Raw genomic sequence first — 54659 nt, 5'->3', positions numbered from 1 at the left:
CGCTGGTGGCTCCGTTACCAGTGACTTCCGGGCTGAAGGTCAGCACACTTTCTGGACAGGGATGCTCTGCGTCATCACGCAGGCCAGCGTGACAGTCCTGTGTATGCATGCTTTTCTAACTGAACCGCGCCTCCGCTGGACTGTCACGCCAGCTGGAAAAGCCAGGAAATGTACTGCTGACCTTCAGCCCAAAAATCGCTGGTAATGGAACCGCCAGCGGGACCGGGAGAGGAGCCAGGAGGATGCCGTGGACCTCCTGGCCTACAGTGGGTTTCAGAAAGCTCTAGGTAAGTACTAATTTTATTTTTGACTGCTCGGGGTCTGTTTAACTTCACTCTATACCTGCTGTGTGTGTCCTCTCAGGCTTAAAGAGGAACTCCAGTGAAAATAATGTAATAAAAAAAAGTGCTTCATTTTTACAATAATTATGTATAATTTAGTCAGTGTTTGCCCATTGTAAAATATTTTAAATCCCTGATTTATATTCTGACATTTATCACATAGTGACATTACTGTTAGCAGGTGATGTAGCTGCTGCTTGCTCTTTTGGCAGTTGGAAACAGCTGTAAACAGCTATTTCCCACAATGCAACATAGTTCACAGACAGGAAACTGCCAAGAGTATGTACTCAGAATTTCTTTGTGCGAGGGGGTTTCCACACAATATCAGCCATACAGCGCCCCCTGATGGTCTGTTTGTGAAAAGGAATAGATTTCTCATGTAAAAGGGGGTATCAGCTACTGATTGGGATAAAGTTCAATTCTTGGTCGGAGTTTCTCTTTAACTGAAGACTGCTCTCATATGGCAGCAAATGCAGGCGACACAGGCCTCATTAAGCCGGAGAGGACACACACAGCAAGGATAGAGTAAGAGGCACACAGTGATCAGCCGGTCGGCATCTGCCTGTATATTTGCACTTGTGGCAGGCAGCTGGGCCGGTCTTTCATGCAGCACCTTGTACTAGTGGGAACACAGCACAGCCATTTACATTACTGTATCGCTGTCCTTGCAATTGGTAAGCTTACTGCATTACAATAATTGTATCAAAACACACAGCCCTTATTTAATTCACTTTATCTCCTACGGTTTCTCAACACATCACACCTTGTCAAGTAAAACACATTTTAAGCCACCAGCAAGCAAGAAAAAACGATATTGAATAAGGGCCGTAGAGGTGTTGGGAATGTGTCAGTTGTCTTAGCTGCTTCCTGTATAGAGAGGAAATTAAGGGTCCTTTCACACTTTGGCTGTTGCGTTGAATTGCACAAAATTGTTGCATTTGGAAGCAGAAGCAATAATAGTCCTATGGGGATAACACATTTATCATGGTATGGCGGGTACAGATGAAGTAACACACAGCTTGCAGTGTGGTAACAGTATGACAAGCGCAAAATTTACATAGGCAGTGAGGCATGCTTGAATGGTACTGTGTGCCTCAGTATAAGGCAGCACCATCAAGGTGCGATGTGGCCTTTCAGCAGGGCCGGCCTTAGGTTTCACAGCGCCCTGAGCGAAACCTGATTTTTGTTTCCCCTCCCCCTTCATCCTCTTCCACGCGCACACACGCACGCACGCACACACACACACACGCCCATATGCAATTCACTTTTTCTCCTGAGATACCTCCTAGGACAGTGGTTCCCAACCTTTTTGACGTCGTGACACATCACGCCAAATGCTCAGATTTCTGTGACACATCACATATGTATAATAGAAAAAATACTATTAACCTCCCTGGCGGTATGATTCCCACGGCTGTGCGGCCGCAGGAGGGATTTTTTCACCTTTTTTTTTTTAGCATGTAGCTAGCCTAGCGTCCCACCATACGCACCGATCGGCGCCGCTTGCCCATAAGGAAATCCCGTTCTGAACGGGATTTCCTTGAGGGCTTCCCCCGTCGCCATGGCAACGAACGGAGTGACGTCATCGACGTCGTGACTTCACAGGGAGTCCCGATCCACCCCATGGCGCAGCCTGGCGGCGATTGGCCAGGCTGCGCAAGGGGTATGGGGGGGGGCCCTGTATCGCGGCAGGTAGCGGCGCATCGGCGGTGGGCGGCAGCGATCGCTACAAACACGCAGCTAGCAAAGTGCTAGCTGCGTGTTTGAAAAAAAAATTTATGCAAATCGGCCCAGCAGGGCCTGAGGAATCCTCCGCGGTGGCTTACCCTGTGTCCAGCACGGGGTTACCGCTAAGGAGGTTAATAGCCACGAATGGATGAAAAGAGTGCATTATCCTGAATATACAGAAAAATTAAGGCTAGAACCTTTCAGGAATATTAATAAAACAAACAGTGGGACAGTTAGCCCCCCCCCCCCCATTTAGAATGATAGCAAAGCAACGACAATTTGCACCATGCGTTATAGCCGGAGTGCGCTCCCCCCCCCCCCCAACAAAAAAAACGCCCCCTCAGACTCAGTATAGGTGCCCCCAGTATAGGATCTCATGTGTAAGTGCCCTCAATATACAGTAGGTTGCCAAGCATAGGTGCCCCCAGTATAGGAAGTCAGTTGAAGGTCTCCCTCACCCCCATAGGTAGCCAGGTATTGGTGCCTCCAGTATATGTAGCCAGGTGTCGGTGCCCTCAGTCAGTATAGGTAACCAGCTATAGGCGCCCCCTTGGAAGTCGGCGCCCTGAGCGACCGCTCTGGTCGCACAGGTCAAAGGCCAGCTATGCCTTTCAGCACCACTGTGGTACAATTGAACCGCAACGGATTTAGTATAGTGTGTAAAAGTCCCAAAACTCAGCTTTACATGATTTTTTTTTCCTGTAAGGAAGGTGGATTCTGCATAGGAATAATCACATTCAGGAACCTAATGAATAATTATTTGACTGCTTCACTAATCAATGAATCATTAGCTTTCTAAATCTGCTTATCCCCATGCAAGGTTCCAGTTCAGCTCTCTAAAAACATTCTGGTAGATGTAAAGCTAAAATAATAAGCTAATGGTGCTAGTTAGGGCTATTGGCTCAATCACACCGCTTTGTGCTGTAACAGGGTCCTTGGATTGGAGAACTGTTCCCTAAGAGGTTTCCTTCTGTGTCCCCTATAGTAAAGTAGGCAAGCCTATATCTGCCATCATACAGTATTATTTATGATAATATTATCGGTGTTGTTTGGCTCTGATGAGAAGGGTCTGAACTGATAAGCAAGTTTTCTTCAATGAATGGACAGTCTGCAACGTTATCGCAGACGGGAACTAAATAATTGCTTCATGTTCCGGCCGGGAATGTTAACCAGTGTACGGTGGAACGCACGACTACCTGCCAGCCGAAACGCAAAACCAGGGACCCTAGATTCTAATCCGCAAGCAAGCAGGTAAGAATCACGTGTTCCGAATAGCCTAATTTACTGGTACGCAAGCGCTTCTGCTTCGTGGAACGCAGAGCCCGGAAGCATCGTGAAACGCACAGATAGGAAGTGCAACCACTTGACAGTGCCATCCTCTTCCGATGTGTTAAGACTGGAGAGGATGGAGAATAGATTCTTACGGTAAGTGGTGAGCTTGTAGCCGTAATGGGCATGGAGATACACATCAGCACTAGAGGGAGGAGTTATAACGATCTGATAGATTGTTTATTGGTACTTTAGATTGGAAAAATCTATATTCTTCTTTATTAACAAGAGACATTCCTGAAATAGTTCACCTTTAAATATTTTAATTTCAAACGCAAATGGAACATAGTGTGATTTTCTTTCATCTTATAATTTGCATTAGCCAGTATGATGATAGTTTCAATAATTAGTTGCATAATTGTAAGGAATTTAACATTAGATGTTTACTGAGCCCCAGAAACAAAATGTTCTTAATTGCCAATTGAATGGGGACTATCGATTGCATTACTGCCTTGCAACCGATTTCACCAGAAATGTGATGGACTATTGATCATCAGTGCTGCTAGCTTAGTGCTACTTGATGCATCTCTCCACTCTGCCACCCAGCTCAGTCAATAAATGATCGCGTAGTAGCAATCAGTTTTCAATTGGTGTTTCAATTAAAACTAATTTTGGGGAGTTCCCTAGGAGGGGAAACAGTCTAGCAATTCAAAGTCACTTCTCGTCAATCATTTAATTTAACTGGTTGCTAGTGGCTTTGCTTTGCTAGATTTCTTTACATTCCTGCATCACAGTAGCTTTACATATAAGAAGAATCTAATGCTCAGTGCACCAAATATGATGGAAGCACCCTACCTGTACTGTATCAAGGTGACAATATATTACAGTAGCCTGCTGTCTGGTGGTGCAAACACTACTTGCTTCCAATTTCAGTGCGATGTAAGGTGTGCCTGGCCCCTCCCACACAGCGTTTGACACCCTGTTCAGTCCAAAGGTGGCGACACTGAGCTGATATACATTGGAAGTGCTGGGAGCGGTGTGACTGTGTAGTGGAATATATCAAATTAGAGTGGTAGGAAACTCAGCATTTCCTCATAGTTCTGAAAGATTATTTACAGCATAAAAAGTACTACCACAAAAAATAGTAGCATAACAGTATTCAAACGGTTAAACACAGCACGTTGTTTTTCAGTGGAAAGCCCCTTGCTTTAGTCGAAAACTTCTGGCCTCATCCCAAGAGGTGATAACATTATCTTTTGTTTACAATCCTTTGTCAAATACATTTAGTAAACATTAGCAAAGTGCAGAAACTGAGCTGTACTGAGCCGAGAAGCAGAAAGAGCTGAGAAATGATCACTAGATAGATTTTAACATATAAATACAGCAGCTATGCAATAACATCCAATGGCAGCTTTCAGAGCAGATAAACTGTACTTTGGGAATTTGTAATTTGTAAACAGACAGTATTACTTGTGCACAAAAGCGAATGTACCTATATAGGTAATAAAATGTAGCAAAACACATTTTTATTAAATGTTATGCCAGAGTTTCATTCCACTTAAAGCGGAATATAACCCTGCATTTTAACTTTGCTCTAAAACATTATTTACAGTATATTATATGCAACCAGCATTTTTTTTTACTAGACCAGCATTGGAAGGGTTACACAGGGCTTTAAAGTTCCTGAAGATTTCTGCAGACGCATCCGAAGCTGAAATAGATACATTTTGTTTACATAAATGTATCTAAGTGTTAAATGTGACTCATCTCTCTGACTGAGCTGGAGGACAGCCAAAGTGTGTAACATTCAACACTTAGATACATTTATGTAATCAAAATGTATCTATTTCAGCTTCGGATGCGTCTGCAGAAATCTCCAGGAACTTTAAAGCCCTGTGTAACCCTTCCAATGCTGGTCTATTAAAAAAAAAATGCTGGTTGCATATAATATACTGTAAATAATGTTTTAGAGCAAAGTTGAAATGCAGGGTTATATTCCGCTTTAAAGGGCAACTGAAGCAAAAGGGATATGGAGGCTGATATATTTATTTCTTTTTTAACAATGCACATTGCCTGGCTGTCTTTCTGATCCTCTGCCTCTAATACTTTTAGCCATAGACCCTGAACATGCATGCAGCAGATCTGGTGTTTCTGACATTATTGTCAGCTCTGACAAGATTAGCTGCATGCTTGTTTCTGGTGTGATTCAGCCAATACTGCAGCCAAATAGATGAGTAGGACTGTCAGGCAATGTGTATTGTTTAAGTGAAATAAATATGGCAGCCTTCATATTCTTCTTACTTCAGTTTCCCTTTAAAGTTGCGTGTGTAGTCCGTTGTTAGTTATGGAGAGAATCTGCAGATATCACAACAAAAGTTGTTTAGGTGATAACTTTAATTAACTCAGGGGCTGTAAAGGATAGCGGAGATACCGCCACAGAGGCAAGCGGCATGGCGGCTATCTCCGCGTATCAGCCGGCGGCCTCTGCTGCGCAGTTACATGCTGCTGATTTGCCTGGTCCTTCTAGTGCACATACAATGAGAGCTACGCCCGCGCGCGCCAGGCGACAGGACCTTTATGCGAATAGAAGGGGAGTCAGCTGATCAGCCGGTCAGCTGACTCCAGGAGTGCTCCGGATTGGCTGAGTGACTGGGGCGGCGCTGTGGAGCGCTCTGAGTATATATAGGACCTGCCTATCAGTTGCTGGTTGTCTGCTGTTGCAAATGCTAACGTGTTAGCGCTCAGACCGTAGTCAGATCCCACAGTGTGCTAGAACCAGCTGGAGCTGGGGATCCACACTTAGCCAGATTCCGTTGATAGCTTAAAGTACTAATTGCATTGTGCTATCTGTGTATTAGACCTTAGACTAGATCCCAGGTGTTGAAACCAAGGACTTCACACCTAGACTAGGATATTGCTATATTGTTATTGATAATCTGTTATGACCTTCTGCTTCCTTGACTACTCTCCTGTTTGCTGATTCGGTACCTCTGTCTATATGATTACTGTTGCCGACGCTGCCTGAAACTTAACATTGAATCAGCCTTCTGTCTTTGTACTTTATCTGTCCGTACGTTGCCTACTCTGCTTGTCTGACCTTCCTGTCCTCACTAGTGGGATTTACCATTAGTGAGGAATCTCTTATAGCTGTCACCTACTCCTTAGGTGATCAGCTCTTGCAGCACTGTCTGTAACACTTGCTCCTCAAGTGTCCGCTAGCTGCAGTATAGTCTTAATCACTTGCTCCTCAGGTGATTATCCTTGCAGCACAGTCAGTGGTCCCTGCTCCTCAGGTGTCCACTGGCTGCAGTACAGTCTGAATTCCCTGCTCCTCAGGGGATCCTTAGCTGCAGTATAGTCTTAATCACCTGGTCCTCAGGTGAACATCCTTTGCAGCACAGTCAGTGGTCCCTGCTCCTCAGGTGTCCACTGGCTGCAGTATTGTCTGAATCTCCCGCTCCTCGGGAGATCTCCTCTTCTCATTACTGTTGCACCAAAACACAATCCCACATTGGTTGTCCTGTGCCTGGCTATACTAGCATTATTGGTGATTTTGCAGATCACCACATAATCAGGTAAGTATCTGTATTATTGGTGATACTGCAGATCACCAATAATCAGAAAATCCGTGTTGCTGACACCAATCATTACAGAACAGCAGACCAAATATTATGGACGCACTGCGTAGTCACGTTGAAGTCCTGACCACCGCGGTAAACGGTCTTTCCGGGGTGATTATTGACCAACAAACCCAGATTGTTCAGGGTTCAGGAACTTCAATTGACTATAAATACAGTGCGATCCCCTCCGGTCACGGACCTTCGCATGTCCGTACCTGAAAAGTTTTCTGGCCATAGATCTGACTTCCAGAATTTTAGGAATCGTGTGTTGTCTTGTTTTGAGTTCAGGCCCAATCTGTCAGGATCTGAGAACCAGAAGGTAACATTCATAAAGACCCTTCTGTCAGGAGATTCACAAACATGGGCATATAGTCTGAATGCTGAACATGAAGCGTTATCTTCGGTTCAGGAATTTTTTAAGGCCATGGCCGTTATTTACGATGATCCGGATAGGGCTACCACTGCTGAGCGGAAGTTGAAAATGCTCAGGCAGGGTCGTAATTCGGTGGAGGTTTACGCCGCTGAGTTCAGGAAGTGGGCTGTGTCATCTAGATGGGGAACATATGCATTGTTAGACTGTTTCCTGTCAGGATTGTCTGATGCAGTCTCTGATTTGATGTTAGGACATCCTGAGCCCAAATTTATAGATGAAGCAATTTCTTTGGCCGTGCCTGTAGATCGCCGCCTGCGCTACCAGAAACAGACTCGTGGTAGGAATGCTATAAGATCTGTCTCATACGCCTTCTCTCCACCCTCGTCAACTCCAGACAAGCCGATGCAAATCGGAGACTCTAGGTTGACGCAAGTGGAAAAGAATCGCAGAAGGTCAGAAAGACTCTGTCTATACTGTGCTGAGGAGGATCATGTTATCCAGAATTGTCCTAAGAAGTCGGGAAAACGCTGCCGCCTAGGTGTAGTCAGAGGTAATACCCTAGGCGAGCAGTCTTTACCTCTAAACAATAATCGTTTGCTCCTCCCTTGTTCCATTACCTGGGAAGGCCAGACTACATCTACAGAGGCATTTGTGGATTCTGGCTCTACAGCCAATTTTATAGATTATGATTTTGTAAAAAATTGGGGATTCCCTTACTCCCTCTTGACCGACAGATTCTGGTCACAGCGGTGGATGACTCTCCGTTACAGAGTAGACAACCTCTTTCCCAAACCCCCTTATTATTGTGTAATATAGGGGTGTTATAAACAGAGAAATTACAGTTCCTTGTCCTGCAAATGGCAACCTCTACCATTATTCTTGGTATGCCCTGGTTGCAACTCCACTCCCCTCAGATTGACTGGGCTTCCGGTCAGCTACAGAGCTGGTCAATCCCAGGTGGATTCTGGCTCTGCAGCCAATTTTATAGATTATGATTTTGTAAAAAATTGGGGATTCCCTTACTCCCTCTTGACCGACAGATTCTGGTCACAGCGGTGGATGACTCTCCGTTACAGACTAGACAACCTCTTTCCCAAACCCCCTTATTATTGTGTAATATAGGGGTGTTACATACAGAGAAATTACAGTTCCTTGTCCTGCAAATGGCAACCTCTACCATTATTCTTGGTATGCCCTGGTTGCAACTCCACTCCCCTCAGATTGACTGGGCTTCCGGTCAGCTACAGAGCTGGTCAACCCATTGTCATCATCATTGTTTGGAGAGAGTTGCTGTTTGCGCTACCAAGATACAGGTCAAAGGGGTGCCAGTACAGTATGCAGAATTCGCTGATGTGTTCTGTCCAAAGTCTGCAGATAAACTCCCGCCTCACCGGAGTTTCGATTGTCCCATAGAATTAAGATCTGGTTGTATGCCTCCTAGAGGTCATCTTTATAAGCTGTCAGGACCTGAAAAACTGGCAATGCAGGAATACATTAAAGAAAACTTGGCCAAAGGCTTCATCCGTTCTTCCCGATCACCAGCTGGGGCTGGCTTCTTTTTCGTACAGAAAAAGGACGGTGGGCTTAGACCTTACATTGACTATCGTGGTTTAAAGAGAACCCGAGGTGGGAATTACTAATACTATTGGGGCACAGAGGCTGGTTGCGCACACTAAGACCAGCCTCTGTTGCCCCATCGTGTGCCTCCATGTCCCCCCTGCTCGCCGCTACAGACCCCGCAGTGCTGGCGACACGCAGCGTGTCGCCAGCACAATGTTTACCTAAGCGCTGTCTGTCAGCGCCCCTCCTCCGCATCGGCGCACCCGCCCGTGTCCCTTCCCTCCCGCTAATAGGAGGGAATTGACGCGGGCGGGTAGCGGCGATGCGGAGGAGGCGGGGGAGCGGCGCTGACAGACAGCTCTTAGGTAAACATTGTGCTGGCAACACGCTGCGTGTCGCCAGCACTGCGGGGTCTGTAGCGGCGAGCAGGGGGGACATGGAGGCACACGATGGGGCAACAGAGGCTGGTCTTAGTGTGCGCAACCAGCCTCTGTGCCCCAATAGTATTAGTAATTCCCACCTCGGGTTCTCTTTAAATAAGATCACAGTAAAAAATCGTTACCCATTGCCTCTGATTGACGATTTGTTTGCTCAGGTGACCAATGCCAGTATTTTCTCCAAATTGGACCTGCGAGGTGCATACAACCTGGTACGCATTAGGGACGGTGACGAATGGAAGACGGCGCTCAACACGCCCAACGGGCATTACGAGTGTCTGGTTATGCCTTTCGGGTTGTGTAATGCCCATGCCGCCTTCCAGGAGTTAATCAATGAGGTTTTCAGCGAGGTTCTGGGGAAATTTGTGCTAGTGTATCTAGATGACATACTGATTTTCTCTCCTAATTTAACAGAACGTCGTAAGCACGTCAAGTTTGTTTTAAGAAAATTAAGACAGAATTCGCTGTATGCAAAGCTAGAAAAGTGCCTCTTCGAGGTCACTACAGTTCCTTTTTTGGGATATATTATCTCCACTTCTGGTCTCTCAATGGATCCAGAGAAAGTTTCTGCTGTTTCGGAGTGGCTCCAACCTGTAGGATTGAAGGCACTCCAAAGATTTCTTGGCTTCGCCAATTACTACAGAAAATTCATCAAGGGGTTCTCCTCTGTAGTGTCACCCCTCACCAATCTTACCAGAAAGGGGGCTGACACTTACCACTGGTCGTCAGAGGCACAGTCCGCCTTTGCCACACTGAAAAAATTGTTCTGTTCTGCTCCCATTCTGAGACATGTGGATGTCACCTTCCCCTTCATTGTTGAGGTCGATGCATCAGAAATTGGGGTTGGGGCTGTACTGTCTCAGCGCTCCGGGCTGCAAGGCAAATTACACCCATGTACCTTGTTTTCTCGTAGGTTCTCTCCTGCCGAGAGGAACTACGATATTGGCAATCGTGAGCTCCTGGCCATTAAGTTAGCCTTTGAAGAATGGCGCCATTGGCTAGAAGGGGCAGAACATACCATCACAGTCTATACAGATCATACAAACTTGGAGTACATAGAAGGGGCCAAAAGACTTAGTCCCCGACAGGCCCGCTGGTCCCTATTCTTTTCAAGATTCAGATTTGTCATAACGTATACACCAGGTAGTAAGAACGTCAAAGCAGGCGCTCTATCTAGGTGTTTCAAGCCAGAGACAGTTCAGCCTTCAACCCCTGAGACCATCCTACCTCAAAAGGTGGTGTTGGCAGCTACCGAAACCTGGGAGGACTGGACGGCTACTCTGGGGCCTTATCAACAGGACATTCCAGAAAGAAAGCCTGAGGGGGTTATGTTTGTACCACTTCCTTTTCGCTTACAACTTTTACAATTATTCCATTCTCATAAGAATGCTGGGCATCCCGGGGCTGCTCAAACTCAGGATCTATTGGCCAGATGTGCATGGTGGCCTTCGCTGGCACTTGATTGTAAAGAGTTTGTGAGAGAGTGCTCAGTTTGTGCTAGAAGTAAGCCCTCTCGCCAGGCACCAGTGGGTACATTACAACCCCTACCAGTGCCAAATGAACCCTGGACTCATTTGTCGATGGACTTTGTAGGAGAACTCCCCAGGTCTGAGGGCAAGACGGTCATTTGGGTGGTAGTTGATAGGTTCAGTAAGATGGCTCATTTCGTCCCTCTGAAAGGACTCCCCTCGGCCCAGGAGTTAGCTGATCTCTTCATTCAGCACGTTTTCCGGCTGCATGGCATCCCGGAGAATGTGGTGTCAGATAGGGGAGTCCAGTTTGTGTCGAAATTCTGGAAAGCCTTTTGCCATCAGTTAGGTATGGACCTTTCGTTTTCATCAGGCTACCACCCACAGACCAATGGTCAGACCGAAAGAGTTAACCAGTCCCTTGAACAATTCCTCAGATGTTATGTGGCAGATGCACAATCAGATTGGGTAAAATTCCTGCCATTCGCGAAATTTGCACATAATAATCTGAAGAGTACCTCTTCAGGATTTTCCCCGTTTCAGGTAGTTTCGGGAAAATCTCCCAAGTTTTCTCCATTGCCTGTGGCATCTACCCCGTTTCCAGCCCTGGAGGATTGGCAAAGGGCATTAAAAGACATCTGGGTGTTGGTTAAGAGGAATTTGGGAAAAGCTTTCCAGACTCAGAAGAAACAGGCAGATAAGAGATGGTCTGTAGAATGGTGTGGGTATCTACTCGGCATTTAGCGTTAAAACAGCCATCACCTAAGTTAGGACCCAGATTTGTAGGCCCATACCCGGTGTCCAGAAAGATTGATGTCACTTATGCGATTGATCTCCCAGCCAGCATGAGAGGTGTGAGATCATTCCATGTTTCCCTGTTGAAGCCTGCGGTGCACGTTAATTCCCCTACCCCCCCCTTGTGATGGTTGACGACCAACCTGAGTATGAGATCGAGAAGATATTGGATTCTCGATTAGTGCAAAATTCTGTACAGTATCTGGTCCACTGGAAGGGGTATGGTCTGGAGGAGAGAACTTGGGTGGTGGATTTTCGCATGCATGCCGAGGAATTAAAGAAAGAGTTTCATGACTTACACCCTGAGAAGCCGGGTAGGAAGTGTCCGGGGTCCACTCCTCAGGGGGGGGGGGGGGGGGGTACTGTAAAGGATAGCGGAGATACCGACACAGAGGCAAGCGGCATGGCGGCTATCTCCGCATATCAGCCGACGGCCTCTACCGCACAGTTACATGCTGCTGCTTTGCCTGGTCCTTCTAGTGCACATAGAATGAGAGCTACGCACGCGCAGGCGACAGGACCTTTATGCAAGTAGAAGGGGAGTCAGCTGATCAGCTGACTCCAGGAGTGCTCCGGATTGGCTGAGTGACTGGGGCGGCGCTGTGGAGCGCTCTGAGTATATATAGGACCTGCCTATCAGTTGCTGGTTGTCTGCTGTTGCAAATGCTAACGTGTTAGCACTCAGACCGTAGTCAGATCCCACAGTGTGCTAGAACCAGCTGGAGCTGGGGATCCACACTTAAGCTGGCCATACACTGGCCCGATTTGCGCCCGTTTCGACAGCAGATTCGATCACTGGGATCGAATCTGCTGCTAATCGTTCACGCTACACGCCGAATTTCGATCCATTCCGTCCGATCCCGTCGATCGCACCGTGCGGAAAATAACTGTCGATCGCCCGCGGGTAAAGAGCGCATCGCTAGCGGCGTTCGAGTGCCCGACGATCGACGCAATAGAGCTGCAATACATTACCTGCTCCGCCGGCACGACTCCTGGGTCTCCGCTCTTCTTCTCCGCTCTGGTCTGGTCTCCGGCATGCTTCCCTTCTTCCTGTCCCGGCAGGAAGTTTAAACAGTAGAGGGCGCTCTACTGTTTAAACTTCCCCCAGACAGGAAGAAGTAAAGCATGCTGGACCTGGAGACCAGACCAGAGCGGAGAAGAAGAGCGGAGACACGGGAGTCGCGCCGGTGGAGCAGGTAATGTATGCGGGAGGGGGGGTGATGGGGAAGCGGCGGCAGCACCACCACCACCACAGATTGTGAACGGTTTCAGGCTGAAATCGGTTCACAATCTGTTTGCAGTAAAGGTAGCCATACGATCCCTCTCTGATCAGATTCGATCAGATAGGGATCTGTCTGTTGGTCGAATCTGATGGCAAATCGACCAGTGTATGGCCACCTTTAGCCAGATTCCGTTGATAGCTTAAAGTACTAATTGCATTGTGCTATCTGTGTATTAGACCTTAGGCTAGATCCCAGGTGTTGAAACCAAGGACTTCACACCTAGACTAGGATATTGCTATATTGTTATTGATAATCTGTTATGACCTTCTGCTTCCTTGACTACTCTCCTGTTTGCTGATTCGGTACCTCTATCTATATGATTACTGTTGCCGACGCTGCCTGAAACTTAACATTGAATCAGCCTTCTGTCTTTGTACTTTATCTGTCCGTACGTTGCCTACTCTGCTTGTCTGACCTTCCTGTCCTCACTAGTGGGATTTACCATTAGTGAGGAATCTCTTATAGCTGTCACCTACTCCTTAGGTGATCAGCTCTTGCAGCACTGTCTGTAACACTTGCTCCTCAAGTGTCCGCTAGCTGCAGCATAGTCATAATCACCTGCTCCTCAGGTGATTATCCTTGCAGCACAGTCAGTGGTCCCTGCTCCTCAGGTGTTCACTGGCTGCAGCACAGTCTGAATTCCCTGCTCCTCAGGGGATCCTTAGCTGCAGTATAGTCTTAATCACCTGGTCCTCAGGTGAACATCCTTTGCAGCACAGTCAGTGGTCCCTGCTCCTCAGGTGTCCACTGGCTGCAGTATTGTCTGAATCTCCCGCTCCTCGGGAGATCTCCTCTTCTCGTTACTGTTGCACCAAAACACAATCCCACATCGGTTGTCCTGTGTCTGGCTATACTAGCATTATTGGTGATTCTGCAGATCACCACATAATCAGGTATAGTATCTGTATTATTGGTGATACTGCAGATCACCAATAATCAGAAAATCCGTGTTGCTGACACCAATCGGTACAGGGGCATAACTAGAAATCACTGGGCCCCCCTGCGAAACTTTAGATGGGGCCCCCTCCCCCCCCTTTGCCATGCTTTTTGCACAGATAAACTGAGTACCAATGCTATTCATTTAGCTAGTGCACACTGGAATGTTTTTCCCCCATGCAGATAAAAACAGCAGTCATTTTTTCCTATCAATTACATTAGCTTCTGTGATAAAACGTGCAAGTTTTCACACATACAGACACACATGGGGCTTGATTCACAAAGCAGGGATAACTGTTATCACGCTGCGAAAAGTGCTTCACGCAAAATTTAGCGTGAAAACGTTCCGCGTTCGCGCGATAAATTTGCGTTAACCAGGGCTGTGGAGTCGGTACAAAAATCTTCTGACTCCAACTCCGACTCCTCAGTTTATGAAACCACGACTCCAACTCCGACTCCAGGTAACCAAAATGGCTCAGACTCCTCGACTCCGACTCCTTAGTCTAATATTTAACAGGGCTGTGGATTTTGTACAAAAATCATCCAGCTCCGACTCCTGACTCCGACTCCTCAGTTTATGAAACCACAACTCCGACTCCGGGTGCCCAAAATTGCTCCGACTCCAACTCCAACTTCACAGCCCTGGCGTTAACGCGCAAAAACGCGAGCAAACCACTTTTTCACAGCCGTGCTAACAGTTATTACGGCTTTGTGAATCAAGCCCTTGGTGTGCAGAAACCGCATACAGAAAACCGACACACGAGTGTGCTCCTAGCCTCAGCTTAGTACACTCACTCTGTCCATCTTTGATGTAGCAGAACTGGCTCTGCAGACTCCTCCAGCATCACTACAGCACACAGCACTTGGGGAGATGTAGAGAGGCTGCGGGTAGAGCAGTGCTGTATGCAAGTCCCTGCTGAACACTAAATAGGGCCTGTCTACAAATCTTTGTCTGCAAAACTTTGTATGATTCATTATTAGTGACTGAGCAGATGCAGTCATTAGAACAATTGTGCAAAGAGCAGAAAGTTTTTTTTCTCTCCATGCCCTTTGTTATTAGTCTCTCAGGACAGAGAAAATAAACTTCTCCCCCCACTGGGCCCCCTGCGACTTCTGGGACCCCCTGCAGCTGCATCCCTTGCAGGGTCTATTGTTATGCCCCTGATAACTGTACAAGATTTCTTTTTAAACTTTCGAAACTTTACAGAACTGTATCACCTAAACAACTGTTGTTGTTATGACTTCAGATATTAAATTAATGAACTCTCTGCAGTCTGCCATGTTTTAGTTAACATCTGCCTATGCATAAAAACGAGAGCTAAAAGACAAGGGCTGTCTAAGCAATTCTGATCAGAAAACGAGTTTATTTGTATTAGCTAAAAACATATGAGAGCATAAAAGCAGGCACTTTGCATAAACAGGGACTATCTAAACACTTCTGTGGGATTCTGAGGGATTTGTAGTCATGTTTGCTACTGTAACCGCATTCATCTTACCAAAGCTGACCAAAGTCATCCCTTATGTGGTGAGTCCTAATCTTCCTGGCAATTCATGTATATCTATATAAATATACACACACACACATATATTTTATTATACTTTAGTCTAGTTTAGGGGACCCAACAGGAAGCCTCATAGGGAAATTCAGCTAATGTGATTGGGTAGACAGTATCCTCCCAAACTGCTAGGTTCCAGTTAGGTTGTAGTAAACCACTCCCACGCTATTTAGCCAATCACAACGCTTTGTACGGTAGAGTGTGCTGTGATTGGAGAACTGTTTCTTATGTGGTTTGCTGCTGGGTTCCCTAACGAAACTAGAGCCAAGACTTTATCAGAACTTTAGTTTAAACATCCTCCTAACCTTTCTATATGGTGTAATACTGTATTGAAGAGTAAACAGGGAAATGTAATAAATTATGTATTTTTAATTTTTTGGTGCATTTGTATGACAGCATACTGATAACTTGTGGTCCCAAATCTTACTCAGTAGGACTTCTTTGTGACCATTCTTCATAACTACAGCTGTAAATATTAAGAGGGTGGTTTGCTGCTATAAAAATGTTCCAGGGAGGAAAGCTGTAGTGCGTAATTATTCAGTCTTTCGGTTTACTGGTGTCGCCATGGTTACATGATAAAGGCCCAGTGCACACCAAAAAGCGCTAGCGTAATCGTAAACGCTCAGCGCTTTTTAAAGTGATATTCCTAGGCGATTCTAGGCATGTGCCTAGCGATTTTCTAATTATGCCTAGCGATTTTTGGAGCGTTTTGGTGTAGCGTTTGTTACAGTACAGCTGTAACTGAACAGCTTCTGTAACAAAAATGCTTGGAAAATCGCTCTGATCTAGTGCTTTTCTGAGCGATTTTTCCCACTTTCCTGTACTTAACATTGAGGTTGAATCGCCTCAGAAATCAGCAAAAATGCTGCAGGACCCGTGTTTGCAGTTGGGAAAAAAGCTCATCGCTCTGGTGTGCTCCATCCCATTCAAATACATTAGCCAAGCACTTTTCAAAACGATGGCATTTTTAAAAGCGCTCAGAAGCGCTCTTGGTGTGCACCAGCCCAAAACCCGTGTTGATTAAGCCCATGGTGAGCTAGATTACGTGCAAATTACCTTGGTGATGCTCGTTGTGTTTAGGGCCCCCATGTCTTTTTCACCAACAGCTTTTCAGCTGTTCACAGAGTGTTGACCAAGCAATTCTGAATTCGGCAACGGCGAGTTCTGAACCACTTATTTACAAAAAAGTTCTTCCTTTTACTGGGCATGCGCAGTTCAAACTCACTCATGTATGGCCATGGCCACATCCTCCAGCTTATTTGACTGATGAGCCAGTTGAGTATTGAAAGGTCAGTGAATGGGAGGGACACCGAAGAGAACGAGCACAATTACCAGCAGCTGGTAATCTAGCTCAACATGGGCTTGATTCCCAAAATATCCCTTCACATCAGGGGTAGTTTAACTGCACATAACAAAGGTAAGGGATGCATAAACAAATGTTATTTACTGAAAGTAGAGACTGACACACCTAAGATTTATTCGCAACGTCTACAAAAGTTTGTTGAGCAGTTCAGCTGCTGGCCATGAGCGCCATTGGGCTGCAGTTACATCCAACCAAATGACAGTGTTCGGTAACACCATGCGTGTCTCGTTTCACATGATGAGGTGCTACCCAGCGGGAAAAAATAATCTCATGCCATGTCTGAGGACAGCAAGCACCGTGTCTGAGGACAGCAAGCACCGTGTCTGAGGACAGCAAGCACCGTGTCTGAGGACAGCAAGCACCGTGTCTGAGGACAGCAAGCACCGTGTCTGAGGACAGCAAGCACCGTGTCTGAGGACAGCAACCACCGTGTCTGAGGACAGCAACCACCGTGTCTGAGGACAGCAAGCACCGTGTCTGAGGACAGCAAGCACCGTGTCTGAGGACAGCAAGCACCGTGTCTGAGGACAGCAAGCACCGTGTCTGAGGACAGCAACCACCGTGTTTGAGGACAGCAACCACCGTGTCTGAGGACAGCAACCACCGTGTCTGAGGACAGCAAGCACCGTGTCTGAGGACAGCAACCACAGTGTCTGAGGACAGCAACCACAGTGTCTGAGGACAGCAACCACCGTGTCTGAAGGCAGCAATCACCGTGTCTGAGGACAGCAATCACCATGTCTGAGGACAGCAAGCACCATGTCTGAGGACAGCAAGCACCATCTCTGAGGACAGCAATCACCATGTCTGAGGACAGCAAGCACCATGTCTGAGGACAGCAATCACCATGTCTGAGGACAGCAAGCACCATCTCTGAGGACAGCAAGCCCCATCTCTGAGGACAGCAAGCCCCATCTCTGAGGACAGCAATCACCATCTCTGAGGACAGCAATCACCATCTCTGAGGACAGCAATCACCATCTCTGAGGACAGCAATCACCATCTCTGAGGACAGCAAGCACCATCTCTGAGGACAGCAAGCACCATCTCTGAGGACAGCAACCACTGTGTTCAGATGCAACTCCATGGGGGGCCCCTGTCTAGTGCCTGTGCCGAGCACTAACAAGCCCCCAGCCAGTGGACATTAGCAGCTGACAGGCAGTGAATTTACTGCTTTCCGCTGCCTCAGAAGACTGTAGTAGTGTTGGAAGATGCAAGGCTACAGGTCATGGGGTACCATGGCAATAGTTGGATTGGACGCCAGCTCTGCACACACTTAAGAAATGATTCCTCAAGGAAACATTTGACATAACAACCTAAAGTTTCATACAGCACACAACATATACAATACAGAAGGTAACATTTGTACAATTACCTAATGACCCCCCCCCCCCCCATATCTGGGTGTCTCCAGTGACTACCCCAATGTGCATATGGAAAGCACATTCCCTTCTCACTGAGCTTCACTGCTTACAGCGAGGTTCGTGTGTCTGACAGGTGCAGTGTTGATAATTGCAAAAATAAAAACGCAGTAATCAAGTTGGGGAATAACCGGGCTATTTTTTTTGCTTCTGTGCCCCACAGCATCTGCTATGGTTGGTATGGACATTGATACAACCAACTACAGTATCTTTGGACTGTCAGAATTAGACAGGCTAAACTATCTAAATACATACAGGGTGCATTTTTCTAGGTTTACCTTCTGTCCTGTGCACTTTAACAGAATTTCTAGTGCTTGCAAATTCTTTGGCAGGATTTGTATGAGATGTCTCAATATTAGTGTTAAGTACAAAACTTTAATTCACTCAACATACGTCCTCCCCTTCCTGATTATTCAAATGTTTCTCTATAACAAACAGTCTTTATAAACAGTGATAGTAATATGTCATTTATATCTATACTACCCTTCTAAATAGGTCATCTTTCAGCTGGTCTTCACAGCTGGGACCTGAGCCCAGTCTCAGGATGGAGAAGGACCAGAGCCACATGACTGATCAAATCATTAAGCTCACCCTGAAGATCCTCTATCTGCTGACTGGAGAGGTGAGGAGGATTCTGGGAGTGTCACATGATATAAATCGTATATTAGTTAATATGATACACTCCTGACTGAAGAGGTGAGGAGGATTTTTCAAGTGTCACATGACATCACTCATTTATCTCTCAATAAGATACATGTCTGACTGTAGAAGTGCTGAGGATTCTGGGAATCCCATATGATATTATTTATATACAGTGGTGTGAAAAACTATTTGCCCCCTTCCTGATTTCTTATTCTTTTGCATGTTTGTCACACTTAAATGTTTCTGCTCATCAAAAACCGTGAACTATTAGTCAAAGATAACATATTTGAACACAAAATGCAGTTTTAAATGATGGTTTTTATTATTTAATGAGGAAAAAAAACTCAAAACCTACATGGCCTTGTGTGAAAAAGTGATTGCCCCCTTTGTTAAAAAATAACTTAACTGTGGTTTATCACACCTGAGTTCAATTTCTGTAGTCACACCCAGGCCTGATTACTGCCACACCTGTTTCAATCAAGAAATCACTTAAATAGGAGCTATCTGACACAGAGAAGTAGACCAAAAGCACCTCAAAAGCTAGACATCATGCCAAGATCCAAAGAAATTCAGGAACAAATGAGAACAAAACTACTGTAATTGAGATGTATCAGTCTGGTAAAGGTTATAAAGCCATTTCTAAAGCTTTGGGACTCCAGCGAACCACAGTGAGAGCCATTATCCACAAATGGCAAAAACATGGAACAGTGATGAACCTTCCCAGGAGTGGCTGGTCGACCAAAATTACCCCAAGAGCGCAGAGAAAACTCATCTGAGAGGCCACAAAAGGCCCCAGGACAACATCTAAAGAACTGCAGGCCTCACTTGCCTCAATTAAGGTTAGTGTTCACAACTCCACCATAAGAAAGAGACTGGGCGAAAACGGCCTGCATGGCAGATATCCAAGGCGCAAACCACTTTTAAGCAAAAAGAACATTAAGGCTCGTCTCAATTTTGCTAAAAAAAATCTCAATGATTGCCAAGACTTGTGGGAAAATACCTTGTGGACCGCCGAGACAAAAGTTGAACTTTTTGGAAGGTGCGTGTCCTGGTAAATCTGTCGTAGAAGTAACACAGCATTTCAGCAAAAGAACATCATACCAACAGTAAAATATGGTGGTGGTAGTGTGATGGTCTGGGGTTGTTTTGCTGCTTCAGGACCTGGAAGGCTTGCTGTGATAGATGGAACCATGAATTCTACTGTCTCCCAAAAAATCCTGAAGGAGAATATCCGGCCATCTGTTCGTCAACTCAAGCTGAAGCGATCTTGGGTGCTGCAGCAGGACAACGACCCAAAAGACACCAGCAAATCCACCTCTGAATGGCTGAAGAAAAACAGTATGAAGACTTTGGAGAGGCCCAGTCAAAGTCCTGACCTGAATCCTATTGAGATGTTGTGGCATGACCTTAAAAAGGCAGTTCATGCTAGAAAACCCTCAAATAAAGCTGAATTACAACAATTCTGAAAAGATGAGTGGGCCAGAATTTCTCCAGAGCGCTGTAAAAGACTTGTTGCATGTTATCGCAAACGCTTGATTGCAGTTATTGCTGCTAAGGGTGGCCCAACCAGTTATTAGGTTCAGGGGGCAATTTCTTTTTCACACAGGGCCATGTAGGTTTTGAGGTTTTTATCTCACTAAATAATAAAAACCATCATTTAAAACTGCATTGTGTGTTCAATTATGTTATCTTTAACTAATAGTTAACGGTTTTTGATGAGCAGAAACATTTATTAAGTGTGACAAACATGCAAAAGAATAAGAAATCAGGAAGGGGGCAAATAGTTTTTCACACCACTGTATCTGTTAAAAAGATACATAACTGACTGGGGGTTGAGAATGATTCTGGGAGTGTCACATGACATGACTTATCTGGTAATAAGATATGACCAAGACTGGTGAGGAGGGTTCTGGGAGTTGCAAGACATCATTTTTATCTCGCAGTTTTTATTTTTTAGATTTATACACCTGAAACAAAGTCCAGTGATCATGTGGCAACTAAGGGAGGGACCAAGAACACAACAATGGAGCCCTCTTCCCTGACACCCGAGAGAAACAGCGAAAAGATTTTAGAAGTCATCAACAAGATGATTGAGCTGCTGACAGGACAGGTGAGCAGTGCTGGGAATTCTGGGACATTATCCAGTTACACAAGTGATGTGTCTGTGTGGTGACAATATCATTGTGTATGTCAGGTTCCTCTAAGGTGTCAGGATGTTACTGTCTATTTCTCTATGGAGGAATGGCAGTATTTAGAAGGACACAAGGATCTCTACAAGGAAGTCATGATGGAGGATCAGCCGCCCCACACATCATTTGGTAAGAGGAGACTTCCATTTCTTGTAATTGAGAGAGCAGTATGGAGGGTCCACTTAGATGCCCTTTCCTCTGATACAGAGACAAACAATGTATTCACTCAGTGTGCGTGTTTCCTACAGATGGATCCAGTAACTCCAAGCCTCCAGAGAGATGTGCAGGTCTTCTTTATTCCCAGGATTCCTCACAGGAGCACATTGTTATCACTGATGATACACCTGAAGCGAGTGAAGAATCCTATCAGAAGAAACTCCCAGAGGTATCAGATAATATAGTCCAGAACTCTTTCCTGACCCAGAATTCTTCCTCATATTGAAATCTTGTACTTACACAGTGCTGGTAATGGATGTTCTGCACTCCCTCCCACAGTATGCCTCAGAAGGCATGCTGCACACATATGTAGAGTAGGTGAAGAGGTTACTGCTTCTGCCCATGCAACTCCAAGGCAGTGGAAACACTTTAATATTTAAAATACATAAGAATCTTAGACATCAGATAAATAATACTCTAAGGGCTTGATTCACTAAGACAAATAGCATGCCTTATCAGAGTTAGCATGCCTTATCAGAGTTAACACGCCTTATCAGAGTAGCATAGCGCACGCTATGAACTTATGCCTGCTAATTGGTGATGACGAGAGCTCCACTCGTCCTGCCCTAAACCCCTGCAGGTCCAATCACTTTATAGGACATTATTCCCGCACTTTGATTGGTCCAATAGGCTGGCAGCCTGTTAGGCCAATCATACTGCGGGGATAATGTCCTTTAAAGTGATTTGACCCGCAGGGGCTCAGGACAGGACGAGTGGAGCTCTTGTCATTGCCAATTAGCAGGCATAAGTTTGTAGCACTTGCTATGCTACTCTGATAAGACATGCTAACTCGAATAAGGCATGTTAACTCTGATAAGGCATGCTATTTGTCTTCGTGAATCAAGCCCTAAGTAACAACTACATAGGGAAAAAGTCATTAACAGTCATACTAAGTGAGTTTTGCATTTTACAGTGTATGGTCATAGCATACATGGGATTGCTTTCCGTGTTGTAGGACAGGCCCGGTGTAACTTCTTTCTTATGCTGTTTAGGGGGAGAATGTGGATATTTGGACAGTAGATGATGATCCAGAAGTTGAGGAGACACCTGTTTATGTAGGAAGCAGTAAGCAGAGGAAAGCAGAGGAAGATCCCAGCTACATAAGCACCGGTGAGTAGGAATAGGGCTCTGAATGTGGGGTCCACTGACTGAGACTTTTTTTCCTCAAGAATAAGGTTCATTAAACAGTATGCAACCAGGTGTACATTGTACCGACAGTAGATGGTGTATTCACAATATGTCATTATGACCGTTTCACAGTTGGTAATGTCTTCTTGCTGGTACAAAAGTCTAAGGTACGCATAGTGATGGAGACCAACCATGGAACATTACATGCATGCTTTAAATACTTTCACTTCTGAAACAAGTCCAGTAGGGTGAGTAGGAAGAGGAACCAAGAGGAACATATAACCTTTTGCATCAAGAATGACACTTATGGAGTAGGTGGTGCAGAGGGCCGAGCATAAATAATAATTCTGTGCCCATTGATCACAGATTTTATGGAATTTTTTTTATACAGCCACGCTGTGTGTAAATACTTTTTTAATGGGGTAGTGTTTGGGGTTATCATGGGCAAGCCACTTTTGTGCTATCCCTTGTCTAATCCTAAAGGGGGTTAGGTAAGCATGACTACAGCCTTGTACACAGGCTAGATTAAACTTGACCAAGGTGGCCCGATACCGACCACCTCTGCCAAGAGTTTAGCGTGAGTACGGCGGCCCCCGATCCCCCTCGGTGCCTCAGACAGCAGTCAGCCTGACGGACCAATTTGGCCAAGTGCATTGCCGAGAGCATTGTTCTCCCCACTCAGCCCTCCTGCTGCATAATGCTCCTTATGCGCTGCTTCATCGGCCTTCCACGTAGCGCCTCTAGCCTTTAGGCTAGCGACTCATCTGTACATCCTCAGCCCATTATTGTCAGTTCTTCCAATGATTAGGTAACAAAGTTAGACACACATACTACATTCTTAACTCTTAAATGACAGGTGCATGCCCGTTGTTTGCAGGAATGCAGGCTCTGATCATGACCTGTTTAGCCATTACTGCTGTACTCACCTAGCCGAGAGTGGCCGAGTGATTGAGTGGGCAATGGTGCTTCCTTTGAATTTATCTGCAGCTCACAGTATGTGTGTAAAATGACTTACTACTGCTGCTGGATAGGGATGATAAATGAGATGCAAATATTTCCAGGTTCATGCAGATTTATGTAAATTTTAATGCCAATATATTCAGCTTGAAAATGGACCAATCAGTACAAACCTGGGTGGGACTTGATTGGTCCATTTTGAAGCTGCATATATTTGCATTAAAATTTACATAAGTCTGTAGTAACTCAGAAATATTTGCTTCTCATTAATTATCCCTACTGCTGGAGAGAACACCTGTTCTAATACTCATAGGAGTTACTGACATCATTTCCTGTTTATTTCTATGTCAATGTTGTTCAGCAATTTTTATACTTATACAATGTACCAGTATGTTGTACAATCTTTCATGTTCTTTTGGAAAACCAAATAAAAAGCTGTTACAACCAGAGAAAAATAAAGCAGTATGCAGTATTTCTGACAACATACACAAATATACCATTTTGCTGTCTGTAAAATCTCACCAGTGAGGAAATAAAGCATTTTCTGAGTTGATGCAAATGTATGTAGGTAGAAAAAAAAAGAAACTTTTTTGCTACATGCAAATGTATGCAAATTTTTATGCAAATATATGCAGCTTGAAATGGACCAATCAATTTAAACCTGGGTTTAAATTGATTGGTCAGTTTAAACTGAAGGCAGCCCTGAAGTCTGCCTTCACTTTGCGTGTGGAAAATGAACCAAATAGATCCCACTGAGGTAAAATTTAGATTGGTCCATTTTCAAGCTACATCAATTTGCATACAAATTTTGCATAAACCTGCATCAACTTGATATGATTTGCATCTTATTGACCATCCCTAGTCTAGAGCTCATTAATTCCATTCTGTCTTTGTTTCCTGCAGATGAATCCGGTGTTCCGGATACCCCAGAGAGAAGTCTTGGCCCCCTTTATCCTCAGGAGTATGGGCTGAACGACCCATCCTACAGGAGACGCAAGGAGGTGGTGTACTGCTGCCGTGTACTGTTCCCTTCAAATCATGGTGACAAATAGCAGCCCTGGCTGAATTTATTTGCCTAGGTGCTGCGGGGAGCCTCCTGCTTCTCCTTCCCCTCTAGTCTCTATAGGAAATGCCACATACATACAGATGATTAATGTGAGGCAAATTGGCTGTAACTGAATGTGATTGGCCTATTTCCAAGCTACATCAAAATAACAAAAAATTGCATTTGCCGTTACTAATGTAATGTCTGTATGGAACTGAACGAGACGCTGAAGTGACCACAAACGTTTTGTGGGATTTTTGGCACAAGGTATTGGTAGACATCATTTCCACTATGATTTGTGTCATTAGTGAAGCCAGAGAAATTTCATGAACATATCTTGTCTTTTTGACTAGTTCTGCTTAAACCACTTGACCACTGAGGGCTTTTTCCCCTTTAGGACCAGAGCAAATTTTACCTGTAGGCGCTCCTCCCATTCTTTCTCCAATAACTTATTCACTACTAATCACAACAAAATGATCTATATCTTGTTTTTTTTTCGTCACCAATTAGGCTTTCTTTGGGAGGTACATTATTTTATTCTAAATGCATTTTAATTGGAATAAGAAGAAAACATTTTCAGGCCATTATAGTTTTAAAATAAAACTACTGTGTATAAAACCCACACATTTTATTTGCCCATTTGTCCCAGTTATTGCAACGTTTAAAATATTTCCCTAGTACAATGTATGGTGACAATATTTTATTTGGAAATAAAGGTGCATTTTTTCAGTTTTGCGTCCATCGCTAATTACAAGCCCCTAAATTAAAAAATAACAGTAAAATACCCTCTTGATATACATATTGAAAAAAGTTCAGTCCCTAAGGTTACTACATGTGTATTTTTTATGTCTTTTTTTAATGCAAAAAAAGTATATATTTGTGTACTATGGGAGAGTGTGGGAGGCAAGGAGTTCATTTTAAATGTAAGTGTGGGGATTTGTATTAACCACTTCACCACTGAGGGGTTTTACCACCAGAGCAATTTTCACCTTGCAGCGCTCCTTCCACTCATTCGTCTATAACTTTATTATTATTTATCGCAATGAAATGAACTATATCTTGTTTTTTCCGCCACCAATTAGGCTTTCTTTAGGTGGGACATTATGCCAAGAATTATTTTATTCTAAATGTGTTTTAATGGGAAAATAGGAAAAATGTGGGAAAAAAATTAATTATTTTTCAGTTTTCGGCCATTATAGGTTTTAAATAATGCATGCTACTGTAATTAAAACCTATGAAATGTATTTGCCCTTTTGTCCCGGTTATAAAACCGTTTAAATTATGCCCCTATCACAATGTTTGGCGCCAATATTTTATTTGGAAATAAAGGTGCATTTTTTTCAGTTTTGCGTCCATCCCTAATTACAAGCCCATAGTTTATAAAGTAACAGTGTTGTACCCTCCTGATATAAATATTTAAAAAGTTCAGTCCCTAAGGTAACTATTTATGTATTTTTTTTATTGAAAATTTTTAATTTTTTTTTTAATTACAAAAAAAAAAAAATTGGGAGTGTGTGAGGTAATGAGTTAATTTTTTGTGTAAAAGTAATTTATTTGTATGGGAAAAATGTTTAGGGTGTAGTTTTACTATTTGGCCACAAGATGGCCACAGTAACTTTTTGTTTTAATGCGATCTCCAAGCGTCCTTCCGGAAGCTTGGAGGAAGTACTTGGAGGCTGGGTAAGATCACAATGATCGCGCTGCCCATCGGAGAGCAGCGGATCATTGCGGGGCTTAGATCAACGAACGGGAATGGATTTTCCCGTTCATTGATCTCCGGGCGAGCGGGCGGCGGCGTGTTTACTAGCGGCGGGCGGCGTGTTTACGAGCGGGAGCGCGGGCAGCGCCGGGAGTGCGCAAAGTACGGATTTCTCCGTCCCTGGGGGTTAAAGGATGGAAAAAGGGACGGAGAAATTCGTATGCGTGGGGGTAAAGTGGTTAAATAAAATGTATTTAGGTGTAATTTTACTGTTTGGCCACAGGATGTCCTCGTGCATTATTTACTAAAGTGCAATATAAATGTTATTTGTTTTGTCTTTAATATCTAAATGCGTAAAAAGCATATGTTTGAATAAAGTTTTGTATTTTTTAATAAGACGGATTTGTATTCAGTCAGGTCTCACTCCTCCTTTACCCTATCTCATAGTTTGTAAAATGCGTAAATAATGGGTCTGCTTAGGAGGTTACAGGCTGTACTGCAAATTATGGTAAACTATTCTTTTTGCATCCTATAACTTTGCTTGTCTCTAGGAGGAGAATTTGAACATTGTAGTGATTGATGTGGAGGAGGATGAAGAGGCAGATGTGCCGGGTAAGGAGGCGGAAATCCCTGCAGAGATCAGCACAGGTGAGGAATAAACACTAAACAGAGAAAGAAGGAAATTTTAGAAGTATACAGTCTCAAAGAGTAACTTTACCAAAAGATAATGGGGGAGGGGGGGGAGGAGAGGGGGACTAATCAATGCAGTGCAAAGCGAGATGTTAAGAAACAGAAGATAGATCAAGTAATGATTGATATTGATTGAAATACGGTGGCCTAGTGGTTAGCACTCTCGCCTTGCATCGCTGGGTCTCTGATTCTAATTCCAGCCAGGTCAACATCTGCAAGTATGTTCTCCCCGTGTCTGTGTGTGTTTCCTCCGGCCACTCCGGTTTCCTACCAAATCCAAAACACATACAGAAAGTTTATTGGTTTCCCTCTAAACATCTAGAGTATGACACATACACCACACAATAGATATGTGGATATAGGACTATGACAGGGATTAGATTGTGCGCTCCTCTGAGGGACAGTTAGTGACAAGACACTATATACATATATATATATATATATATATATATATATATATATATATATATATATATATATAGTGATGTGAAAAACTATTTGCCCCCTTCCTGATTTCTTATTCTTTTGCATGTTTGTCACATTTTTGTTTCTGCTCATCAAAAAACGTTAACTGTTAGTCAAAGATAGCATAATTGAACACCAAATGCAATTTTAAATGATGGTTTTTATTATTTAGTGAGAAAAAAAACTCAAAACCTACATGGCCCTGTGTGAAAAAGTGATTGCCCCCCTTGTTAAAAAATAACTTAACTGTGGTTTTTCACACCCGAGTTTAATTTCTGTAGTCACCCCCAGGCCTTATTACTGCCACACCTGTTTCAATCAAGAAATCACTTAAATAGGAGCTATCTGACACAGAGAAGTAGACCAAAAGCACCTCAAAAGCTAGACATCATGCCAAGATCCAAAGAAATTCAGGAACAAATGAGAACAAAAGTAATTGAGATCTATCAGTCTGGTAAATGTTATAAAGCCATTTCTTAAGCTTTGGGACTCCAGCGAACCACAGCGAGAGCCATTATCTACAAATGGCAAAAACATGGAACAGTGATGAACCTTCCCAGGAGTGGCCGGCCGACCAAAATTGCCCCAAGAGCGCAGAGAAAACTCATCCGAGAGGCCACAAAAGAACCCAGGACAACATCTAAAGAACTGCAGGCCTCACTTGCCTCAATTAAGGTCAGTGTTCACGACTCCACCATAAGAATGAGACTGGGCAAAAATGGCCTGCATGGCAGATATCCAAGGCGCAGACCACTTTTAAGCAAAAAGAACATTAAAGGGAAGGTCCAAGCAAAAAAAAAAAAATGAGTTTAACTTACCTGGGGCTTCTACCAGCCCCATGTAGCCATCCTGTGCCCTCATAGTCACTCACTGCTGCTCCAGTCCCCCGCTGGCAGCTTTCTGACCTCGGAGGTCAGGGCCGCATTGCGTACATTTTTACGCATTCCCGCTAGTGCAGGAACATTAACATATACATTTTTACGCGTTAGTGGTGCAACGCATACATTTTTGTTCCTGCACTAGCTGGAATGCGTAAAAATGTATGCAATGCGGCCCTGACCTCCGAGGTCAGAAAGCTGCCAGCGGGGGACTGGAGCAGCAGTGAGTGACTACGAGGGCACAGGATGGCTGCATGGGGCTGGTAGAAGCCCCAGGTAAGTGAAACTCATTTTTTTTTTTTGCTTGGACCTTCCCTTTAAGGCTCGTCTCAATTTTGCTAAAAAAAACACCTTAATGATTGGCAAGACTTTTGGGAAAATACCTTGTGGACCGACGAGACAAAAGTTGAACTTTTTGGAAGGTGCGTGTCCCGTTACATCTGGCGTAGAAGTAACACAGCATTTCAGCAAAAGAACATCATACCAACAGTAAAATATGGTGGTGGTAGTGTGATGGTCTGGGGTAGTTTTGCTGCTTCAGGATCTGGAAGGCTTGCTGTGATAGATGGAACCATGAATTCTACTGTCTACCAAAAAAATCCTGAAGTAGAATCTCCGGCCATCTGTTCGTCAACTCAAGCTGAAGCGATCTTGGGTGCTGCAGCAGGACAATGACCCAAAACACACCAGCAAATCCACCTCTGAATGGCTGAAGAAAAACAAAATGAAGACTTTGGAGTAGCTTAATCAAAGTCCTGACCTGAATCCTATTGAGATGTTGTGGCATGACCTTAAAAAGGCGGTTCATGCTAGAATGCCCTCAAATAAAGCTGAATTACAACAATTCTGCAAAGATGAGTTGGCCAAAATTTCTCAAGAGCGCCGTAAAAGACTTGTTGCAAGTTATCGCAAACGCTTGATTGCAGTTATTGCTGCTAATGGTGGCCCAACCAGTTATTAGGTTCAGGGGGCAATTTCTTTTTCACACAGGGCCATGTAGGTTTTGAGGTTTTTTTCTCACTAAATAATAAAAACCATCATTTAAACTGCATTTTGTGTTCAATTATGTTATCTTTGACTAATAGTTAACGGTTTTTGATGAGCAGAAACATTTAAGTGTGACAAACATGCAAAAGAATAAGAAATCAGGAAGGGGGCAAATAGTTTTTCACATATATATATATATATATATATATATATATATATATATATATATATATATATATATATATATACACACACATACACAGGAATCTGTCAGGGCCCTGACTGCATTGTGGGAGCGGTTTCACCACAATATCAGCCATACAGATGTCACTGATGATCTATTCGGAAAAAGGTAAAGATTTCTTATGGCAGAGGGGGTATCAGACAGCTACTGATTGGGATGAAGTTCAATCCTCTACCCTCAACACCAACTATGACTGGATGCATCTGCTATGGCCCAACTGCATCCAAAACTGAATTCATGAAATTCTCAAAACACATGTTGTCTAGCTTACATTATATTTATTAATGCATTTTGTAAAAAAATCTGTTTTATAGTTGTATTTTCCCACAGCTGTAAACCTGTTCATACAGATTCAAGACTCCTGCACCTTTCTGGCTTCCTGTTCAGAAAGTTGGGTCTTGAAATTCCACTTCCTGTGAACTAGTAGTCTACAGCAGGATATTCCAGCATAGCGACTGACACAAACTTGTGCTCACTTCCCAGGGATAGAGGGATGAGGTGGGAGGTGTCCTGTGCAGCAGCACCCTGATCATTACCGCTGTCACTGCCCTTTGCAACTCCTTTGCTGAAATGTAGCCTAGCCTAGTTGTTCTTCATTATGGTTTTGCTCATTGTTGGAGATCATTAAATATATATTGCTGTTATAGCTCCACCCCCTCTCCTATTATCATGCCTTCATTATAGTTCATCCCTATTTATGTCCAACATCCTTTCACCCAAAGATTGGCAGAGCATGCTGGGTTCTTAAATGGTAACCAGATTGGCTGCTCTTCACTGGCCATACTCCCGTCCTGAGTTCTGTCTTCTCCAGCACAATGCTGATCTGTGGCCTGATGCAGCGCTAGTAGAATTATCATGCTGAGGAAGCCAGGATCAAGGCTGTAAACATCTAGCAGGTGAAGGGGAGAGACTATCCAGCATGTTGTGCTGATCTCAGTAGAGCAGACTGTGAGGGTGATCACTGGGCCTGTGGTCTACCTTCTGTTCTGTATGTGGTCAATGGGTTGCCAGTTCTTGATTAAGTGTACAACAATAAAGAAGACAAAGGACACAGAGAGTCCGATATGGTGTAGTATGTATTGGAAGTGTAGGTGAAAGTTAAGGTAAGTATACATTATACTCACAAACAAGGGTTACCTCCTAGGCAACCACTATAAAGGCAGGTGGGAAGATTAGACCTGTTCCCACTCAGGGTTAAGTCGCTCTCTGTAGATCGGAAAGGAGAAAAGGGGGTAAAACACCCCTCCACCAAGGGTGGACTGTAAGTAGCAGGAGAACAGAGGCGCCAGCAGAATAAAAAGTACATAAAATACTTAAAAATAGGAGAGGCAGTGGTGGACTTACTTACTCCCAAGCAGGCACGTGCACAGGGGGGTGCTCTGGATTTTTAAAATCTTCAAAAAAGGCCCCTCTCGCCGTGCAAAATAAGCCCCGCCCTGACCGCGCTAAGCTCCACCCACCTGTGGGAAGCTCCGCCCCCGCCTGGGACACTTTCAAGTGAAGAGGCCCAGACAGGAATCCTAGTGTGGCATACTGACCTCTCCCTCCACCTAGGACCCATACTGACCTCTACCTCCCCCAGCACCCATAGTGACCTCTCTCTCCACCTAGTACCCAGTGACCACTCCCTCCCCTAGCACTCACAGTGACCTCTCCCTCTACCTAGGACCCATACTAACCTCTCCCTACCCAGTACCCACAGTGACATCTCCCTTCACCTAGCACCCACAGTGACCTCTCCCTCCACCTAGCACCCACAGTGACCTCTCCCTCCACCTAGCACCCACAGTGACCTCTCCCTCCACCTAACATCCACAGTGACCTCTCTCTTACCCAGCACCCACAGTGACCTCTCCCTCCACCTAGCACCCACAGTGACCTCTCTCTTACCCAGCACCCACAGTGACCTCTCTCTCCACCTAGCACCCACATTGACCTCTCCCTCCACCTAGCACCCACATTGACCTCTCCCTCCCCCAGCACCCACAGTGACCTCTCCCTCCACCCACAGTGGCCTCTCCCTCCACCTAGCACCCACAGTGACCTCTCCCTCCACCTGGGACCCACAGTGACCTCTCCCTCCCCCAGCACCCACAGTGACCTCTCCCTCTCCCAGCGCCCACAGTAACCTCTCCCTCCACCTAGCACCCACAGTGATCTCTCCCTCCACCTAGGACCCATAGTGACCTCTCCCTCCCCCAGCACCCACAGTGACCTCTCCCTCCCCAGCTCTAGCAGTGATCCTGCCTACCCCAGCACCCACACTGACCTATCCCAGCACCCACAGTGATTTTTTTCCCTCCCCCAGTGGCTACCCTCCTGTCCCCAGCAGCATCCACAGGGACCTCCCATCCCAAAAGCAGCACCTACAGTGACCTCTCCCATTGCCAGCGCCCACAGTGGCTTCTCCCAACACCCAGCATCCATTCCCTCCTCCAGTAACCACACTGACTTCTCCCAGCACCCAGTGGCCTACCCTTCCCCCAGCTCCCACACTGATCTCTACCTCCCTTAGCAGCAACTATGCCATTCATAGCAGCACCCATAGTGACCTCCCACCCCCTGCACCCACAATGACCTCTACCTGCCGAGACCCACAGTGATCTCCCCCAAAGGACCCACAGTGACCTCCCTTTCCTTCAGCACCCATACTGACCTCTACTTTCCACAGCACCCACAGTTACTTCTCCCCCCAGCACCCACAGTGACCTACCCTTCCCCCATCAACCACACTGACCTGGACCTCCCCTAGCAGCAACTATGCCATTCATAGCAGTACCCAAAGTGATCTCCCACCCCCTGCACCCACAGCAATCCCACCAATATTCAGCACCCACATTACACTCAACCAGTAACTCCCACTATAGCAAGCACCCAGTACCAAGCAGGACCCAATACTCACATCCGGCCTCAATATGGCACTTAGTACTTGCATCAAACAGCCACATGACACCCAATACCTGCACCCCTTCACCCTATATCTGGCACCCAGTACTCACATCTACATGGCACAGTACTTGCACCCAGCTCTGACATGTCACTTACTACTCACACCTGCACACAGCCTCCACATGGCACCCACTCACATAACCAGTACTAGCACCCGAAGTGCCTGCACTCAGAACCCACGTGACACACAACACCCACCCAGAGCTAGCACCCAGTGCAGGCATGGCACCAAGTATTTGCACCTATATGATACCCAGTACCTGCACCCAACACCCACATGTTTCATCTACAGTAGTTCCAGTTGCACTAAGCCTCCACTTGGTGCCCAGCACCCACAGCAAGCACTCACATATGACATCCAGTACTTGTGTACCCAGAACTCAAAAGGGACTGAGTACCAGCAATCAACACCTACATGATGGTTGATACACACCCATACAGCCAGACTCCACATGACACCCTGTGCCAGCACCCAGAACCCACATGGCACCCAGCATCTGCCTTTAGCTCCCACATGACAACAAATACCCCACTAGCCAGCACCCATCACCCATATGTCACCATGTACTCACTCCCAGTACCCACTTGGCACTCAGTATTTGCACCTAAGACCCACATACCCCTATAATCAACAACCACATGGCACAGTACTCACACGTCACTAAGTTCCAAAGCCATTATATGCACCTAGTACCTGTCCATGGCCAGCACCCAAATAGCACCCAGTACCCATCCTTGGTCCGAACCCATATGAGACACAGTACTCTCCCATGGCACACATCCAGACCACAAATGGCAGTCCCTACTCACTCATGTCCAACACTAACATGGCTCCCTGTACCAATTAGCACTCACATGGCACCCACTATTGTTACGATCTGCTACTCATTCAGCACCCAATACTGCATAGCACCCATTGCAAATACACACCCAATACAAACTGGACCTTGGTACCCAAAGCAGCTTGACACAGACTTTACTTTGGCATCTCGGCACCCACTGCAACTTACCACAAAGTGAACCTTTGCATCTTACCATTACTGCATCTGGGCACCCACTGCACCTTGGCACTTACTGCAGTTTTGCATCTACTAATGCTTAGTAACCACTGCATATTGGTAACCACTTCTTTGCCTGAAAAGAGGTTTGGGTGCTGATCAAGAGTGACAGAGGTCCCAGTAATGAAAGGTGAGTCTGTGCCTCCACAGTGGGCTCCACTGTGCCCACTCTAACCCACTCTAACAGTGGGCACCTATCACTGCTGATTTGAGGGTGGTAGCACCAAAAGAGTTGGAAGGAGACACAAAGTCTGCCTGATACTGCTATAAAGGTGTGTGTGTGTGTGTTTGGGGGGTGGGAGGGGGGGGGGGGGGTTAAGACTGCCTTATGCTTTCTGGAGAGGGGGTATTACATACACAATTTAGCATGATTTACGATTTCAAATTTGAGCACCACACCCTTGAGGATCCTCTGCATGGCCCTGCCCCTTCCTGCAGCACCCACACTAACCTCTACTTTTCCCATCAGCCACCCCTTCTCCTCATAGCTGGCACCCAGATCTCACACTCACATGACACCAAGTATCTGCACCCAGGCCTAAAATTGCACCCAGTACTCACACCTGCACACAGCTTCCACATGGCACCCACTATCTGCACCAAGTATCCACTTAACCCGTACCTGCACCCAAAGTACCTGCATTCAAAACCCATGTGATGCCCAAAGCCCACCCATAGCCAGCACCCAGTACAGGCATGGCGCCAAGTATTCGCACCCATGTTACACCCGGTACCTGCACCCAGCACCCACATGACATTCAGTACATGCACCCAGATCTTACATGGCACTAAGTTCTTGCAATCAACACCCGCATGACACTCGATACCCAACCATAGCCAGAACCCACATGACACTCAGTACTTACACCCACATGGCACCCTTCATCTGCATTCAGCAGCATGACAATCAATACCCCCCTAGCCAGAAACGAGGCGGGGGGGGCATGCAGGGGAAGGCATTGCCAGGCCCCTTTTTTAAATTTGAGCACCCCCCACTTAAGGACCCTCTGCACGGCCCTGCTCCCAAGGATGTCAAATACACGTGGCGACATGTTAAACAAAGGAATTTATTTCAAATACTCCACATAAAACTTGCAACGCGTTCCGCAGCTGTGACCCCGCTTCATCTGGCAATAAAAAGGGAGCAAACAACTGTTAGCATCAAGGTCCGTGTAAAGCGCCTCTTACACGGAGTTGCAAGTTTTATGTAGAGTATTCAAAATAAATTCCAATTTTTAAGTATTTTATGTGTTTTTTATTCTGCTGGCACCTCTGTTCTCCAATTCTTGTTTAGGTGACCCTGAAGTAAACTGTACAAAAAAGTTAGATACTCACCTAAGAAGAGGGCAGGCTCTGGATCCCATCGAGCTCTCCCGGTCTTCTCTCCATGCCCGCGCTCCCCATTTGTCTCCCCAGTGAAATTATTTGACCTGCAGGCTAAATACATCTTCAGTCTTCAGAAGCACTTGGAAATACTCGCATGCCCAAGTGCTTTTGAAGACAAGCGCATTCGTACTGTGCATGTGCGAATCTGCACTCGTGTTAGTGCCGGTTTTCAGAAGCACTCAGGGACACGATTTCTTCCGAATCCTTCCAAGGGGTCCTGAAGGCCCTAATTTTGAATGGAGGACAGAGGTGGAACAAGGAGATGAAGAGAGGACTGGTAAGGTTCAATGAGATCTAGAGCCTTCCCTATAAATAGGTATCTAACATGCTATTTACAGCTTGCTTCAAGGTTTTGCTTTAAGAGTTACCTTTAAGAAGAAAAACCACTTGCTAAAGAACAATTTGTTTCACATCCACAGATCTTGGACATCGAGTTCACATGTCATCGAACCACCGCTTTGCTCAGTTTGAATCCAATTATCAACTCAAACATGATAATTACTACCAGAACTTTCACACCAATTTCAACTCTAACCTCCACCTGTACTCCCCTCCCTTAAATGTGAACTCCTACGGAAAATACCTCCGAGACGTGGACCCCGGTGCCAACGTGGTGTCCAGTGCCGCGGTCAAGCAGCATATCTGCAACGAATGTGGAAAGTGCTTTGCCTACAACAGTGACTTGCTTGTCCACAAGCGTCTGCATCGCGGCAAAGTCCCCTTCGTCTGTTCCATCTGTGGCAAGTGTTTCAGCAGCAACTCCTACCTCATGGTCCATCTGAGGCTCCACGCTGGTGAGAAGCCATTCGGCTGCAACGAGTGTGGGAAGAGCTTCAAGAGCAACTCCCACCTGGTGACACACCTGCGCATCCACCGCGGCGAGAAACCCTTCATCTGTGCAGAGTGTGGCAAGAGCTTCAACGACAAGTCCAACTTTGGCCGCCACAAGCGTATCCACACTGGGGAGAAACCATACACCTGCAACCAGTGTGGCCGCGGCTTTAACCGCCGGGCCAACCTCCTGATCCACGAACGCACCCACACAGGGGAGAAACCGTACTGCTGCAGTGAATGCGGCAAACGCTACACCAGCAAGGCGGAACTTGTCCGCCACAAAGTCTTCCACGCTGGCGGGAAGCAGTTCTCTTGCATGGAGTGTCCGGAGAAATTCACAGACAAGTCCACGTTCGCCATTCACCAGATGAGCCACCGGGGCGAGAAGCCGTATGCCTGTGCCCACTGTGGGAAATGTTTTGCCAACAACTCCCAGCTGGTGACACATGAACGCATTCACAAAGGGGAAAAGCCCTTTGAGTGTCAGGATTGCGGGAGGAGCTTCAACGACAAGTCCAACTTCATCCGCCATAAGAGGATCCACACAGGGGAGAAGCCTTATGCCTGTTATGAGTGCGGAAAAGTCTTCAACCGCAAGGCCAATCTCTTGCTGCACCACCGGACTCATACGGGGGAGAAACCATTTTGTTGCCCGCAGTGCGGGAAGACTTTTGGCAGTCATTCAGGCCTGGTTGTCCATCAGAGGATTCATATGGGATAACAGGGTGACAGAGACGGTAGCCATGCACCATTTTAGCTCATGACAGTGTCCGTATAATGCCAGGACTGAGAAAGGAGACTTGGCTGGACCAAAACTTTTTTTCTTCTCTTGAGTTTTATATACTGCATTGTATTGATCTGTACTGTAAAAGAGCCAAACACCGAATGGACAGGCAGTATGTTACCTGAGACTATATAACTATCTCTATCTCATAACTGGACAGGAAGTAGCAGGAGCCCTTGGATGAAAGGTTTGTTACACAGGCTGCACTATATGCTGCATTGTACTGATCTCCACTCAAGAGCAGCCAAACATAGAATGAATAAGAAGCATGTATGCGAAGAGCAGAGCATACAAGTGGATGGGGGGAGTAAGCAATTCTTTGCTTACATGTTTACAGTTAAGCATGCATTGTTTTCCTTAGAGCCACATAGCCTTTTGACACACTACATTATAAAAATCTGCAGTTTAGCAGAGCCAACCACAGAGTGCAAAATGGGCATTTGACCCAAGAATTTGGTATTCCTTATCCCAGGGGTCTCTAAACTTTTTTGGCCCAAGGACTGCTTTGCAGTGTAAACTTGGTGGTTTTCTGGGAGAGGAGGTGGGCTTTGCGGTCTTGACGACATTGTATGTCTCGGGGGTCCCAGGGGAAGAGGATGGGGTCATGGTGGCTCCCGGGGGAAGAGGAGGAGGTCACGGTGGCTTCCGGGGGAAGAGGAGGGTGTCATGGTGACTCCCGGGGGAAGAGGAGGGGGTCATGGTGGCTTCCGGGGGAAGAGGAGGAGGTCACGGTGGCTTCCGGGGGAAGAGGAGGGGGTCATGGTGGCTCCCGGGGGAAGAGGAGGGGGTCATGGTGGCTTCCGGGGGAAGAGGAGGAGGTCACGGTGGCTTCCGGGGGAAGAGGAGGGGGTCATGGTGGCTCCCGGGGGAAGAGGAGGGGGTCATGGTGGCTTCCGGGGGAAGTGGCGGGGGTCATATTGGCTCCCGGGGGAAGAGGAGGGGGTCATGGTGGTTCCTGGGGAAGAGGAGGGTGTCATGGTGACTCCCGGGGGAAGAGGAGGGAGTCATGGTGGCTCCTGGGGAAGAGGAGGGGCTCATTGTGGCTTCCGGGGGAAGTGGAGGGGGTCATTGTGGCTCCCAGGGGAAGAGGAGGGGGTCATTGTGGCTCCCAGGGGAAGAGGAGGGGCTCATTGTGGCTTCCGGGGGAAGAGGAGGGGGTCATGGTGGCTTCCGGTGGAAGTGGAGGGAGTGATGGTGGTGTGTTAGTGGTGAAAGAGTGGGGGGTCGGAAAGGGGGCTGAAAATATGGTGCAGGCACATAGAAGATCATTGAGCCCCCCACAAGCACATTTTAAGTGGATAAGGGTCTAACCCAAACCACACCCCCTAACATGGTATGCCCGGTATTTTTACTCAGAGCAGCCATACCGACAAGTGTGCTGGTTCATGGGACGCTCTCTCTAGTTTCAGTCAAGCAGAGCAGCATACAGCAGAGCGTCAACAAATGACTCCGTCCTTTCTTTCCAGCGTACTTAGTACAGCTCCCGTTGCGTGTCAGCATCAGGCCCCGTACGGAGAATGAAGCAACACACCCAGGGCCGGTTCTAGCTACAATGTGGCCTGGGGCAAAAGAGACCTTGGGGGCCCCATGGACTTGGACAAGATGAATGTGTGGCTGCCACCCTCTGCTTCCATAGTGCTGCAGGGGGAGGAGGGAGCATGCAGTGGTGGGGGGACTTGCATCCACTGGGGCAATTGCCCCCTTTGCCCCTATGCTAGCACCAGCCCTGAACATACCAGACGGCTATAAGGAAAGGATGGCACCACCTGGTTACACTCTTCTGCATGCTGCTCTGCAGGACAAGCTAGAGAAAAAAGCAAGGCCTGCGAATAGTTAAAAATGGGCCTTGGATTGGCATTAGGCCCTGGACCGTGGGTTGGGGACCCCTGCTCTAGCCATGTGGCTGCAGTCCATATAAAGCATTGGTGGATTCAGATATTCTTTCACTTCTGAGGCTTTTTCATACTACAATGTCCGATCCGTACTGTATGAGAGCCAAACACAGAATGAACAAGCCACATTTAACCTGAGCTTATATCCGTTTACATTGTTCACTACAGGTAATATCCTTAAAGTGTTAGTGCGTTTAAGGTGGTATTCCGCTTTTGTTTAATAAAAGGAAATTTGTAATTTAAGGTAATTAAAAATTATCTTTAAATTTTAGTGTGCAACCAGTTGTGAATGTCTGGAAGGGTCTTCAAGCCCAAATAGCGGTTTTCTTCCCACCGTAAAATCAGTTCATTTTGGTGCACTCCCCAAAGTGTGCCTTGCCCTTAAATGCTCCAGTAAGTCTTCTCTTCCTGCATGAGTAATGCAGTGGAAAGCACTGCAGCTTGGGAATAATCACTTGCAGTACTCATTAAGCTAACACAGAATAGGCATATTCCTGCGTGTAGCACTCTGAGGTGATTTTAAAAGGCTAAAATAATGTTTAGGATTATTCTTGTAATGTATAGAATACAGCAAACCTGAAGTGTCTATTCAGGGTTAAATCTCCTTATATGGTGCTGTGCCCCCTTTTACCTTCACTTACCTTCCTTTGCTCTGTTATGGATGATTCTTCTCATCCATTCTTCCAGGAGTTCCTCAGTCTTCAGCCAAGCTCCCACAGCTCAGACACGGCCGTGAACCAACATACCTGTACTGAGCATGTGCATGTTCAAGAACCAAGCATGCCCAGTAAAAAAAACTGCTTGCCCCAAACTAAGATGGCAGTTCATGTTCAGGAATACTGCATTCCAATGGGAATGTGAGAAACATCCCTGACCTGACACCTCGTCCAGGAACCATCTAGCATGTGTATGAGGCTAAATGTAGGCATTCATTACACATCCTGTTCTTGGTAACTTTGATAAATAAACCCATTATCAGGTCTGAAAGTTGAAAGGTCAACTAAAGTGAGAGGTAACTGGTATTGCTTAATAGAGATGCTAGCGAACAGCTCGCCAGCGAATCTCTATGGGCATTCTGGCCCTGTACTACTTCCGGGTCGCAAAGTCCCTGAGTAGTACGCCTGCCTGTGTCTGCACGCGTCCTTTGGTACGCATGCCGTGGCCCGGCAGTGCGCCTCCCTGATTGCAACGACATGCACTGCCGGGCCAGGGCATGCGTACTAAAGGGCGCTTGCAGACACAGGCAGGCGTACTACTCTGGGACATTGCGACCCGGAAGTAGTACAGGGCCCGCTGTTCGCGGCAATCTCTGTTGTTTAACATGAAATAAATAATTTGCGTCAGTTTAGGAATGGATTTGCACTTTTCTCAACTGTAGTGCAGTTCTAGAAATTCACGCTAAACTGCTGCTATTAAGTAGGATTTAAGAATTTTCTTATTATCATGCAGAACAGTTCTCCCTGCTGGTTAGAACTGTTTAAGAAGAAAAAACTGTTGGTAATGCTTTGATAAATCTGGCCCCAAGTGTCCACACTACATTTTTAGAAGTTCAACAGTTTCCTAATGTTAATTAAGGTTTTCAGGGTTTTTCTTCCGAGACTGCCAGGTTTCTCTTTTTCTGCCGGCTCTTTGATTGAAGAACAGTGCTCTCCAGGAGTTGATTGAAGCCTTTTTGTAGACTTGCAAAGCTGGTGGGTCTTTCTTCAGCGTCCAATCAGGTTCAGAGCAGACTTCAGGATTCTCCTGGGAAACATGGCTCTTCAGTCACGGCCCCTCTGCCTGCAGAGAAGAATTTTCTTTGTCCAGGCAGAAGATCCCCAAACACTTCTGTCAACATGAGGACAGTGGTGGGTCCATGAAAGTTTATTAAACATGATGCGGGTGTTTTATTTAACCTCCCTGGCGGTGCATTTCTGTCTGGATTTATGGGTCTAAAAGCGGTACATTTTTTTCAAGAATTTCAAGCCTCCAATTCTTAAGTCATAACTCACCAAAATATATCAGAATAAAAATCTGGTAGACATTCTGCATATAAATAAAAGACTGGAAAACAACATTGTTGAAATAATTAAATGTATTAATAAACTGAAAAACTAGCAAAACTGTACAGATAAGGCAGCAGATTATTTTACAGTATGTACATACAGTATATACCTAATACAGCTCCCGCATGTGGTATATTTTAAAACAGGGAACGGCACAGAGAGCGACATTACAATCAGGGCAGTACAATGGGGATTTCTTACAGACTTTTTTCCCTTTGGCATCAGTCTTGCTGCAGCATACAACACACATCCTGGCTGGTGCATTTTTTTTTTTGGGAGTAGGTGGAATGTAGTCCATAAAGTGACGGCCAGTGAGACGCTCCGGATTCACTATGTAGGAGACACGGCGCCCAACTCTGGCATCTGCTGATGTCTGATATTACATGCAGATGCATTCACAGATTTTCCAGATAGTCTGCATGCGTTACTGACCCGTCACTGCGCTGTTTGTACAAGAAGTACACATTCCACAAACTTTGCTCTAGCAGATGATGAAATAATTATCTGCTCGGCTCTGTCCACACCACCCATCGTGCTATTGTAGTCCATCACAACCTGAGGCTTTGCGATTACTTTACCTCCTCTTGTTCGGGTGGTGACAGTCAAGGTGTCATGTACAGCGCTGAGGAGACAGACATCTTTCTTGTCACGCCAGCGGAGAGACAGCATTTTTCCCTTCTGCCAAGCAACAATGTCCCCACTTTTCAGTTTTTGTTTGGCGAAAATTGTTGCCATTTCTTGCCTGTTAGGCCAAACAGTGCCGTAGGCATCCGTCTTGTGCTTGATAAGGAATTCTAACAGTGCAGCGGAACTATAAAAGTTATCCGTGGTTACACAGTAGCCCTTGTTCAGCAAAGGCTCAACAAAAGACAGCACAGATGATCTCGTCACTCCATAGAGGCTGAAACTTGGGTTAAATTTAGTCCCTTTGCTGGTATACAAAAAAGTGTTCCATATATATCCCGTCGCTGACTCGCATAGCATATAGGATTTCACACCAAAGCAGGCCCTCTTAGATGCAATATATTGAATCCATTTCAGCCTCCCCTTGTAGGCCATCAGGCTTTCATTAACACTTATGTCCCTCTGGGGTATATAAGTGTTTCGGAAGTTTTCCACTACCAGCTGATAGACCTCCTAAATTTTTGGGAGCTTTGGTGCAGGGTGGGTGGGCTCATCGAAGGTGTCATTTTCTGAAAAATGCAAACATTTCATTACGAGTCCGAAACGGTATGCCGAATGACGGCTCTTCCTGCTGCTGCTAAACTTGGGGGCGGCATTACATACTGGAGGGAGATGTAATTCGGGGTCTGGCAGCCACCAGAGCCCCGAATTACCGATACGCGGGGCGCGCAGCATAGCATTGCTGCTATGATGGCGCCCAGCCGTTTTGCCTTGCAGTAGTGTCTCTATAAACACTAGGAGGACCTGGCACTCGATGGCTGGAGGATGCAATATCCCTGAAAACCAGCCGCTGTATAAAATATGTGAAAACAGTACCTGCAAGCAGCATAGGTATAAGGGAAATACCTCCTGCTGTTACATGAAGTCCTCAGTGGGCATAAGTTCCGTGCTATGTGCACAAACACCGCTTGCGCGGATGTACTGGATCTGACTGAGGATGCCGAGTCTCTCCACCAGAAGTGATGCACTCTGCAGTAGTGTCTCGGCTACTCCAACAATCTTGAGACTCCCATGCAGTAGTCTGTCTCTGCCCCTCCCACAATGGTGTGATTCCCATGCTGTAGTCTGTCTCTGCCCCTCCCACAATGGTGCGATTCCCATGCTGTAGTCTGTCTCTGCCCCTCCCACAATCTTGAGACTCCCATGCAGTAGTGTGTCTCTGCCCCTCCCACAATGGTGCGATTCCCATGCTGTAGTCTGTCTCTGCCCCTCCCACAATCTTGAGACTCCCATGCAGTAGTGTGTCTCTGCCCCTCCCACAATGGTGCGATTCCCATGCAGTAGTATGTCTCTGCCCCTCCCACAATCTTGAGACTCCCATGCAGTAGTGTGTCTCTGCCCCTCCCACAATGGTGAGATTCCCATGCTGTAGTTTATGTCTGCCCTTCCTACAATGGTGGGGGGCTGAGGCAGCCGATAACAACCACCTCAGCCAACAATCAGGTGTATGTGTAGTACTGACAATTAATAGAGCATTCGTAGCAAATAAGAGTCTCTTATCCTTATTTTGACTTATATAGTTTTTTTTTATATCATTGCATCATTCTGTCATATTTGCAATTTGTAAACCACAATCTGGGTCAGAGAGCTCAGAGAAGCTCTTTTGCATAGATAACTGAAGTTTCTTAACTCTTCCTGTGCTGGAAAATATGAGACTCTTATTTGCTACTAATGGTCTATTTCTTAGCTGTACTACACAAACAATTTATTACCTCATAATTTTATTTTGGCGTTAGGTTTGCTTTAAGGGCTGGTTCACACCTTGTGGTGATCCCCTTGCCATGGTGTCACCGCACTGCACAACCTTTTGGTCCTACATTGTTACTTTCTTCTTTAAAGGAGACCTGAAGTGAGAGGTATATGGAGGCTGCCATATTTATTTCCTTTTAGACAATACCAGTTGCCTGGCTGTCCTGCTGATCTTTCATGCATCAGTAGTGTCTGAATCATACATCTGAAACAAGCAAATCCAGTAATACTTCAGTCAAAAAACATCTGATCTGCTGCATGCTTGTTTAGGGTCTATGGCTGAGAGGATCAACAGGACAGCCAGGCAATTTGTTGAAAAGCAAATCAATATGTCGGTCTCCATTTCCCTCTCACTTCAGGTGTGCTTTAAAGTGTACCTGTGATGAAACGCTAGCCTGTATTTACAGTGGGATGCGAAAGTTTGGGCAACCTTGTTAATCGTCATGATTTTCCTGTATAAATTGTTGGTTGTTACGATAAAAAATGTCAGTTAAATATATCATATAGGAGACACACACAGGGATATTTGAGAAGTGAAATGAAGTTTATTGGATTTACAGAAAATGTGCAATAATTGTTTAAACAAAATTAGGCAGGTGCATAAATTTGGGCACCAGAAAGAAGAAATGAAATCAATATTTAGCAGATCCTTCTTTTGCAGACATTACAGCCTCTAAACGCTTCCTGTAACTTCCAATGAGAGTCTGGATTCTGGTTGAAGTTATTTTGAACCATTCCTTTTTACAAAACATCTCTAGTCCATTCAGGTTTCATGGGTTCCGAGTATGGAACGCTCTCTATAACTCGCACCACAGATTTTCAAATATATTCAGGTCTGGGGACTGAGATGTCCATTCCAGAACATTGTACTTGTTCCTCTGGATGAATGCCTTAGTGGATTTTGAGCAGTGTTTAGGGTGGTTGTCTAGTTCAGTGTTTCTCAACATTTTATTGGTATGTACCCCTTTTAAAACCCTGTACTCTCCAAGTACCCCCTGGCATAGTAAACATTATCTCAAGTACCCCTTGACAAATATATTTTTAATCATAGTACATAATAATTGGTACTAAACCATTTCCAAGCATTTATTATTGCTTTTAATTAGCTAAAATACTAATTTGGTGTTGTTTATATAGGATTTATCATAAATCTAAAACTCTAAATTTGTACTCTTATACTTAGTTAATTATATCAAGCCAGAGTACCCCCTGGAACCATCAGAAGTACCCCCTGGGGTACGCGTACCACATGTTGAGAACCTAGGGTCTAGTTGAAAGATCCAGCCCAGGTGCAGCTTCAGCTTTGTCACTGATTCCCGGACATTGGTCTCCAGAATCTGCTGATACTGAGTGGAATCCATGCATCCCTCAACTTTGACAAGATTCCCATTCCCTGCACTGGCCACACAGCCCCACAGCATGATGGAACCACCACCATATTTTACTGTAGGTAGCAGGTGTTTTTCTTGGAATGCTGTGTTCTTTTTCCTCCATGCATAACGCCCCTTGCTATGCCCAAATAACTCAATTTTAGTTTCATCAGTCCACGGCACCTTATTCCAAAATGAAGCTGGATTGTCCAAATGTGCTTTAGCATACCTCAAGCAGCTCTGTTTGTGCTGTGGGCCGAGAAAAGGCTTCCTCTGCATCACTCTCGCATACAGCCTCTCCTTGTGTAAAGTGCGCCGAATGGTTGAACGATGCACAGTGACTCCATCTGCTGCAAGATGATGTTGTAGGTCTTTGGTGCTGGTCTGTGGGTTGACTCTGGCTGTTCTCACCATTTGCCGCTTATGTCTGTCCGAGATTTGGTCTGCCATTTTGAGCCCTAACTTGATCTGAGCCTGTGGTCTTCCATTTCCTCAATATGTTCCTAACTGTGGAAACAGACAGCTAAAATCTCTGAGACAGCTTTCTGTATCTTTCCCCTAAACCATAATGGTGAACAATCTTTGTCTTCAGGTCGTTTGAGAGTTGTTTTAAGATCCTCATGTTGCTACTCTTCATAGAAACTTAAAAGAGGAGGGAAACCTACAATTGACCCCCTTAAATCTTTCTTTCTCATAATTGGATTCATCTGTGTATGTAGGTCAGGGGTCACTGAGCTTACCAAGTCAATTTTAGTTCCAATAATTAGTTCTAAAGGTTTTGGAATCAATAAAATTACATTGCCTAAATGTATGCACCTACCTAATTTTATTTAAACCATTATAAATCTATCTATAAATCCAATAAACTTTCTTTCACTTCTCAAATATCACGGTGTGTCTCCTATATGATATATTTAACTGACATTTTTTATCGTAACAACCAACTCTTTATACAGGAAAATCATGACGATTAACAAGGCTGCCCAACGTTTCGCATCCCACTGTATACTTACCTGGAGCTTCCTCCTACCCCATGAGGTCCGTGAAGTGTCTTGCTGTCTTACTCAGACCCTCCATTCTGCCGCTATCTGGCCTGGTAATCCGACCAGACGCAGCCATTTGTGCCCCTTCAGCGCATGCGCGCCTTGGCCTGAGAGCTTACTGTGCAGGCACAGAACACTCCTGGCAGCAGGAGCGCAATGAGAGGCATGCATGCACTGAAGAGCTTGGCCGGCCCGATTACCGGGCCAGATAACGGCAGAATGGAAGGGCCGAGGAGGACGGCAAGAGACTCCACGGACCTCATGGGGGCAGGAGGAAGTATAAATACAGGCTAACGTTTCATCACAGGTACACACTTTAAGGCAGTCTAATATTTCTGGTGTTGTACTGTGAAGATGCCTCACTTAAACCCTTTAGTATGGGTCTCTTAACAGCCCATGACCTTGCTTGACTTTTGATCCACTCCATTATCCACACTACCATAGTCCCCTGATGAAGATGTTTTTTATCCACGAAACACGTCAGAACAGTATTTGAAACCCTGACATAGTTTGTGTGTGATTGTTTACAATCTACATTCCTGGTGGACCAAAATGACAGTTGTGTGTTCCTGCTATAGAGATGTACCTGGTTTTGCATGTCTGTGATGTTCCCCATGGATTTATTTCAGTGATGTGGCGATGAATGGTGGAATGTATATACATTAATGGGAAAGGCAGCATCTGCAACATTTTCCAAATTCTGCCTTCAATGCATTTGGCCTTAAGTTTCAGACTCCACCGGCGCTAATCCATACAGTGGAGATGGGAGTACCTTGAAGGCTGTCATGTACTGATTTTTGTATCAGATGTGTATCAACATTTCTTGTATTATATCTCTTGTGTTACACCATCCTTGGGCACGCTGATTTATGTTCATGCCCACTTATTTTAAATATTAATAAAAATCGTTCTTTTGTATAATCTACTTCCTGTCCTGTTGTCGATACAGTTGTACTGACTACAGTAAGAATGGGTTCAACTTAATCCACTGGCTTTTTAAAGCAAAATGACGGCCTGGCATAATGTTCATTCTTTATTCTTTAATTTATACTGTATTAATGAAAACTCATTTCTCTACTCTTTATTGCCTATACACTCATCCTATTCTCCATTGTGTAAAAATCTAAAATCACAAGTCTCCCCCCATTCCCCCCCCCCCCCCCCCCCCCGCATAGAATACAGCAGTACAGGGAGCTGCCATAGCAACTGATGTATCGTTTTAAATTCATTCAGAAAACTCACAGTGAGGAGACGTTTCATGCTTACAGTCACACTGAATCCAGCAAAGAGAAAAACAAATGAATAAACACAACCCCTACCAATTACTGATTTAGTACAAATTAATAAAGTAATATGTTTATACTGTAAATAATACAACAATAATACTTATCATGCATGTTAACTTCTTTTGCAATACTTTGTGTTGCTAAAAATGCAGCTTTCTGGATCCTTCCACATGCCACCAGTGCCGGGTCCTTCTACCTATTTGGGTCAACAAGAGCTTGTCAAGCTACATCTAGTAGCTTGGCAAGCTCTTGTTGGATGTGTTCAGAGGGTCCGTAGGCGGTAACAGTGAGGGCGAGGTAGACATGGGAAGTGTCTGCACAATCCAGAGGCTTCTCTCTACACAGATAAGTATGTGTTTTTCCTCTTACTGTATTTTTTGGACTATAAGACTCACTTTTTCTCCTCCAAAAGTGGGGGGAAAAGTCTCTGCGTCTTATAGTCTAAATGAAGGGAGTTCCTGACTTGTGAACGCCTGCCAATACGAACCTCCAACCCGCTGCATGTCAGGGACTCCCTGTACTGTGCCCATGCAGAGGAGGGCACAAGGGAACAAATGGAGGGCACAGGGGTACACAAAAGGGGCATAGAGGAGGACACAAGGGGGCATAGAGGTGGACACAGGGACAAGGGGGCATGAGGTACAAAGGGGGCATAATCCACAAAATGCCCCTTCACCAGGGGTGCACCAGGTTTAGTATATATTTTTTCCCCTGGTTTTTGTCCTTTAAACCGAGGAGAGTCTTATGGTCCGAAAAATACGGTATATTTTGCTGAGGACAAGTGACGTGAGAGGGATATGTATGTTTCTATATTTATTTCCTTTTAAGCATTACCAGTTAAAATGTAATATCAGTGCCTGCTGAGAAACTAAAGCAGCTGAATAAATGACCAGTCCAACATAAACAGTGTACAATACCTCAGCGCTTCTACAATGCAAAGATGGATCCACCCAGTGTTCATAGAAACTGTAGTGCCAATCCACCACAAGGAACAGAATCCAGGCTTACCAGCTCATATCAGCCCGAAGCACAAGGCTGTGTATGGTTTTAGATGTGTCCCCCCCCCCCCCCATTAAATATCTCCTCCAATCGGTTGTGGAACTCAGCCCACAATGGCCCAGTTTCAAAAGGATACGTGTAGTAATTTAGGTATAAAATAAAAAACAAGCCAAGGGCTCTTTTCCACTATGAAATGCAGTTTCAATTTCCACCATGCGATTGAGTTACTATACTCAGTAATGCAGGACGACGATTGCGCTTGGACCAAAATTGCATCGCAAACGGATCGCACTAATGGAAATTGCTGCTGCTGTTTCCATTAGTTTAATGTACCTTGCGTTTTGCGATCATCAAATCAATCAAATCGCAGGACCATTGGAAAAAGGCCCTAGGGGCCCTTTTCCACTAGCAAGCGCGATCGCAAGCGCAAATCACCTGCGCTTGTGATCACGCAGGCTCCTTTTTCCACTGTTGGCGTTCTGCTGTGCCGCCGTCAGGAGTGTAACGTGATTGCGACGAGAATCGCGCAGGACGGCAATCGCGTTTCGGCAAAAAATGAATCGCGATCGAAGCGCCGTAGTGGAAAAAGAGCACCGCGATTTACATGTTATCGCAGTGCTCTAGCGATTAGAAAAACGGCTGCGATGCGCTTTTTAAATCGGATCGCAGCCAGTGGAAAAGACAGTGTAGACTGTGTTTAATGAAAGCATCATACGTTTACATATGCTTTAAAGAACAAAAATTCACATCGTCACAGGGTACTCCATAAGTAGATTGGGCTTGGTAAGAATATCCAAATAGGGAAGAGGTCGCCTTCCCAACTAGTTTCACTCTATAGCGTCCTCAGGGGATCTATCATAGCATTGTAGAAGCACTAGGGTATTTTACAAGCAGTACCAGTTGCCTGGCTATCCTGCAGATCCTCTGCCTATGCTTTTAGCCATAGATTATACATGTCAAACTCCAGCCCATGGGTCAAATCTGGCCCTCAGAGCCATCAGATTTGGCACTCAGGTGGTTTTCCTACTTTGCATTAGGTTTCCTTTTAGTCACTAGATTGGTATGAGACTGCTGCGTCTCTGGGGATCCATCTGCTGAGCCATATGCTGGGAGCAATGGAACGAGTGCGCTGTTTTATAATCTGGACGACATAAGCATAAGGTGAGAGGCCACGTGTGACATTGAGGAACACCTGTGCACAGGGGAGAGTGTGGGGATTCTCGAGGCTACAAATGCTGTATTGCTGTCTGTGATCTGGCAGCTGCACTATTTGGGGAGGACCTGTGAGACCTGTGTTGGTGGTGCAAGCACGGATACTCTCTGTAGCACTGGTGTTATGGGAAAATGGCAGTGTGCTAATTAGAGATGTGGCGAACTGTTAGCCCGGCGAACATCTCTGGAGGTTTTACTACTTCCGGGTCGCACTGACCCGGAGTAGTACGCCTGCGCTGCCCGGCGGAGCGCATCCTAGATCGCGCTCCTGTTGCCGGGCACTCTCTGCGCATGAGCGTGACTTCGTTCATGACGTCACGCACATGCGCAGAAAGTGCCCAGCACTAAACACCCGGAAACTGTATAGGGGAAGGAAGACCACTAAACATCAGGGACATGTATAGATGAGGGAGGGAGGACCACTAAACATCAGGGAATTGTATAGGGGAGGGAGGGGATGTATTAGACACCAGGGAACTTTATAAGGGAGAGAGGTGGCCACTAGTAATTAAGGTTGGCCTTCCACTTGGTCCCGTAGCTCAATTTCGGCCACTTTGTATGAGTTTGACACCCCTGCCATAGACCCTGAACAAGCATGCAGCAGATCAGGCATGGAGGATGCAGACCTCTGGAAATGTATTCTTTTTTTTCAATATTCTATTTATTTTATTCTATTTATAAAAAAAATAGGCAACTTTTAACACAACTCTCATAAACAAACTGTAAGGCATACAATGTGCAAAAATTAAAATATTCGTAATAGCCGAGACATACATCACAAAAGCGTTTTAAGGGCCCCTTTCCACTAGCAAGCGCAAATCAACTGCGCTTGCGACCACGCAGGCTCCTTTTTCCACTGTCGGTGTTCTGCTGTACCACCGCCGGGAATGTAACGCGATTGCGACGAGAATCGCGCAGGATGGCGATCGCGTTTTGGCAAAAAAAGAATCGCGATCGAAGCGCCGTAGTGGAAAAAGAGCACCGCGATTTACAGGTTATCACGATGCTCTAGCGATTAGAAAAATGGCTGCAATGCGCCTTTTAAATCGCATCGCAGCCAGTGGAAAAGGGCCCTTAGGTAGACTAACACCACTAGGAGTTGTCTATCATTTTCCCTGGTTAAAGGGATACTGTAGGGGGGTCGGGGGAAAATGAGCTAAACTTACCCAGGGCTTCTAATGGTCCCCCGCAGACATCCTGTGTTGGCGCAGCCACTCCCCAATGCTCCGGCCCCGCCTCCGGTTCACTTCTGGAATTTCTGACTTTAAAGTCAGAAAACTACTGCGCCTGCGTTGCCGTGTCCTCGCTCCCGCTGATGTCACCAGGAGTGTACTGCACAGACACAGACCATACTGGGCCTGCGCTGTGCGCTCTTGATGACATCAGCGGGATCGAGGACACGGCAACGCAGGCGCAGTGGTTTTCTGACTTTAAAGTCAGAAATTCCAGAAGTGAACCCGGAGGCGGGGCCGGAGCATTGGTGAGCGGCTGCGCGGGCACAGGAGGTCTGCGGGGGACCATTAGAAGCCCCGGGTAAGTTCAGCTCATTTTCCCCCGACCCCCCTACAGTATCCCTTTAAGATTTGCTTTAACCTCTTGAGGACTGCAGGGCTAAACCCCCCTAGTGACCAGGCCATTTTTAGTGAAATTGGCCACTGCAGATTTAAGGCCAAGCTGCAGGGCCGCACAACACAGCACACAAGTGATTCCCCCCCCCCCCCTCCTTTTCTCCCCACCAACAGAACTCTCTGTTGGTGGGGTCTGATGGCTCCCCCCCATTTTTTTTTAATAAATATTATTGTTCGGTTTTTTGTTTGTTTTTTTAAACTTTTTCTTTAAAGAGAGTCTGAAGCCATATTAAAAATGGCTTTTTACCTTATTTTCAGCAGGGGCATGTTTGTCCCTGCTAAAACGCTGCAATCCCGCGGCATAACTAGGGGTCTTTACCCCTCAAATCCCCCCTGCTACCTCCGGGCAGCGCTTCCGTGTGAGGCAAGGCTATGAGCTGCAGCCCTGCCTCACACGCGTCTATCAGCGGCAGATCTCCGCCTCTCCCCCGCCCCTCTCAGTCTGCCTTTGCTGAGAGGGGTGGGGGAGAGGCGGAGATCCGCCGCTGACAGACGCGTGTGAGGTAGGGCTGCAACTCATAGCCTTGCCTCACACGGAAGCACACAGGGACAGCAAAATCCACGACCAAGTTGGTCGTGGATTTTGCAGGGGGGGATTTTGGGGGTAAAGACCCCTCGTTATGCCACGCGATAGCGGCGTTTTAGCAGGGGCAAACATGCCCCTGCTGAATAGAAGCTAAAAAACCATTTTTAATATGGCTTCAGACTCTTTTTAAATCCCTTCCCTCCCTCCCCACAGCCAGCCAATTACTGCGATCGGCTGTCATAGGCTTCTGCCTATGAGAGCCAATCGCCCTCTTGTCCCCCAGGGGGACAGCCGTGTCACACGGCTGTCCCCAGTGCAGCGCTGCTGCTGATCGCAGCGCTGCACAGTGTAAATAGATGGCGATCACGCCGTCTAACAGTCTCCCGGGCGGCAATAGCCGCTCGGAGACTGAAGGCGGGGCGGAGCTCCGCCCCCTAAGCAGGAGATGCGCGCGCAGCCTGCGTGCGATCTCCTGCAAAACAGAGCCCCAGGACATTATGCCAATCGGCGTTAGGGGGTCCTGGGGCTGCCGCCGCGGCCATGCCCATCGGTGTGACGCAGGCGGCAACTGGTTAAAGGGAACCTAAATTGAAAGGGATATGGATATTTCCTTTTAAACAATACCAGTTCCTTGTCAGTCCTGCTGATATCTCTGTCTGCAGTAGTGGCTGAATCAGGGGCGTTTCTAGGGTCCTTGGAGATCGGGGGCACCTGTGGGCACCAGGTGGGGAGGTATATGCGGCGCGCGCCATGAGGTGAGAGGGCGTGGCCATGGGTGGGGCCAAATGTACATGAACTTAGCAGCGGTGTAAGCTACAGATAACGGGCCTGCCCATCGAAATATTGGATGGAGCCCCCTGTCCTTTATTTAGATAATTTACAATCAGTATAGGCATAGATCAAAAATGTATATGCACATACAATTTTGATTGGTCAATCACTGACCCCCAATTTTACCACCCCCGTGCAGTAAGTGGGCCAACAGACAATGAATTTTATGAACAGAGCTAAAATTGGCTAATCAAAATTGTATGTGTGTACAAGGCTTTACAGCTAATACTGTATATACTGAAAGTAGCAGGGATCAGAATACAATATAGCTGGTTTACAATCAGTAAAGGCACAGAGTAACACCTTACACTGTACACACTGGAGGTAAATCAGCACACAGTGCAGGCACTAGAGAATAGCGTATACTGTACATACTGTAGGCAGCAGAATTCAGCACACTGCAGCTAGCGTGCCAAAAATATGAGGATCACGTTGTGCGGCGGGCTTATCGCGCCGCACCGAAAAATGGGTGGGCCATGGACCAGAATATAGGTGTGGTAACGGGTGGAGACAAATTTACATGAACCTAGCAATGGTGGGACATTAGATTATGACAGTGGTGGCGAACCTTTTGGAGGCCGAGTGCCCAAACTGCAACCCAAAAGTCACTTATCTACCACAAAGTGGCAACCGCAATTTAAACTAAATAATGTACAAACGTTTTAACTCATACATGAACATTATGGAAAATCCAAGTTGAAAATAAACTGTGAAGATAAACAATTTCATCCATCCTACTCCTGAAAAATGTATTCAATTTTTTAGAACCTCCCAGTTTTATTTTCTGTTTTAAAAAGCTAAAAAAGTAGGTTTAATGCTATAGTCTCATATGATAAGGATTCAGCTTTTCCCATAGTCTCGCAGTTAGCAATCATGTGACCCCCAACAAGACAAATTCAGCAATCATGAGCCCTGCAACAAATCATGAGGCCCCCAACAAGACAAATTCAGCAATCATGAGGCCTGCAACAAATCATGAGGCCCTCAACAAGACAAATTCAGCAATCATGAGGCCTCCAACAACAAATCATGGGGCCCCCAACAAGACAAATTCAGCAATCTTGAGGCCCCCAACAAATCATAAGGCTCCCAACAAGACAAATTCAGCAGTCATGAGGCACATAAATAGACAGCATTTCACATAAATAGGCAGAATGCCCCCTTAATATGGTAGCCCCCCAAGTTAGGTAGTGAGTGACAGGGACCCCCAGGTTAGCTAGTGAGTGACAGGCGCCTCCAGTTAGGTAGTGAGTGACAGGGACCCCGATAGTGAGTGACAGGGAGCCCCTTTAGGTAGTGAGTGAGTGCCAGGGAGCCCCTTTAGGTAGTGAGTGAGTGCCAGGGAGCCCCTTTAGGTAGTGAGTGACAGGGAGGCCCTTTAGGTAGTGAGTGCCAGGGAGCCCCTTTAGGTAGTGAGTGCCAGGGAGCCCCTTTAGGTAGTGAGTGAGTGAAAGGGAGGCCCTTTAGGCAGTGAGTGAGTCCCAGGGAGCCCCTTTAGGCAGTGAGTGAGTGCCAGGGAGCCCCTTCAGGCAGTGAGTGAGTGCCAGGGAGCCCTTCAGGCAGTGAGTGAGTGCCAGGGAGCCCCTTCAGGCAGTGAGTGAGTGCCAGGGAGCCCCTACAGGCAGTAAGTGAGTGCCAGGGAGCCCCTACAGGCAGTGAGTGAGTGCCAGGGAGCCCCTACAGGCAGTGAGTGAGTGCCAGGGAGCCCCTACAGGCAGTGAGTGAGTGCCAGGGAGCCCCTTTAGGCAGTGAGTGAGTGCCAGGGAACCCCTTTAGGCAGTGAGTGAGTGCCAGGGAGGCCCTTTAGGTAGTGAGTGAGTGCCAGGGAGCCCCTTTAGGTAGTGAGTGGGTGCCAGGGAGCCCCATTAGGGAGTGAGTGACAGGGAGCCCCATTAGGTAATGAGTGAGTGACATGGAGCCCCATTAGGTAATGAGTGAGTGCCAGGGAGCCCCATTAGGGAGTGAGTGAGTGACAGGGAGCCGCCGCTTCCCCCTTACCTCGCAGTCAGCAGACCTCAGGATCAGCAGCGACCCGACCAGTAGTACGAGCGGGCGCCAGACGCACCCGCTCTATATGCAGAAGTGATGTCACTTCCGCATATCAGTGCGGGCGCTGGGTCCTAGCGCCCGCACGATAGGTCGCCACCTGATCGAGGTCTGAGTGACGCAGCGGCGGCCGAGGGAGCCGCTGACAGAGGCACGGCCCTGCGGAGATCCGTGGCACCCCAGGACAGATTGGGGGCACGTGCCCCCCTCCAAAAAAAATAGGGCTAGCGACGCCCCTGGGCTGAATCACACATCTGAAACAAGCATGCAGCTATTCCAGTCTGACTTCAGTCAGAGCACCTGATCTGCATGCTTGTTCAGGGGCTGTGGCTAAAAGTATGAGGGCCCGTTTCCACTGGAGCGAATCTGCATGCGTTTCCTGCATGCAGATTCGCATAGACAATACAAGTGGATGGGCCTGTTTCCACTTGTCAGGATTTCTGAGCGTTTTTCTGTGCAGAAAAAATCTGCACGGTAGACCCCGCAGAATTCGCATACAATGTATATAATAGGAAATTCGCATGCGTTTTTACTGTGAATTCGTGGGCGTTTTCGCATAAAATCAATGTAAAAGCACACAGGCACTGACATGGTTAAATTTGCATACTTACTAAAATGCGAAAACGCAAGCGAATTTGCGGTAAAATACGCTGTAAAATTTGCATACGCGTGCAAATTTGTTTTGCGTTTTCCACAACTAGTTTGCACCACACAAGTGGAAACGGCCCTTAGAGACACAGGATCAGCAGGAGAGTCAGGCGACTGGTATCATTTTAAAATGAAAAATCCATATGCTTTTCAGTTTAGGTTCCCTTTAAATAAATCCAGGTTGTGTTATATTCACTCATGGAAGATTCTTGCTGTTGATACTTTACTAAGTTCTTCCTACATTCTGATATAACCCAGTCCAGAATGTTGCATCATTTTATGTTCTCCAACCATGGTAAATAAAACCCTTTATCAGGCTTTCACCCCACTGTCATTTCACGCCAAGCTCCTTCTGATGAATCTCTGGGATTTTTAATGGTAGCCCAAAAAAAAAAAAA

General features: G+C 46.1%; 1 protein-coding gene across 1 annotated transcript; it reads left to right on the top strand.

Annotated features, from left to right (window-relative positions):
* Nucleotides 1-3418: 3418 nt before the first annotated feature.
* LOC137534554 (zinc finger protein 436-like) lies at nucleotides 3419-36892 on the top strand. Its single transcript, XM_068256099.1, has 9 exons — nucleotides 3419-3494; nucleotides 18647-18773; nucleotides 20751-20903; nucleotides 20988-21111; nucleotides 21231-21367; nucleotides 22191-22308; nucleotides 24187-24284; nucleotides 26579-26675; nucleotides 35104-36892. The coding sequence occupies exons 1-9, from the start codon at nucleotides 3475-3477 to the stop codon at nucleotides 36237-36239; spliced, it is 2010 nt and encodes a 669-aa protein (XP_068112200.1). The 5' UTR covers nucleotides 3419-3474; the 3' UTR covers nucleotides 36240-36892.
* The last annotated feature ends 17767 nt before the right edge of the window (nucleotides 36893-54659 follow it).

Source organism: Hyperolius riggenbachi, chromosome 10 (genome assembly GCF_040937935.1).
Source record: "Hyperolius riggenbachi isolate aHypRig1 chromosome 10, aHypRig1.pri, whole genome shotgun sequence".
In the NCBI taxonomy this organism is placed as follows: domain Eukaryota; kingdom Metazoa; phylum Chordata; class Amphibia; order Anura; family Hyperoliidae; genus Hyperolius; species Hyperolius riggenbachi.
This window is presented reverse-complemented; position numbering and strand designations above follow the sequence as displayed.

What these genes read in the sequence shown, in the direction of transcription:
- LOC137534554 (XM_068256099.1), top strand. Translation starts at nt 3,475, where the DNA reads ATGGAGAATAGATTCTTACG. An exon ending in ATGGAGAATAGATTCTTACG is followed by an intron (nt 3,495 to 18,646) that starts GTAAGTGGTGAG and finishes CCTTCTAAATAG; the next exon opens with GTCATCTTTCAGCTGGTCTT. An exon ending in CCTACAGGAGACGCAAGGAG is followed by an intron (nt 24,285 to 26,578) that starts GTGGTGTACTGC and finishes GCTTGTCTCTAG; the next exon opens with GAGGAGAATTTGAACATTGT.